This window comes from Stylophora pistillata, chromosome 10 (assembly GCF_964205215.1).
Source record: "Stylophora pistillata chromosome 10, jaStyPist1.2, whole genome shotgun sequence".
In the NCBI taxonomy this organism is placed as follows: Eukaryota; Metazoa; Cnidaria; class Anthozoa; order Scleractinia; family Pocilloporidae; genus Stylophora; species Stylophora pistillata.
In genome coordinates this window covers 7,372,134-7,443,024 of record NC_142528.1, presented here as the reverse complement: position 1 = coordinate 7,443,024, position 70,891 = coordinate 7,372,134, and the positions used below count along the sequence as shown (strand labels likewise).

At 39.1% G+C, this 70,891-nt stretch overlaps 6 protein-coding genes and 1 pseudogene across 10 annotated transcripts; 1 reads left to right on the top strand and 6 right to left on the bottom strand.

The window, feature by feature from the left end:
- The first annotated feature begins 1,398 nt into the window (after positions 1 to 1,398).
- LOC111327161 (uncharacterized) lies at positions 1,399 to 4,880 on the top strand. Its single transcript, XM_088736333.1, has 3 exons — positions 1,399 to 2,081; positions 2,801 to 3,350; positions 3,557 to 4,880. Exons 1-3 carry the CDS (start codon positions 1,894 to 1,896, stop codon positions 3,770 to 3,772), a joined length of 954 nt encoding a protein of 317 aa, XP_088592459.1. The 5' UTR covers positions 1,399 to 1,893; the 3' UTR covers positions 3,773 to 4,880.
- On the bottom strand, positions 4,499 to 10,571 carry LOC111347320 (uncharacterized). 4 transcript variants are annotated; one of them, XM_088736336.1, is made up of 7 exons: positions 9,936 to 10,571; positions 9,362 to 9,836; positions 8,773 to 8,886; positions 8,369 to 8,442; positions 6,309 to 8,214; positions 5,562 to 6,191; positions 4,499 to 5,266 (listed from the first exon to the last, which is right to left on the bottom strand). In XM_088736336.1, the coding sequence occupies exons 5-6, from the start codon at positions 6,385 to 6,387 to the stop codon at positions 5,716 to 5,718; spliced, it is 555 nt and encodes a 184-aa protein (XP_088592462.1). In that variant the 5' UTR covers positions 6,388 to 8,214; positions 8,369 to 8,442; positions 8,773 to 8,886; positions 9,362 to 9,836; positions 9,936 to 10,571; the 3' UTR covers positions 4,499 to 5,266; positions 5,562 to 5,715. The 4 variants fall into 4 exon arrangements, with proteins under 4 accessions (XP_088592462.1, XP_088592460.1, XP_088592461.1 ...); XM_088736334.1 differs by having other exon boundaries at positions 5,562 to 7,735; positions 8,140 to 8,214; XM_088736337.1 differs by lacking the exons at positions 4,499 to 5,266; positions 5,562 to 6,191 and having other exon boundaries at positions 6,211 to 7,735; positions 8,140 to 8,217.
- A 7,198-nt stretch (positions 10,572 to 17,769) lies between these two features.
- Positions 17,770 to 21,186, bottom strand: LOC111347319 (uncharacterized). Its single transcript, XM_088736449.1, has 3 exons — positions 20,707 to 21,186; positions 19,067 to 19,298; positions 17,770 to 18,474 (listed from the first exon to the last, which is right to left on the bottom strand). Exons 2-3 carry the CDS (start codon positions 19,238 to 19,240, stop codon positions 18,280 to 18,282), a joined length of 369 nt encoding a protein of 122 aa, XP_088592575.1. The 5' UTR covers positions 19,241 to 19,298; positions 20,707 to 21,186; the 3' UTR covers positions 17,770 to 18,279.
- Positions 21,187 to 28,033: 6,847 nt separating this feature from the next.
- On the bottom strand, positions 28,034 to 42,405 carry LOC111333553 (protein kinase C alpha type). The gene is made up of 16 exons (XM_022939151.2): positions 42,213 to 42,405; positions 42,032 to 42,066; positions 41,782 to 41,864; positions 41,483 to 41,594; positions 41,135 to 41,272; positions 35,192 to 35,381; positions 34,404 to 34,641; positions 33,701 to 33,850; positions 33,123 to 33,296; positions 32,275 to 32,366; positions 31,354 to 31,416; positions 30,535 to 30,673; positions 30,036 to 30,116; positions 29,545 to 29,652; positions 28,755 to 28,895; positions 28,034 to 28,274 (listed from the first exon to the last, which is right to left on the bottom strand). Exons 1-16 carry the CDS (start codon positions 42,362 to 42,364, stop codon positions 28,089 to 28,091), a joined length of 2,082 nt encoding a protein of 693 aa, XP_022794886.1. The 5' UTR covers positions 42,365 to 42,405; the 3' UTR covers positions 28,034 to 28,088.
- A 4,844-nt stretch (positions 42,406 to 47,249) lies between these two features.
- Positions 47,250 to 48,846, bottom strand: LOC148721630 (adenosine receptor A2b-like; annotated as a pseudogene). Its single transcript, XR_015992386.1, has 2 exons — positions 48,081 to 48,846; positions 47,250 to 47,849 (listed from the first exon to the last, which is right to left on the bottom strand). The product of XR_015992386.1 is annotated as an adenosine receptor A2b-like (transcript).
- A 1,553-nt stretch (positions 48,847 to 50,399) lies between these two features.
- Positions 50,400 to 53,566, bottom strand: LOC111333556 (adenosine receptor A3-like). Its single transcript, XM_022939154.2, has one exon. It carries the CDS (start codon positions 52,766 to 52,768, stop codon positions 51,827 to 51,829), a length of 942 nt encoding a protein of 313 aa, XP_022794889.2. The 5' UTR covers positions 52,769 to 53,566; the 3' UTR covers positions 50,400 to 51,826.
- Positions 53,567 to 63,238: 9,672 nt separating this feature from the next.
- On the bottom strand, positions 63,239 to 69,049 carry LOC111333562 (uncharacterized). The gene is made up of 6 exons (XM_022939162.2): positions 68,635 to 69,049; positions 67,841 to 67,945; positions 67,286 to 67,739; positions 65,979 to 66,097; positions 64,594 to 64,707; positions 63,239 to 63,888 (listed from the first exon to the last, which is right to left on the bottom strand). Exons 1-6 carry the CDS (start codon positions 68,696 to 68,698, stop codon positions 63,659 to 63,661), a joined length of 1,086 nt encoding a protein of 361 aa, XP_022794897.2. The 5' UTR covers positions 68,699 to 69,049; the 3' UTR covers positions 63,239 to 63,658.
- Between the last annotated feature and the right edge of the window lie 1,842 nt (positions 69,050 to 70,891).

The window sequence follows — 70,891 nt, the reverse complement described above, 5'->3', positions numbered from 1 at the left end:
AAAATAGGAGAAACTTACCGAATTGGCTCTGCTTTACGTCAAGGCGAAGTGAAGGCTCTTCAACACAGCAACAACACTGATGTGATGGTTTCGCGCCATGCTTCACTCTCGATGACGTCATGCCCCCAGCAGATCGCTGTTCCATTTGCGGTTTGTACTTTTGGTGGTTTCGGCGAGATAGCGTAATGTAGAATGGTACAGCGTACATACAAACAGTGTAGCGTTGCGTGAAATGGCTCAGCGTGATGTCGCATGGCACAGCGTACACACGAATGGTGTAGCGTTACGTCGAATTGCTTAGCAGAACATCAGACGCTCCCGCTGAACATTAAATTGCTCAGTATTACATGAAATATTTCGATGTTGTGGCAAATCGTCGAGCTTGGTTGTGGCGTGACGTGAAGGCTGAGCTATTTAACGCAACGCTAAACCGTTTGTGTGTACGTTGTAGCATTTGACATTACGCTGAGCTATTTCACGCAACGCTACGCTGTTTGTCTGTACGGTGTCTCAATTACATATGATACACGATCCTCGCAGTAGATAGCGCTTTTAAAGCAATAGCGAAAATCAGACCTGAAAAAAAATCAGGCCTGTACGGGACTCGAACCACTGACCTCTGCGATACTAGTGCAGCGCTCTACCAATTGAGCTAACAAGCCAACTGGGAGCAGGCCGTTAAGTTGATATATATGTGAACTTTATAGATTTCATTGTATCTCATTTGTTGAGAATTGGACTGCGTGACTGTCACGCTGTGGAAGTGAACTTTGTTCCCTTTGTTCTTGTTACCCATTGATTAGCTGTAACCACGTGATGTAAGATTTGATTTTAAGAAAAATAACCATGTGCGAGGCGACGTGTGATTGAGCGAGTGTTTTTGTTTTTTGGGACATTAAAAATAGTTAGATGAGTCGAATCTGTGGGTCATTTTAACGTGAATGTTATCGGGAAAATCTCTTGTGATAGAAGCAGTTGGAAGATTCCTGACACATTTATCACTTTCACGGGTCTATTACGATAACGATCGGGTTTATCGGGCCGTGTCGTCGTGTTATCGCGTCGTACCGCAGTGTTAATCGGTGTTGTCGTGGTTTTATTGGGCCATGTCGTCATTTTATCGGGTCGTGTCGTCAATTTTTTGGGTGTTGTCGTGGTTTTATTGGGCCATGTCGTCATTTTATCGGGTCGTGTCGTCAATTTATTCGGTCATGTCGTCCTTTTATCGGGCTTTCCGGCTTCAGTCGTTTCATCGGGTCATGTCGTCATTTTATCGGGTCGTGTCGTCAATTTATTCGGTCATGTCGTTTTATCGGGTTATGTCATTTTATCGGGGTATGCGCCTTTAGAACGTCTTAACTGCGGTCGCACCCAAAAGATTAGTACACAGGCTCTCACAACCACATACTGTCAAAGTACAAGATGGAAGCGTCGATGGAAGCCCTACGGTTGTATGGAAAAAGGTTTCTTCTCGATTTAGTTTCTCAATTGGAGAGGCACAGTGTTGGACAAGATCAGTTAGATAGCGTAAAAATTTCGTCTCGATTGGTTTTTAGGCGTTTTGAGTCGATATACACAAGCCAAACCAGATGTTGACATTCCAGTGAATTCTGTTATAGAAAAGCTCCGACATGCACAGAACATCATTGTACAGCTCGATAAAGACGTTTATTAGGGTTACAAACCAGAAAAAGTATATTCTGGATGCAAAGGAAGACCAAGTTTTGATATTCCTAAAGGGCAGCTTGAGATGTTCTCAGTACAATATTTAAGCGAAGATTTCGAGACTATGATCTTTCAGTTTCTCAAACCTACTCTGCTATTGGCGACAATGAACTTGATGAAATAATACAGCAGTTAGTATCTGAATTTCCGAATTGTGGATACAGGAGGATGACTGGTTTTTTGCGTGGAAGGGGGATACATGTACAACAATTCCGTTTAAGAGAGTCCATGCGAAGGTCTGACCCCGAAGGTGTTTTGTTACGTGCTTTGCAACTGACACCAGTTTCCAGAAGGGTATACAATGTGAAGTCACCCCTTGCACTATGGCACATGGATGGCCACCACAAACTGATTAGGTATGTGCTTTGTTATTACTCACTTGAATTGCTATTCAAATGTACTTCATAAGTTTATGCACCTATCAATGTTAAGCTAGTGTGCGTGCGTGCGTGTGTGTGTGTGTGGTGGGGGGCAGATTCGGAGGGCAGTGATTTGACAGTAAATGCCAGACGTGTAGTATTTTGACTTCTATTTGTGTTTGCGATGTTTAAACAGGCCAGCCCAGTTCAGCTTGAAGCTGGTTTAAATGGGGCCTGTACATCCCACCCATCTCACCTCTACCCAACCATCCCACACCAGGGGAGGACATGCATCACACAGTAATCTTGTGCATGGGAAATTAACGTCTCCTACCCCCAAACCCTCAGGAGATGGGACCTCCATTTACTCGTCCCTATCCGAGAAGACTAGAATATCTATGCATTTCTTGGTGTTATAGAAAGGTAGCAAATTCTTCTCAATTATTTTAAGACCTTGGGTGTTGGTCTAGCCGGGGCTTGAACCCTTGACCTCCTGCACAACAGTCCAGCGCACTATCCTTTGGGCTAATTGGGTGGCTTCGAAATATTTTCCCATTAGTAGGGCATTTGATCAAAATGTTCTTTAAAATGTCAAATCCCCACCCTCAGCTGTCTCCTTCCACATGTTGGTCCACATGTCAGTCATCAGAAGGTACCAAATTTTATTTATAAATGTACTTCACAGTGAAACAAAGTCCTGCCTTATGTTCCCACAGATGGAAATTTGTGATCTACGGCTGCATTGATGGATACTCTAGAAAAATCATGTTTCTCAAATGCAGCACAAATAACAAGGCTCAGACTGTGCTTGATGCCTTTTTAGAAGCTGTGGGTAACCATGGATTACCTTCAAGAGTCAGAGGTGATCACGGTGGTGAAAATGTTGATGCTGCCCAATATATGTTCAACCATCCAGAGAGGGGGCCAGACAGAGGGTCATTTATAACAGGAAAAAGCGTGCATAATCAGTGCATAGAAAGACTTTGGGTTGATGTTTATGTTTGCTGTGCTTACACATTCTACTGTTTGTTTGATTTCCTGGAAAATGAGGGCTGTCTTGACATAGACAGTGACCTTCAGATGTTTTGCCTGCATTATGTCTTTGCTCCAAGAATTAACAACTGCTGGGAACAGTTCATAATTGGGTGGGATAATCATCCTATTGAAAGTGCTAGAAATATGACTCCCAACCAACTTTGGATAAGGGGACTGTTGGGCATTGCAAATGATGATGGAACTATTGCGAAAGAGGTCTGGCTGAATGAGGTGAGTGTAGCTTTCACATATGAAATTTAAATAGATAGACAGAAATGAAAAATAAATAAGGAGTTTAGGAAGCTCCACCAATATCCAGGACTGTACTTAACTTCTAAAGCTTCCTTTGAAATTCAAATTACCACCCCTTCCCCACAGACCATTCCTATTTAGTGTATGGTAGGTTTTGAAGTTGTCATTACTTTTTATGTCAACAGAGAGAACAAGAAAGTTATGGGATAGACTATGAAGGGATATTGCCAGAGTCAACTGAAGGAGATGACTTAATAGATGTACCGGATGTTCTTTGCCCATTAAGTGATGAAGCACTGGCTGAATTGCGTAGAACTATCAACCCAAAGCATGCAAGTGACAATAGGGGTGTTGACATATACTTAGAAGCTGTTGACTTTGTCAGAGAACATATCACCTAGGTATTTTCAAATCACTAATGCAGCATTGTAGGGGACTGTCAACATATACTTAGTTACCTGGTTAAAGTTACTGTAAACCTTTGTGACCGCATTGTGCAAAAAGCTCAGCACCAAAACCTATACATCATTTTAAAGCTTATACAATGAAGAAACATGCTGCTAACTTGTCCTTCATGTCTTCGTCATATTCCCTTTTATTTTTGGCTTTTGGATCACGTGGGACAATTTCGCTGTATGTTATCTTTCCATAAAAACTTAGGCAAATGAGAAAAACTGAGGATAAGCATGCGACTGAAATATAACTTGTGACGCCGTCCTATTGCATCTGTGCATTCCTGGGTGGTTTTTCCAGTGAAAACCATACAGGAGACAAGCGAGGTCCCTCAAACTGCAACCATTCAGAGTCTATGATCCGTGGTGCTGGCCAAAGGATTGCAGCTCTGGAGATGAGAATGAAGTGAACTAAGAATAATTAGTCAGGGTTGTTAATGGAATATCATTTGCCACAGTGTTACATTGTAGTCCTTCTATTTCCATAAATGTGAAAATTTGAGTCACTTTTCACACACACACACACACACACACAAAAAAAAATCTGGGTTAGACAACCACCTTCATTTTATAAAACCAGGTCTTGTTCTGGTCTGGGACTCATGGCCACACATTTACCCCACTCATTTATGCTGTAGGTGCCCCCTACCCTGGCAGCAGACTTGGTCACCATGATCAATGTATGAATAATTGACATGTTGGCTTTATTGTAACATTAATATTGTAACATACAATGGTTAACAACAGTTCATTTACAAATGCAACCCAGTAATATTGTTCAACATCTGCAGGTCCATCATTCACAAATTTGCAGTCTATTGTCATTATTATGTGACTTTTGTCATAATATTAAATGTAAAACATTCTAACATACGGTTTGTATCTGATCACCTTGGAGTTTAAAATGAAAAACAATCAGGCAAATAATGAGTTGTTAAAAATGAGTAACCATTCAGAAATCATTAAAAGCTATAACTACAAAGAATGCATGTACATGATGCATTGATGTAACAGAAACAATGTGTGAAACTCAACATTAAAAAAAAATACTCCAAAGAATGCATGCACAGGATGCATTTGATGTAACTGAAACAATATGTGAAACTTAACATTTTACAAAAAGGTTAAACATTTTTCTTCCTTTGTTGTCAAAGTGAGTGCTTCAGTCCTGGGGCAAAAATTGTTAAAACTCTGACTGTTATGTTATCATGAAACCCTGGCCTTCAACTTCTATTGCTTTGTTGAACATGTATTTGAAGTTTTCATAGGATGTGTGGTAAGTTAGCAATTTAAGCTGCCCAATACAGGTATTTGCCTTTGGATAAACTGCCCTGGGATCTCTGTGAAAAGCCACCATAATTGACTTGGTCGCACGCATTACCGACACATGAGGCGAGCCTGTACAGAAGAGTAGAAACGTTGGAGTGCAACAAATGGTGTGACCTGAACAAAATGAAAAGCAAGCCATGATCAGTAAAGAACCGCTTGGATTCAAGCAGGACAAGTAATATAAATGATACTGTATTAGGGGTGAACCATTTCATCCCATAAAGGGAGGGGGGGAAGTGATTTTTTGAAAATGAATTTCCTGCAAGCATACATGTACAATAAAAACATTCCTGCACAACATGACTACCCACTGCAATTAAAATATTCATGCACAAACAGTGAGCCAAAAAAACACCCAAAAATGCACTCCCACCCCCCACTGCTAGAAGTAAAATGGTATACCCCTTACCTGTGTTTTTCTCTTCACAATCTTTGATGTAGTCTTGAAGAAAACCATACGACCTAAGCTTGTTTGGTTCAAGTGGCTGTGGCTCATCAACATCAACAGCTAACTTGTTAAGAACAACAGATGTTGGTACCGCAACATCACTCTCCGTTGGAAATTACAATGGAGAAACACATGGATGCCTTTTAAGGAATTCCGTTAACGACAAGGTTTTCAACCCCTTGATTATATCATCTACTTCGTACTTCCGTTTCAGAAGAACTTGGTGCAATAGGATTTGTTGATCTGCCTTTTCCTTGTTCTTTGCTTCCAGTTTCTGGACACCAGCCTGCTGTAATGTGTCTATCAATAGACTGTCATTCATCCATAGTTTGGAGAGTCCGTCATCGGGTGTATCTATTATTTTTCCAACTTGAGCTTGAACATCAGAATCAGGAACATCTTCAGTTGTGATACTAGCAGCTGCTACATCCACACTTTCTGTCTTAATATATTTAACAATTCCTTGAGACATACCAACAAAGCCAGTCCCACCATGTATCATAGAATGACCAATGATCTTTCCAACCAGAATAAAATTTCCATCCTCAAGCAGATCCCAGTCGTGAACAGGCACAAGGTGATTCGCTGTGCCTGTAAAAAACATACTACCACCACTTTGCATTTCCTGCATGCAGGAAGTCAAAGCAAGAAAAAAGAACTCACGGCTTGGGCCACCAGCATCACTTCCCAATTCACTGATATAATTACCTTCAAAAACTACATTTGGGACTGCTTTTAATTTGTTCTTATCCATTCTTTTGTAGATCAATCTGGCCTGGGTGAACATGTCTTCATCACAATTTACATGTATTGTGTTTGTTGGGATTGTTAGATCAACAAAACTGTCTGCATAGTCCTTGAATAACTTCTAGCTGTCACAGCTGGAGTTACAAGTTGAAGTTTCTGAAAATGAAACTACCAGGAAAAAATGTTAACCATATGGACCACTCAGTACCACTCTTCACTTCAAATGGATGTTGAGATGCAATCATAATTTTAATGACAAAATTTTCATGTCGTAGGCACTAACAGCGAATAAGCATGCTTTTCAAAATTAGACATTGGATTTCTCATTGATCTAGATGGTTAATGCATGTTGATAATTTTTTTAAAATTAACAATTAGTGCTTTGTACAATATTTTATCATACAAACCACTAATAATTTATTAAAAACATCTAGATCCATGAGAAATTCAATGTTTAATTTTGAAAAGCATGCTGATTCATTGTTAGTGCCTATGACATGAAAATTTTGTCATTAATATAATGATTGCATTTCAAATTTTTTTTGAAGTGAATAATATACCACTTTTGATTTATGATGTCATGAGGTTGACTAAGCCTGAACAAAAATTAGGAAATGAAGAATATCTCTACAAATAGTCGTTAAAAGCAACTCAAACTGTACATGTGTGGTGACAAATATACAAGGAAATACACATTGTGAAAATCAGATGTTATCATGGAAACAATCTTTGCCCAAGGCTTCTTCTTGAAGTAAAAGAAATTCCCTTACTGCAGCATTCCCCAACCACCTCCCAGTTAGCTTGATGGATAGAGTGCAGGACTGTTGGGTTGGGGTTGGTTTAGGTGGGTGAACCTAGTAGGGGACTACGTGTCCTATTGTTCTCTTGCCTGTACACTGTACGAATCTATAACTACAAATACAAATTCAAATAGGCATATGAGAATTTTCAACAATATAGGTATTGCATAATTATGAGTGGCTTAAAGCAAATGATTTTGTATGACAGTGGCAGCAATTTGAATTTTATGTTCAAGTAGTTCAAAGGAATCTGGGGCTAGGAATGTTTCCATGGCAATATTATTTTCATTATGCCATTTTTCCTCATTATCAAAGGATGTTGAAATGCAATCTAAATATGTATGACAACATTTTAATTTCAAAGGCACTCTAAATAATGTAACCAAGGTAATCACAAGCAGTAAAAGACAGATACTGCTTTCTCATAACTTTTTTGCAATATGGTGCAGCTTCTTCTTGCATCTGGTTTTGCTTCTCTAAAATAACATTCACAGCTTCATTACTGTTCAACACATTTCCTGCAACGTCTTGTAAAAGCACCTCATTGATGTCAGGAAACATGTTCTTCAAAGTTTGGAAGACATGCTCCTAAAATGAAGGTACATATAGTATTTTTAAAATACTGCAATACGACTGCAACTTGTACTAGGCTCTTCAAGAGAACTGTTTTGAATTTAAACAAAAATGTTATTTTCACACTGTTTTCTGTAATTATACATGTGTGTACTTAAACAGATTGAATTAAACACATCAGCTTGCATTACTAATAATGCTATTTCACACCATCATATACTATACATAATTATACGGTGCATTTTCTTTATTTGTTTAATTGCATATCATAAAACAATAAATAGTATTTGCATCAATCTCTCAAAAGCTGTAACCAAATGTTATTACTTTAACAATATCCATGTAAAAATGTTTTGTCAAAAACATTATTGCAAATGGTGGATAAAAGTATTGTACCATAGATAAACATGTACATGTACCTCAGTTTCATAAGTGGAATCTAAAGATGGCCTGGCTTTGGTGTCAACAGATGCAGTTTGTCCTTCAGCACCAATCTTCTTGCAATTAAAAGGTTAAATGAAATATATGTTTATAATGGGGGAATTGATAATCATTTAGGGAAAATATTTGAGACTTTGCAGCCTCAAATAAATATGCATGACAAAATGATAACTTGCTAATTATTGCATGTTCATAATTGACACATACCTCATTGCAGAAGTTAAATCAATATGAAATGGGCCTGCTTGAAAAAAAGGATCTGACAGTTCATCACCACAATCCTACCAATAAAAGCAGCAACATTTTATCTCACAATGTTGGAAGTGAATTCAATAAACCTGCAAATTACTAAGTAGTAGTCACTTTTTATCTGTTAACATCTGCTATGAAATCGTTTGTCGCTTTCTAGCTAGCAATACCCAAGTATATTGTGGTCACTATATTTTTGCATATTCCATGGTATAATTTGCATTACTTTTTCATATGTACACTAATAGTCACTTTACATGCATCTAAGAAAACTGTTTTGAAGTGCTTTGTAGAACTCAATTACATGGGCAGAAATGTAATCACGTCCTGACTTTAACTTCAACAATAGCTTTGACAAATACCTTAAGTGTAGATTCTTTGCACTCCTTCTCCTTATGGACCCTAAGGTGACCATAATTCACTTTCTGGCCACATGACATGCATTCAACAGTCGGGTAATCCTTGTCTCCTACAAACTGTGTATAGAAGATAAATTATATCGCAACAAATAAAAATTTACAAATTATTTATGAGATGAAACCCAGTGTAAAAACAGCAACACTATAGATGACACAGTGGTATATAATATTATGTAACAATTTGGAGTAACTCGCATGCTAGCACAACTTACATTCTTAAAACTATGAGTAACAATAAAACTGCTGTAGGTACAGAAGTAATTTACTGTGATGGTATAAACTGTATTATGTCACAAATGAAAGTACTGTAATATGTGTCGAAGGTGAGAGACCATTTTTCACCAGGGGGGTGCTGGTGGGATCTATGGGGTCTTTAAGAAATACTAGAAAAAAGCAAGTTGACTCCATCCCACTTTGCAAGTCCCTTTCACAAAACACATCTGAACCCTTCCCGCTCCCTGCACTCTTCTTCTGATGACAAAATAGTTCCTTCAATTAAAAATTAATTACAAAAAACATTCGAACACAGTACCAGACTGGTGGATTGTGGGCTGAGGTCTAATTCCTGTTGCAAAGGTCTTACATAGGTGACTGCTTGACCAACACACACTGTGCATCTCAGGTAAGGAATGGAATAGCCATCTGGACCAGGTGGAATAGTTTCCAGTTTCCTTTGTCCTCCACCACCTCCAACAGCTTAAGGCAGCTCCACACCTCCTCCCTCTTTAAGTTTAGGGCATGCCTTTTCAAGGGCTACAATGAATTCTTCATGATTTGACTTGTTATTTTCAAATACTACCTATTTCCTCCCCAAGCCAGCCTTCTGGAGATCCAGTAAATTATCCTTTGTAGGGGTTTGATCGTCAATTACTCCCCCAAGAATACAAAAATTATGAGTCCAACTTTCCTTAGCTTTGAAATAAGGCATGTATCTCGTTGACGCTTTCCCCTTCCTTTTATCTGGTACCGGATGGCGTTGCTGACTTATTCCAGATGGGAAGGCACGTCTTTCAAAATATCCAAAGAAGTTGATTTAGCAGAAAGACAAAATAAATCAGAGGATACTTTTGTAAAAGAAGATAAAATAATCAAAGCATAAAAGTTACCTGAAGTTTTCTTTAGCTCTTGTCTAAAAATCACTGTCTTTACTTTGTACAGAGCCAGAGGAATTAAAATTTGAACTTGATGAGCTGATTGATGAACTTCCATGGGATGATCTTAGGCGATCAGGTTCATCAATCGCCGACTTCATGATGGCCGTTACATCATTTATTAAGCTCTTGCCCTTGTCGTTCCCCTTGTCCATTTTGACAAGAAAAATACCCGCGCGAATCGAGCGAGACGCAAACATGGGTAGAGAACGATAAACGAATGTGAAGCCCTGTTTGAGAAGATGAGAGCCTGTGTACTAATCTTTTGGGTACGACTGCAGTTAAGACGTTCTGAAGGCGCATAGCCCGATAAAATGACAGGATAACCCGATAAAACGACATGACCGAATAAATTGACGACACGACCCGATAAAATGACGACATGGCCCAATAAAACCACGACAACACCCAATAACACTGCGGTACTACGCGATAACACGACGAAACGGCCCGATAAACCCGATAATCATCAAATGACATTTTTGAACCTATTTACCCTTCATAATTATGCCGTACCATTTGACATTACGCTGAGTCATTTCGCACAACGCTACACCATTTGTGTGTACGCTGTACCATTCCACATTAGGCTGAGCCTTTTCCCGCAAAGCTACATTGTTTGTATGTACGCTGTACCATTCGACATTGTGCTGAGCCATTTCACCCAAAGCTACACCGTCTGTGCGTACGCTGCGCTAGTCCGTATTAACCTGAGTCATTTGACACAAAGCTACACCGTTTGTGCACTGTATTGCAAATGAACGCTAGACTATTCGCAATTTACCTGGTCCATTTCACAATTTCATGTTCCAACTCGACATGGGCAACTAGACCGTTTATCATTTGGCTAAACTATTTATGTTTAGGCTGTTCTATTTCATGAAGGAAACCTAGACTGTCTGTTTATAATTTGGCCTTGCCATTCCTTTATTAGCTATGTTATCCTGCAGCTGATCCTTAAACCATCTTTGTATTTACTGATCTATTTGACATCCTTGTATTTTTGGTGGTGACGGCCGCCCATACTCGTCGGCCGAAGCCATATTTACCTTAACAGATGTCCACCAGCATGGCGGTCGCGACTTACGTCACAAAATTTAGTCACGTGGTTGAAAACGAAGAATACCATAATCTCAAACTGTGTGGCTAGTAGGAAAAATATCTAAAATGTATTTTGACAATCCTGAAGCTTATTACATTCTAAGATAAAAGTTCCCATATAAGTTGAATAAATTTTACTAAAATATCTACATCAACTCTGTACCCGTACTTCTATGCAGCTTCTTCTTGTGCTACAATATTGACACCAGATTGGCTAGTCTTCCATTTGTTTATTATTCGAGGACTTCGTCGTGTTAATCATAAAACCACTCAAAGGCGAGCTACTCCTTCGCAAATGTCAACCAAATCGTCTTCATCGTGAAACCACTCCTCTAGCTCTCCTATTACAATGCTCTGAGCTTCTTCGTCGAACCAGTCAAAATCAAAATCCTCCTCGTCGAATTCCATCCCGAAACCTTTATTGGTGTATACTTCACTGAAGGCAACGACATATGCACCTTTAGGAACAGTTCTGTTTTTCCTCTCGCCGTTCGTCCACGTTACTACGCGAAGATTGCATCCGTTTCTGAAGGCGAAACCATAACGAAATTTATGTTTTCTGTTGAGGTAACAAATCAGCATCTTTGAAACGAATTGGTCTTGTGCTAAAACTTGAACACCGCGTCCAAGGTCTTCCAAAGCACCGTATCCCATTGCCCTTCCGATTTTAATAGATTTGTAGCTGAATAACTTCACAAGGATGGGCCGATACTGATACCAAGTATTCGATACTAGCGATACCGAGGTCGAATCGAAAAATTAAAATATCGATACTGGCGAGGAGTATCGATCCTTTTGATACTGCAGGTGACCTAACCACGCTTTAATCTCTCGCGACTAACCGCTGACAAGTAGCCAAAAAAAAGACTTTGGGCTCGAGATCGTGCGTGTGAGCATCTGCGTTCGGAAGTCGGCACTAATCGGCACGAGTCGGCACTAGATCGCACTAGATAACATCGACCTAAACCAGATGAGTCATCGATATGTCAGCGGAGTCTTACAAAACGAACCCTCGACTTCCGCTCGTTTGATCGATCGCTGCGTAAATGTTGTTTTCAGTTTAAAAAAGGGTCAATTTTTGACATCAACAGTTTTTATTACTAAAAACTGTTAAATCTACAACAGATTCAGCAGTATTTGCGCCGAATTACGTGGCTTACCGTCGTTCCGAGGAAATTAGCTGGGGCTGGTTTTGGTCGATGTTACTTTGTGTTGACACGCCACCAAATACTATCTAACATCGACCTAAACCAGCTAGTTATACACCAATCAATGTCTTGCCCCAACGGGGGGAGCCCGGGCATACACGGGCTATTGACAAAATAGCCTTGCCTGGGGTAGGGTCTGTAAACTTTTATTGACACAGGGTTCACCCCAGGGTAGGGTTTAGTGACCATTTCATCAAAGAAGGACTGGGAAAGAGAGAGTCGAGTTGGCATCTATCAAAATGGCGGCTTTCGCGCCAACACTTGCAGCTAAATACAGGAATTGCACCGACCTGTGATTGGAAGTTAAAAATAGCATTAGCCACTCTGTTGAGCTCAACAGACTTGTAGATAACGTAGGCATTTGTGGTCGAAAGTTATGTTAGCATTAAACATCTTTGCGGTGGCCCATAGGGGCAAAACACAACTCAATTTCTTTTCTAAAACACAACAATCTTTGCGAGAACACAACAATCTTTGCGAGAACACATCAATCTTTGCGAGAACAAAACAATCTTTTCGAGAACAAAACAATCTTTTAGAGAACGCAACAAAATTTTCCAGAACACTAAGATATTTTTCAGAACACAACGAAAATTCCTGATACACAACAATCATTTTGAAAATAAAATAAAACTTTCTGATACACATACGCAAACTAAAACACAACAAAATCAAGTAAAACACAACAAAATTTCAAAGTACTGGTCACTAATCCTGACGCTAAAAGCGACGGGAACCTGGGACTGGCTCTGGTCAATATCATTAAAAGGCGCCATTTTGTACCGTTCATGTTCATGGGGTTTGATCTGAAATGGCTTCTTCAAGTTCAGTAAGCGATAATCCGGGGGAGGAGAGCATAATTTCATATTACTTTACAAGAGGATATACGTCTGAAGCTATCACTGAATTTTTAGTCACATGGGCCCTTCGCGCTTGTTCTCCATAGTCCATTCTGTTCCATGCTGTTGCCCGCCATGTTTTGTCACAGTAAAATCAATCAAGACAACTTAACGATCAAGACAGTCAAAAAAATAGCTGTACATCAACAAAGGTGAACGATTTGAAAAAGACGCAATCCCTGATGTGTGTACTCATTTTAAACAAACTGAGACATTTCAGTATACACACTTTAGTTCCTGTCACCCACAAGGAATTAAAAAAGACTTCATAAAAGGGGAGACCCTTACACTTCTAAGAACAAACTCATCTCAAACAATATTCGAGGAGAAAATTACAAATGATGCGCATTTGGTAAAGAGAGGCTACCCAGAGGACCTCGTTAGCACAACCCTCTCAGAAGTGAATTAAAAAACAGGAACTTAGCTCTTCAACAGAAACAAAAGACGAACCAACGAGTCTTGCCTTTTGTTACACAATACCAACCATCAGTGCCAAATCTAAAGCAAATTCTCATGACACAGTGGCATTTAATAGGAACACAAAACCACTACTGAACAAAATATATAAAAATCCGTTTCTCGTATCTTACAAAAGAGGACGGTCGCCCAAAGACATATTCGTTAGGGCCAAACTGACAGAGCTGAATAACGTATACGCATGCGCCAGGTTTTGCAGCGGAAACACGGATTTTGAGTCGTTCGCATGGTTGATTTCCTACTCTGTTGCTACGAGGCGTCGTTTTCCTTGCCGCTGTTCTTTTACAGAACAACCTCCAAAAATTTGGTATGCCCCCTAAAAATTTTTAAAAATTAATTTTCCCATGTAAACCTTTGGAAATAGGAAAGTGCCTTTGACGAAAACAGAGTTCCTCGGTTTTAAAGGTCAGCCCTTATTATTTTCCGCTAATTTCGCTAAATTCTAGACCTAGGACACTTAAGCCCGCGTTGTTGACCGCATACCCGCTGACGTAGCATTTTATTATTCAGCTCTGTCGGCCAAACTTTGAATAGGCTACTCCAAACACGCGCAGGGGAGTCGTGTAGGCCTGTCAACCCCATTTTACATTTCCCTCATAAGTTCAGCTACAACATGTCTAAGAACTTGAATATCTTTTAGTCGTAGGGTATGCCACATACTTCTATATCCACCTTGGCAGCCTGGGCCACTAAGCTCATTCAAGATTTGTTCCCGTACAACATCTATATCAAAAGATAGCAATCTTCTCCTTAAGTTCAATTGCCTCAACCTACTTTTCAATGTTCGTACACACATCGTAATGCCATGAAACTTCGCTAAAAATTCAGTGATAGCTTCATACGTATATCCTCTCGTAAAGTAAAATGAAATTATGCTCTCCTCCCCCGGATTATCGGCTTACTGAACTTGAAGAAGCCATTTCAGATCAAACCCCATGGACATGAACGGTACAAAATGGCGCCTTTTAATGACATTGACCCGAGCCAGTCCCAGGTTCCCGTCGCCTTTAGCGTCAGGGTTAGTTATCAGTACTTTGAAATTTTGTTGTGTTTCACTTAATTTTGTCGTGTTTTACTTTACGTTTGTGTATCAGAAAATTTTATTGTATTTTTAAAATGATTGTTGTGTATCAGGAATTTTCGTTGTGTTCTGAAAAAGATTTTAGTGTTCTGGAAATTTTGTTTTGTTCTCGAAAAGATTGTTTCGTTCTCGCAAAGATTGTTGTGTTCTCGAAAAGATTGTTTTGTTCTCGCAAAGATTGATGTGTTCTCGCAAGGATTGTTGTGTTCTCGCAAAGATTGTTGTGTTCTCGCAAAGATTGTTGTGTTTTAGAAAAGAAATTGAGTTGTGTTTTGCCCCCTATGGGCCATCGTACATCTTTCCTTTTTTCAAATCAAATAAACACAAACTTTTATATTATCGCTGGAAGAGAAATTTTCGGGTCAAATCTACTTCGGTAAAGGGGTAAATTTATGGCGTGGATTTGCAACCTACCGTTCATAAGAAAAAACTTAAATACACTCAGCTTGTTTATTTTTCATTTTTTAATAGCCAGTAAAATAAGTTTTCATTGAATTTCTGCACAATCTGTGCATATATGAATAGGAAAAAAAAGTTAAAAGTTGAAATTTTGTTTGACAGTCTCGCTCGTGGCATCGTGGCATACTCCTCAACTTCTGTTGAGGAAATATATCTCTCAGTGTCCTGGTATTCCTTCGATAAATTAAACATGTATCTTATGCGTGAATACATCATGGCGGAAGGTTGTACTCTCGTGACTACAGCTTTCTTGGCGATATTCTTGGCCTCTTTGGGCAATTTGCCTCCGCACAATGGCCTCTTCGACCATTATTACCATCGTGCACAATCAGGAAAGATCGTTTCTTGGCCACGAGTATTTTTCAGTCCAAATGTAGACGCTGGTGCTACCGCTGTCGTTACACGTGGTAACTTTCGAAAATTTAGGAGCCTCCAGCGTTCAAAGTTCCTCTCGAGGCGTTTTAAATACTATTCAAATGCCTCCTGTGCTTTTAACCCAGCTGTTTTCAAGATCCTACACAGTGGTGATGTTGAAGTAAATCCCGGTTACGTACCAAATGCACGACACGACCTCGAAGACAGAATCCCACTTCAGTCGAAGTTGAAGGTATTGTTCACAAACGCCAGGAGCATTGTCAACAAAGTTGCCAAATTACAATTGCAACTGGCTAATAGTCAAGCGGATATCGTTGTTCTAACTGAGACGCATTTAGACTGTTCGATTTCAAGTGAGGAAGTTATCAGTAGCGATTATACTGTCTACCAGAAAGACCACGCCGGCAATGGAGCTAGACATGGCGGTGGTGTTTTGATCGCGACGAAGAAAGGCATAATCACCTCAATACGAGAACGCCAAGATCTGCCTTCTGAGTTACTATTTGTTGATATGATCACGGACGGAGGGAAGAAATTAACGATTGGAACATTTTACAGGCCGCCAAATAGTGACTTGAAGCCTCTGGAAGACCTTTGGTCATACCTTTCTTCGATAACAACCACAGATCTTCTCATCACTGGAGATTTTAACCTAAGCGAGTTTGATTGGTCTACGAACCATCCTACTAAATCATCTGAGCATCACTACCTCCTGTCTGAAATAGTTCAAGACCATTTCTTGTATCAAATGGTTGACGAGCCTACTCGTGAGAACAACATATTAGACCTAGTACTAACGACTAACATTGACCCGATAAATAACTTGGAAGTCGGTGAACCATTCTCCGATCATAATTCAATAACAATCATCGTAAACACTCGCCCCCACCAACAACAGATCTCAACTAAAGAAAATTATGCATTCAACAAGGCAGACTGGAATCATCTAAGATCTTTGTTCAGCTATTTACCCTGGTACTTTACAATAGAACAGCAGGACATAAATGCTAACTGGGAAGCATGGAAAGATCTTTATTTTGCAGCGGTAAACGAAAGTATTCCCAAGTACCGGCATAGAAGAAAAAACATCGCTCCATGGATTACGAAGGATTTAATTAAATTGTGCAGGAAAAAGAAACACCTTTACAAAAAAGCAAAAAAAAAATCCAACAATGAAAATCACTGGGTCGCCTGTCCCTCAAGGCTCAGTACTGGGACCGGTTATGTTCCCTATTTATGTGAACGAAATACCTGGCATCATCATGTCTACTGCCAAATTATTTGCCGACGATACCAAAATCTACCGACAGATACATAATATCGATGATTCTATTGCTTTACAGATAGATCTGACCACCCTCGACCTATGGGCAGATCGTTGGCAGATGAAATTTAATTCTACCAACTGTGAAGTCATCAGAATTACACATAACAAAGACAAAAAGTCCACACGGTACAATATATCGAGTACAGTGTTGAGGAATGTATCTAATTACAAAGATCTTGGAGTTATTATGACTAGTGATCTGAAATGGTCAAAACATGTTGAACAAATAGTTCACAAAGCAAATAAGGTTCTTGGCTTACTTAAACGCACAGTAGGCGGTAAAAACAAAGATATTTTTTCAAACTTGTACAAAACCTTGGTTCGTTCAATCTTGGAATACGCCTGCCCGGTGTGGTCACCACACCTCATCAAAGACATCGATGAAATTGAGAAGATACAAAGAAGAGCCTCGCGAATTGCCTTAGGCCAAAGAAGACAAGAGATGGCGTATACGGAGAGGTGTAAAATTCTTAAATGGAACTCTTTAGTACAAAGGAGAGATTTCCTTTCCTTAGTGGAATGTTATAAAACTGTATTCAATCTAAATGGATTGAATTTCAGCGACTATTTTGAACTTTGTAAAAACACTAAGTCGAGATCTAACCACCCATATAAACTACAACTCAAACTCAAAAGACTGTTCAACAGATATCATATCAATTAAAATCAGCGTTCGATGAACTCCGTATAAGAATCAGATCTATGTACTGTAAAATGGGTGTTAGTTCAGAATCTATGCATTATACAATAACAACAACAACAACAACTTTATACGAAACGAAAAACAGAAAAAAGCTAAGTTACTAAAGCCTTTTTATAGTTTCTATTGAATCGTACAGATGAATGTTTCATCTAAAGTGACTCAGCTGCTCAAGGCGGGACGACGGACATGCTAAGATAAGCCTCTAAAATAACAAGTGATTATTTGACAGCAATGGCGTGTGTTTTCCTTTTTTTCCAACAGTCTGAAAATTTTGTAACAGGTCACAGTCCTTTACAAATTCGCAAAATTTCCGCATTGCTCTGGCTTCGCCATGCATGTGCTGTCTAAAATAATACCCATTATTCAGATGGAAAGTTTAATATTATTTGTTATACAGTATATAATCAGCAGTTTCGAAAGAAGGTTTGTCGGAAAAAATCGTAACCCAGAAAGATATTGTGATTAGTTTTCAAGTCCCTTGACCCTAGGATCTTAAAGTAATCTGAGAAAAAGTCACAGTAAGGACAAAGCATTGCAGTTTCGATGAAGTTATTTATTTATCTATTTGATGTATAAAAATTAATTGATTGCCGAAAACCCAGATTACCTTTCGAGATTGTCGCTTTCACTTTTGTCCTTTTTTTTTTTCGACAACCTTTCTCGAAATAGCTATATATATGTAAAAAGGTTATACAGTCCCGAGTGACAAACTTTCGGACCACAAGAATGAGACTGAGGATAAAAAAAGACGATCCGACCAGAAGATAAGCCCGGCAATGGAAGGTTATAATTGACACCGGCATTTGATATCAACTCCGAGTCGGTACATCCAGCATAAAACATCAGTGTTGTACTTATCCAGCCCTGAAATTCAACAATAAAATTTGTAATAAACTCTCAATTAACCGCGGTCGGCTGGACGTTGTTACAAAGGTCGGCTGGGTGTTGTTACAAACCTAGTTAATCATCGGCCAATCAGAAAAAAAGGAGAAAATTATAGGATGTTGATGGAATCTCAAACCAAACCTAGGCCTGTTACGCGAGAAAACTCGAGTGACACTTTTGGTTATGGTCTTGTATGGTCGGTAGAATGACGCAGGGTTTCTACATCAATTAAAGAGCGAAATTAAAGAAAAGCAACGCATTTTTCGGATTACAAACGTCATTTCGCTAATAATTGCTAGTAGAAGACACTTCGTTAAGAGATTGGTCCAGAAAACTTGCGCCTCTTTCTCGACCAATCAGGTTCAAAACTAAAACCAACCGCGACTTCGTCACTCGCCGCGTCTTCCCGCGCTTCAGGCAGATTGCTTGTTTTCACTTTAAGTTCTCATTGGCTCCTTGTGACATCTTCCTTTGCTTTGATTGGCTGTTGTGGTTGCTTTGGATTTGCTTTCACCACACTCAATCGAAAAGTGATCCAACATGTTCACTGATATCTGCAAGAAAAACTCACCTTTCCAGAAATAAAATCTCCAACTTCATACCCTTCAGCAACACCGGCACTTAACGTGTTTCGTTGTTGCGTCTCGGTTGTGGTAAAGGTACAAGAGTTTGAAGAAGTTGTGCTAGGTTCAATGATAATTGATGGTAGTCTAACAAATCCAAATTCCAAAATGAAGGTCGCCATATTAAGGAAGAACAACTTGAGAAAGACAAAGAACGACGATACTCCAGTTCCAAAGCGGCTTTCAGAAGAAACAGATGAAAGAATCAGTGAGTCCTCATTTGAGAAAGCAACAATAGATTTAATACAACATTGAATTTCTCTGCCTTTGTTCCTTTGTTTCAGCCAAAAAAAATGAATGAATAAATAAATGAATTGATAAATCATTAGAAAACCAAACTGAGCAATCTGACTCGTGTTACGATTCCAGTATAGAAGATAATTCTGGAATCTCCTTGAGTAAGTTTCGTGCGTTTATGGCGGATGTAAAACGATTGAGATCAGTTATACAGCTTATGAACGTTTCACAAAAGGTAATTGAGACTGACATGGCAATTTTATCTCGCCCATTTCCTGTTTGGTAATTAACCATACTCTTCAAGGTAAATAGCCTACGTGACAGGGAGTAAAATCGAGCACTAGTGTCTAAAATCGGACACTCGTACCTAGAATCAGACACTAGTCTGTAAAATCAGACACTAGAGTCTGAATTCGGACACTTGTGTCCAAAATCTGGCTCCAGTGTTTAAAATCGGGTACTAGTGTCTAAAAGCAGACACTAGTGACGAAAATTGGGCGCTAGTGTCTAAAATCAAACATCATTGTCCAAAATATTTGGACAGTGATGTAAGGGAGTAATGGAGAATTAGAAACATGAAAACTCAGCCATACTTAATAAATAAATGCTATCTGAGGTGTATACTTTGATTCAAGGGATAGCTGTCCTACATTTTCTTGTTATAGAAATAAACAATCGAAAAACGAATTTCTTGGAGTCTGAGCTTCTCGTCGTCTCTTCATTCAGTCGCACTTCGTTACAATAAGGGCTTGAAGAGATTATGACCATGTGGATTTTCACTCTACAAAAGTTGAGCAACGGCGCACCCACCCCTCCCTTAAACCAACAAAAGCCACTCGATAACAAGTTAGGGCAGGAGCCCATTACTCCTTCATGAGTCAGGAGTGGGGTAGGTGCGCGGTTGTTCAGATAGGAACATGTATCTCCTTTATTTTTATTTCCCAAATTTCTTTTTACTCGAAATTAAACATTTAAAAGTTCAAGGTACTTTCAAAAGAATATGAACTTCTCTTGGTACTTTTGCATAATTGAACTATTCACTGAGAAACTGTATGCCAATGTTTGATATATGAATATTAAAAGAAAGGTAGTCGATCAAAGAACAGGGACGTGTTGATTTGCATGTTTTGCCAAAATGGCGTCCGAGCGAAAAAATACTCTAAATTACGTATGCGCAGTGTACATGTACAACCATGATACATTTTCTACAGCGTGGGTGTGTTCTAAAGTAAACTTTATGAGAAAAAAGCATTCTGACAATTCGAATATTGATAATCACATTCCTCTCGGCCAATCAGCGCAAAGAAACTTTTTTTAATCGTGTTATTCGCTGATAGATTACGTTACTTACCATGGCGACTTGCATTTTGGTAGCTTTCCATCTCGAAATACGCTGTTTTTTCAATCTTTGAGCGTTTTTCATCGACTTCCTGCAATACAAAATATTCATATTTTCTTAAAGGGAAACAGTGAAAACATTATAATTACAAGTGAGATTAACGTTTGAGATTAAAAGCGAGATTTAAGATTCATGTATTCTTTCGGTTGATTCAACAGAGGCACACTGTAACGAGGATTGAAAAGCGGATGGTTCGAGCGTCAACCCTTTGCTCGGCCTCGTTGCTCGCTGCAAGGGTTTAGTTATCAAACGGGAGCGTAATAAACAAGACGCAAGAGGCGCAATACGTCAAAAGAAGGATGCTGGGAATGGATCGTGCCAAACCTCTTCTTTTTTCATTATCGCGCCCCGCGCCAGCCTGGTACTGACCATTTGCTCAGGTAAAGGGCAAAAGCTAGGGATCTCAAACTTTCAATAGTTATCAAGGCGGGTTTTCTGCTTTCCTCAAGCTAATAATCAAGTAGAAGTGTTACTTTCCAGCCGAAGCAGCTCAAGTGTTCTTTAAAACTTATACTGACCGATCTACACTCAGGCTGACCAGTTTTTCTATCAGCACGCCCAACCTTCGAGAAACTATAAGGAACTAGCAATTTACTTTAATAGCTTGTTCCCCCGTGTTGTAAAGACGGTTTTAAAGTATAGTTAAATTTGTGTGCTTATATCAGAAAATAAAGATTAAAAAAGTAGACTTGTCTGCTCACGTCAGTAAATAAAGAAAAAAAAACATAACTCGAGTTTGTTCAATCGTACGGAGAAATTTGAAGGAATTGCGTCAGTCTCCGGAAGCTAAACCAAACAGAACAAACAACTTGCGTCCATGATTTTTTCTGTCAATTTATTTCCTTTTCGTCAAAATGAGACCCACTGAGATTTAATTTGTACAAAATGTTTCAGAGATAGCTGATCGAGGCTAACGCTGGGAATAAAAGCTTTCTAGAAACACCACAGCGGTTTATCTGCCTTGAACAGCTGCTAATTGCAAAGTGTTTTATACTTGCTCGCTTACGCAGCACAACGGGTTCTCTAAAGACTAATTTCTTTTTTGAAAAAAATTAACTCTCATTTATTTTTCAAGACGATTTTAATTAGACATGAAGTGCACCTGATCGCGAGAGAACAAGCGAGTGCATCAATTTATTTCTTTTGACACGCAAAACAAAAATCCCCGTCCAATTACGTGATGCAAAAATAGACGCAAACTCCCCAAGGTGTTACGATCATTCACCTTAAATTTCTTGCGAAATTGACAACATTACCAAATAGGAAAGTTTGCCATCATTTTCTACATATTTCAGGACTAGATTAAAAAAAGAGGATAGCAATCGGAATTTTTTATGCATTTGGTTTGAGAGAACCGTCTTAAAATTTCAAGTTACACACCTTTAAACTTCGTCTGAGCCTCTCTACGATTTATTGTTCATCAAGGAGTTTAACAATAACTTAATGAGTGTACGAACAACAATGCCGTCTAAATGCTTTGTTTTGATGAAACAGATCGAAAACGTGCGACCAAAACCTAATTTGGAAATAATTACCACTCGAAAACAAGTTCATAGAACTTTGTTTGTGGATTTCGATGCTATTGGCAGTAATGACTCCTTAAACCTCAGTAAACTCTTTTTTGCTGATTACCGAGACTTCAATGATAAACGCTTTGATTCCCTTTACTTGTGCTGTAAGGGCAAATTAATTATATTTCTGAAAAATTGCATCATCAGGAAAATATTACAGCAGCCTTCGTTGGCAATCGCAAGTAATTACTTAGCCGATTCTTAAATGAACTATTATTAATGAAAAGAAATGAAAAATACCTAATCAGACAGCAGGTGTGTTGTTATGGTCACTCTATTTTGATGTCCACTGACAGAAGCCATGCAGTTAAGTCCCTTATAAGTTTGATATTTGTCTACTTGGTTGGTTAATGCAGTTAAATAACAAATACGTGATTCACTCGAGCAAAGGTAACTAACTGCTCAGTCTGACTTTGCCGAATGAAAAATAGACCGGGCAATTCGGCGAGCATGCGATCGAAGGCATGACCGTACCAAATGCAAGTTCACAAATAGCAGCTGTGGAGCTTTCCAAAGCGAGGGGTTAAGCGAGGTCGAAAAGCCATCATCACTTTGAGATTAGCCTCTTCTATGAGCTTTTGTGCTGCCCGCGGGAGTGTGAATGCTGCCCGCGGGAGTGTGAATGCTACCCGCGAGAGTGTGAATGCTGCCCGCGGGAGTGTGAATGCTGCCCGCGGGAGTGTGAATTGACCTGATGCCGGATTCGGAGCGGACATTTCCTTGCGATCGCGGAGTCTGTTGTTCAGGAGTGTCCTCTTCGTCTGATTGAAAATGCTCGATGTTCAAAGAGCCTTCCAAAGTTACACCACTATCTAAATCTGTATTATCGATTAAAACTTTCGTCATGATATTTAGAAATGGACTGAACACTCATCCGGTGAGGGTTAAAATTCATTACAACTGCTCTTTACGAGGGATAATTAGGCGGATGTCGACTCAATGATGCGAAAATCTTTACAAAAACGGAAGACGATAGTGGTCGAATATCAGTTCCAACTAACACTGATGCATACTGTATAATTGTTAGAAAGGACAGTGTTTAATATCACTTGCAGACTTACCCTTAGCTGGTTCCACTCGGTTCATGCCTGCAACGTTTTACTCTTTCCTGTCTTGACGAGGCATAAGTCAAACTAATCTTTGAGTACACATACGAGTGTGTTTTTCACATGCGAGTGTGTTTTTCAGTTATGATATGAATTATGCATTATTTTTAGTTCGTTTCCAGGAAACGATCATGGATGGTGTTATAAATCTGGAAAATTTGGAATGGCTTCATTAAATTAATCCGAGGATCACAGACGTGAGTGCAAAGTATGATAATTTTGAATAGCAAATCTTTAATATGCAGGGTGAACTTCATTAGGCCACCGACGTTTGAAATCAAATAATGTTCAAACTACAAAAGGTGTAATCAAAAAGTCTCTTAATGTCCGGGCTAAGCTGATTCAGCTACAATGCTTGATATACGCTTGAGTGCATCTTTTTTGTTGCTTTTTTTAGCAAACAGCTGTTTCATACCAAGGTGCGATTTAAATGTTCAATAAGTACGTACAAATAAAATCAAAGGCAAACATGCGTAGTCACAGCTGAACCAACTGAAGATTATCTTAATCTGAATTTATCAAACGGTCGATTTGGTAACTAGCATTCGATTCAAGACAAGTCGTGGTAGCTTCTCTGTATACAAAAGAAAGTCAACATCAAATCTGAACGATTTCTTTCGTTAATCAATATCACCCATTAGTCCTGTCGAACAACATCGAATCATTATCTAATAGACGGAATAGTGAGATTATTTTCGGTTTTCATGGATACGCGGTCATATCAGATCATATTTATCATATCAGTGAACCAACTGAACATATTCATATTTATCATATCAGCGCTTCTAAACAGTTGTAAGACATTCCTCTTTATTATCTTTTGCTCCTAAAGGTTTTTGTAAAAAATAAAATGCAAAAAAAGTGTGAACTAGTTGATTTCGTAGCCAAGGGTTCGTTAACTGATAAAATTGACGTAATCGAGAGCGAAATTCGTCCCCAAACTGTTTCAAAGCTGAACGCAGAAACACTTCGAATACAATTCTTTGCTTCTGTAATGATCGATTAGCTGCGGAAGATGTGACTGTCATATACAATCGCACAGCGAAAGACAGGAGACTGATTTCCTTTCTATTTCAAATTAGTCTCAGATCTAGAGTCAGATCTAGAGTCAGTGTTGCTCTGTTTTGTTTACGATTTTGATAATTAACAGGGTATATCTGGCGACCAAATAGCCCCAACCAAGTGCACGGGCATTCAACATGAGCGAAAGTGCAGGCACAAGAGAAACCGCTTTCGTCACGTTGACAACCGCCGTAATTGGCTTTCAGCTCGACTCCACTTAGCAAAAATCTGGATCAGGCGACTGACTACCAACCAATTTTGTCCGCCTGGAGCATCTCGTTGTCACCCTTCGCTAACCTAACTGCAGTCGGTTGCGAACATATCACAACCACATTTAATTGAAATGATGAAAATGATATTAACAACAACAATAATGATGGTGAATAATAAAGATAGAAAATATAGGACGAAACCATCTGACAAAGAACAGAGCTGTCCACAACCAGATGAGATCGTCCAAATTAGATGGAAATGTTCAAAAGAGACAGAAAAGACAGTACAATCCTAGAATAGACGAACTTTCCGAAGACACGAAACCACCGATAATCAGACGGAACCGTCAAAAAGTGGTTGGAGTGTACGAAATCAGACGAAACCGTCTGCAAATGTACAAGATTGTCAGAAACTAGAGGGAACCGTCACAAACTTGACGGAGCCGTACAAAATAGGACGGCAGAATAAATGGTTACGTGTTAGCCAAACTAATGGAAGTACCCCCCCTCTCCCAAAAAAGAGGATCACCCAAAATTGGGATATAATTTCGAAGGATCTCTACGAATTAAATGGGCGGTAATGCTGATCCATTGAATCGCAAATGCTGTTTGTGGTTTTGAGCTAAAACTGAGAAAGTATCAAATTTAATAGACAGAAAGGAATAAACAAGGGTATTTTAACTTACGCATTCAACTCAGGAAGACTGACATATAATTGCAGCTCAGTTGTGCTTTTTATTAAGCAATCACAACATTCTACATTTAATCTCCCTCATGAGAAATTTTAAATTACCAAGAATTTAATAAGTACTTGTGCGACTCAGTGAAACTGTTTTGCTATGAATTCCCTCGCTACTTTGCTTCACACTTTACATCGATGCCGCTGTGCAGTGCTAGGATTATTCAAGTTTGGTATATACCACACAGGTTTAACTTACTGTGCTTCGCGCGCGCTGATTGGCTAGTTTGGAAGTGATAACCTAGTAGTATTCACTTCCAAGCACTCTGAGACAAAACCGCGCGTCGAGAGTTTAATTTCCGACTTTTTTTCGGTATATTGTCAGAAATAAACCAATTCTTGTTGAATTTTTTTTTCTTTGGTTTTTGTGTAGTATATACTAAAACAATTAATCACTTCGTATGTTTACCTCCACTAAGGAGAATAATTGTTAATAATACTGAAACTTATTGTTCCATAATTCGCAAAAAGTGTAAAGAGAAAAGTCAGAGTAGCAAGCACTATTGTTACTAATAATAATGCTAATAATGGAAACCAAAATTTCAATAATTCATAAATAGCCACATCATCCCTCTGCTGGAATGAGAAAACGCTCTAAGAATAAAGTTGAAGTACACAGGAATCTAGGGTAATTTTTTACATCTGATATTCAAACAAAATAAAGAAACTGAAAACAATTCTACTCATTCTAACCAGCGAAGTAATGGAAACGTAACTTCTCTACGCAATTTCAATTTCGAAAAAACGTGCAAAAGAATTTACTTTCATTTCAGCTGGATGATGCCATGCTGTTGCAACATCAAACTCTCCGAGCTAATCTACAACGGAGAGTATTGTAGCTCTAAATTACAAATACCCAAACTCACTTGCCGCAGTCTCGTGAAAATGTTGAAGGGTTCCTGTCACATAACTATATTCTCGACGACTGAAGGCAATTCATAACAAATGAACTTCGTATTAACCAATCAGAAGAAAGAAATATCCACAGCTGATACCAATACCTAAAAGTATACATAGCCGGTCAAATTTCTGAATGTCCGACGAACTACAATTCATTCTCATTTTGCATACAGTCTTCATGCAAACGCATACAACCGTACCCTTAATCATCAGAATAAAAATATCCTCCATATCAAAGAAGTAGCTAACACTAACAACGTCTTAGAGGACAGTTCACATCTCCTTTTCTTGTAACTTCATCTTTTTAACTCCTTAGAAGACGACCATCGCCAAACTATGCATTTGTTCAGTCTTTTACCAAATACTTCCGTGTTCAAAAGTTTTAACTTTATCACCTTCTCAAATATTGACAGCAGTAAATGCATCAGCTATAGCTCCGTGATGAAGGAGGGCATCTCTTAACAGTTACAAACTTTGAAAAATTGGTAAATTTGTAGGTAACTTCACGAACTACCGGTAGTTAGAACTTAATAGAAGGCTACATACGGTGTCACTGTGGAACTCTTTTCGTATTACACATTGCTGTGTTACCAAGCTTTCTTGGTGCACTTCATTACTACTTAAACCTTGATACTACAAGACAGAGAAAACTCACAACCACTATCTAAATGTGATATAATTGGGTCAAACTCACAATTGGATTCGTTCAAAAAGTTGCCTCTAGGTGCGAAATGACAAAAACCTACAGCAGTACCAGAAAATTGAGACAGTATTCAGCAATTCAATTCCACAGGGCAGAAACTATGAAGGAACCAATGGGAAAAATACAATTCTTCACAACCCGATTTTGCATGACAAATTTGGAAAAAGAAGTAAAACGAAAAAGAAAGAAAACAATTTTAAGTAAACCTCCCACTCCCTTATTTCACCCTAAATTCCCAGAATGTACAAGTTATGTCTTAGCTTCCTAGCTAAATTATGCATATATCACTACATATCTAACGCATAGTTATTACAACTTATTCAAATTGGATTTATCTATTTCGAGATAAATTATGCTTAAATGAAACGCAGTCATGGAACAAGCCAACTTGTCTCTCTTGAGCAGCAAAGGTGATACTCACAGGAAGCTTGCCGAAGAGCTACATACAGACAACTCTGATTTTAAGCGATTGTCGGCGGAAGCCATCCGAGATTGCAATTGTTTTGCTTTCAGTATGCCACTGTCTTACTCGTGGAAAAATATCGCCTCACCTCCTCGACCATGTATTCAGATAGAAACCTCAAACCAATCGTAACTTGATCCCACTCATTTTCCGCGCTCGTACCACCGAGCTCTCGGTAAATTACGGATATCTGCTTTGTTTTTGATTTGCCGTTGTGAATACTAAGTTGAGGTTTAAGGATGCTCAATAAAAAGAAAAACAAAAACAGGATAGCTTCACGTGTTACCTCAGCACTCTAGCAAAAGAAGTCTTACCCTGATTAATCGAAATCACTTTCCAGTGAATATCCGGAGGGGAAACATAGCTTAAATTAGCGTCTCGCTCATGATTAGAACCAAATCACAAAAGGGAAAAAATTTGGCTTGTCTAGGCGCGCTTCTTAGGAAATAATACTTACATCTTAATTACGTGGTCTTTCGACAATACTAGAAATACCTTACCATTCCACGCAAACGCAAAACCGGAAACATCTCCCGGATACATTTCATCACCTAGCTAAGTAAATTACACAGGAATTCTTAAACTTTAATGTCAGTGTCGCTTGATGGCTCTTTCTCTTTCGCTGGGAAAGCAGGATTCACGAATGAGAAGCCATGGAAGTCATTCTGGTTGATGTTGGCTATGAATGATTTGTCGCAAGGTGTTAGTCGGGCGGCTTCGTCCGTGAACTCTGGGTCGAAATTGTCAAAGGAACGTTTAGATTTCTGTTGAGGGACAAACGCATAAAAATGAGTTAACTGCGATGACGAGTGAAAGAATAAAATCCACTACATCATCAAATCGGTGCTGAGATTTTCCATACAAGGAAATCTCAGTGTTTAAAATATAACCAGTTTATTATATAAAAAAAAAATGTTTAATTAAAAACCAGATAATAAGTCGCTCTGACGAGGGGCTACTCTTTACCGTGGCTAAATCTCATTTCCAACTCTGTTGACTGAACCAAATTATCTTGTAATACCCCCACCAAGAAAGCAATACAATTTCTTTGGAGACTTACCCCCTTTAGATGAGGTTGGTCCACATTTACGAATCTTAATCAATTTTTGCGAAAATCACAACTAACTCGTGCGCTGCGCTCACGCGTTCGTTTGGCAATGAGAGTAAAAAAAAACAAAACAATCTTTCGCCGGCGCTCAATAACAGTGAACTAATCTACACACACACACATGCACAGTGCTTACAATTTTTGGTTTGAAGGGAGGTTGAACCTCTCTGTTCATAAGTTTCAACCAGTTAGTGTGCCTAAAGAACACGTGATCCTTGATGCTTTGTTCTCCATTTTCTCCACAGCCCAGGCGTTTGGCCGGGTGTTTGGTCAGGAACTACAGCAGAAAACAGAACCAAGTACTACATGCGAATTAAGAATTCACGTCAGAGAGAAAAACAGCTTAATCCTATGCACCCGAACACAAGCATTGATACTCTCCCCACAGTTCCGTTTAAAAATTCCTAAGATAATGACATGGTGAGTTCGTTTAACAGTCAGGAGCTTTTCAAAAATTAGTGATTATTTCCCCTTATGCTCACCATCTTAAATTTTGATTCAGGGGTAAAACTGTAACGAAAAATCAAACGCCAGTTACTCTTACTGGGGTAATGGGTTGCGAATTTAACTTGAAGCGAATGCACTTAATGATATCTCGCAAATCCTTCCGTTTTTGCAGCAACGTAAAACTGGTTTTCGCGCCGAGAAGTAACTATGAAGACTGATAGTCCAACAGGATGGAATAGTTCATTGCTGGAAACAAGTATATGGACCCCTTGCGCAAAAACCTCAAGTCAGGTAATCTTTATTGTAACTAACTTAAAAAGGAAATATGAAGCAGCTTGGGGGGGAGAAATAACAAACATATCTTAGGAGTTAAACGGTTAAGCCCTAAGTAAAACGAATGTAAAGCACTTTGATTGCAAAGCGTAAAACAATTAACGCACAAAACGTGGTGTAGTATATCTGTTAGGTGTACAGCTTACCCCTTTGATGATGAGCACGGCTTCTTTGGATAAAGACTTGGGGTAAGACACGCTGTGCTCTAAGATAGAGTTAAATAATTCGTCTTCATCGTCCCCATCAAAAGGAGGCTATGTAAAAAAAAGAAAAAAAAAAAGAAGTGTTTAAAGAAGTGAATAAATGGTTATGCTGTAGACAAAAAAAAAACATTCTGCGAGGTGAGGAGCAGCCCAGGAAGAGGGAAGGCGTGTTGGTGAAAGCGCTTGCGTTCCACCGCGATTACCAGATTCGATTCCTAGACTTTGCGTCTCTAGTTGAGTTTGTTGCCGGTTTTTCTCTTTGCTGATGCTTTAAGGTTGTTTGTCCCTTTTGCTTTTCCCTTCGACATAGAATTCCGATTCGACCTCTAATGGGATCGAAACTCAGGGCAAAGAGTACTCGTTGATATCCAATGGAGCGGAGCTGACCGTACCAGCCATTCGTCAACGATATAATTCAGTAACAAGATACTAACCTGTCCCGCTAACATCTCATAAATAAGAACTCCGAGAGCCCACCAGTCCACTGAAAAACTGTAAGGCTGGTAGGCGACAATCTGCAACACAACCACAAATTATGTTAGAATTTGAAGAGCGGGAAAGGATGATGCCACGTACCTTCCCTCGAGTGCCTGAATGATTACATACAAAGAAGTTTTGTAGTTAAAGTCATTTTAAAGCGATCGCTCTCTGATTGGTACAGAAAACTACGGCACCCTCTCGCGCAATCAGAAGACAAATTAGAACTAATCTTGACGAGCGCACTTGCGCTTTTCCGCGCTACAAACTATTTTCTTGTTTTTCCTTTAAGTTCTCAACATCTCCCATTTGTTTTTTTTTTTTTGTTTATTTTTTTTCCCGATCTGACTGGCCTCTTTGGTTAATGTTTCTTTTGAAACAGTCCAAAAGGCACTCTGAATATCACCACAAGACAAAAATATCTTCATAAAACTACAAGCTATTATCATAAGTTACCTCAGGAGCAATATAATCTGGTGTCCCACAGAATGTTCGTGTTGTCTTTCCGTCAGTCATATTTTCTTTGCACATTCCAAAATCGGCAATTTTGATGTGGCCGTCACTATCCAGCATGACATTGTCTAACTTTAAATCTCTGTAGGTGCGTGGAAAAACAACTTCGTTAACCCTTTTGATCCAAAGGTCTGGTAACCAATTCTCCCCCGTAGCTACCACTCATTTCTTGTATTATAGTGACGCCGGGGAGTTTGGTGTTAGATCAAGATAACAAAATTCTATGCGGTAAATTTGAATATTCTGAAAACTTGTTTGCTGGATAAGGTATGGATGCTACAGGAAGGAGTTGCATGTTGAACACTTCTGCGAGTTACAGGTTAAAAATGACACTCGGAAATAATCGTTATCGTGTATGCGCAAGAGCTACGACGACTGTGCAATAGTCAATTTCTTCTTTCAATTTTTTTTTTTTCACTTTTTTTCCTAGCGTTTCTATGGCTGATGCAAAGTCGAAGTCGTCGACGTAGCGTAGTCGAAGACGTTGGCGATTGAATTTTTTGAGAACTATTTTCTTTTTAACAGAAAAAATACTTTCAGAAGTTACGGAGTACGCAAAATGACCAAAAGAAATATTTATTGCCACCATTCATACTACTGGATGAACAAAAGCAAAGAGAGAGCCAAGTGTTTTTCCCAAGAACACATGACACCCCCTGCGGCCAGAACTCAAAAATGTGTATCAGAAAATTAGGGAGACGCATATCTCACCACTGTTTGAAGGAGAGAACAAAATACGTTGTATACAGTAACAACTTGTACCTGTAAACAATGCCTCTTTTGTGTAGAAACAACAATCCAAGGACAATTTCCGCTACATAGAAACTATAATGCAAAATAGAAAAGCTCATCAACACGTTTGTTCATTTTACCATCAATATAAAAATATACCGAAGAGAGAAAAAGAGACAGGCAGCAACTACAATCCAAACAGGGACAACAAATTATTCAGTGTATAAAGTACCCATGAAATGTGTGTACAGGCAGTCTGATCTTTCCACCCCTTGACTGCATAACCATTTAACGATTTTTTTTCTTCGTAATTTGGATATATCAGCAAAGTTGAAATGGTAAATTAGCCACCGTAATGATTACAAAAGCTGACGTTTCGAGCGTTAGCCTTCGTCGGAGCGAATAGACTATTTGCTCCGACGAAGGGCTAACGCTCGAAAGGTCAGCTTTTGTTATCATTACGGTGGCTAATTTACCATTTCAACTTTGTTGATATATCCAAATTATTTTGTTACTCCCACCGACGCAGCCCCAAACAGTTTCTTTCGAAACTATCAGCCTTTTTTCTTCATATCATTACAAGACAATATCATTTTGACGATAAGGAAGCAAACCTATGAAACCAACTGGGAGAATTACACTGTACCTTCATGTACGTTCACAAGCTTTTGATGCACTTGGTTGTGTTATTGTCCTCAAAATGTGGTTTGCAATTGCAAAAGATTTTCCATGTAGCAGAAAAGGTTGCCAAAAGTTTCAAAGAACGTGAACTTGTCACATGGATTTTTTGTTTTTTACTTTGGATTCTGAGCTCAAGCGATCTTGAGTGGGCTTGAAGGATACCCAATCATATCAAAGGATTCCCTTTGTTTTACCTGCTCCTGGGCTAAAGAACTTACATTGTACTTGCCATCTACATAAGGTACTATAATACTTATACTCAAATCATACACTGCTTGTGGCTCCTTAAATCTGCCGTGTTGCTGGATGTGAAACATCAAATCTCCACCGTTGACATACTCCATCACAAAGTAGAGGCGGTCCTATAGAAAATTTTATAGGAAAATTCATTACTCGACGAGGGAATTCCGCATTAAATTGCACGCGAAAACCGACATCACGATGAGTGCGATATCGATTTTCAAGTGCAATTTAATGTGGAATTCACGAGTGAAGTAATGGATTTTCCGTGAATCGCATAACTGAATAAAAGTGTGAGAAAAAGGGAAACAGCATTACTTAAAATTGTTATGTTTACGTAGATGCGAAACAATATCACTTAGCCTCGTTTTCAACTCGCAATTCCACGCTAAATACCTCGCTTCGTTAACCAATCAGAATGCGAGATTTTATTCAATGATGCTATTCTGTTAGAGAAAGGGGTTAACGTTGACCTTCCATAAGCAACCACCACAGACTTTATCGTCTCGATATCCGTACAATGGCAGACAGTAGGGAGAATCTTGGAAGTGAGAGGCCAGGTCTCCACACTAACAGTAGCTCACTAGCCACAGACTAGTAAAAATTCAGTTTTGGCTAGTGGTTTTTTGATTTCCACTTAAGCCAGGTTAGCTAGTAAACAAACTAAAATTGTCGTAACATCTAAGTCGTCACTAGCCACTTGGCTAGTGAGTTGAAAAGTTAAGTGTCGAGCCCCGGAAAGGGTTACACAAGTTCGTCACTGATGTAACTCTCTAATGGATATTTGAATCACTGGTGAAAATCTGTCACTCTCTCCTTTGAACTGAACTGCAGCAAAGAATCGATTCCAAGAAAATATCAATGCTAAAAAAACTCACATATGACTGGAAGCAGCAGAAAAGAGACGTGAGAAATGGTGGTTTGCCGTGTAAGCCTAGTACCCTCTTCTCTGTCATAGTACACTCCACATCATCATCTTGAACAATGACATCTTTCTTTAAAACTTTGATGGCATACACTTCATCCGTGCCTTTCCGCTCTGCTAACATGACCTAGAAATACAGAACAAGTCATTAAAAAAAAATTACCCAAAATTATTCTGGAACTTGAAAACTTGCTGTCTGGTCAACCACAGTAGATTAATCCTACCTGACAAGCAACTTATCCTAATAATTTGCTAACTGGGGAAAGTTCCAGACGAGACAGATTGTGTTCCATACCCAGAGAGGAAAAGCTTCATTACTGAGATTGTTTCAATCTTAAGAAGATGATGTCACAACAACAACATTTCAGGAAATACTTTCCTTAAAAAGCAGCTAATGAGTGAGAAATCTGTGAACATATATTTAGCTCCCTGCATTAGTAAACTTCCTGTCATCTGCACTGTGATTCATATTATCTGTTACTAGTACTGGAACCATAAAATTAAAATACTACTACAGATTTTTGTACAAACCTTTCCGAAGCTTCCTTTACCAAGAACTTTGAGGAAGTGAAAATCTTCTGGCCTGTATCTAGTACCATCTTCCTTGCCGCGAAATACTTGTGCAGCTTGGTACTCTCTCTCTTGCCTTTCCTCTTCTTCTTTTAACTGTGCCTGCATAAACTACAGATCAAGGAAAATTCCTCTAAATATTGGTGCATAAAAATAATCTGAGAAAATAACAGCCTTCACAGGCAGGTGTTAGCAGGGGAAACAGTGATACTGGAACATGCAATGACACAATCACATTTAAGTTACCATAACAGCAACTATAAACAACAAATCTTTTATTACTTGCACATAGAGATATTCAAATGAAAGAATTGGAAAACTATTTACAATTAACCAGCAAGTTTTTAAAAATGCATTGTTTAATTATCACTAGAGTCAAGAGGAACCATGAGGTTTCAAGCCACAATTGTAGCCCCAACCCATTTTAAGTCAGTTTATGTTAAATTGAGCAGGTAAGGAAAAAAGAGAAAAAAGACTTAATAAGTTCTTTTGTATCACTATGTAACACAGAAACTACAATTTCCTATCAAATTACAAACAGCAAAGCAAATAACGTTTCTCTTCTTTGGCAAAAGAGAAATTCAATGTATTCTCAAACTCAACAATAAAGAGCAACACTAAAACACTGTACATCTGTACATGTACATGCCCCCAAATAATTTACCTTATATTTGTTTCTAAGCTCCAACACTGCTGGGCCTTCTTCATCAGTATCAATGATAGGAATGTTATAAAAATTTCCTTCCACTTTGCCCAGAAGCTTGAACCAGCCCTCTTGTGGTTGTTTCACCAGCTCAGAAACTCCAAATGACAAGCAACCCATAAAGTCATTACGTGACGCTCTGTCCCAGTCCCAGACAGCAACAAACAAACGTCGATTATAGTCCTCATTATCAAGTGTGCTGATCAAAGAAAAGGAAGATTAATGCAGTAGCATTAATGCAACTATAATTGACCATTATTGACCAAACACAAGGTTGGTTACTCCCAAAATATCTCAACAATAAAAAAAGCAATATTTCAGATATGTTGTTTAATCAAGACATGCTTTCCAACAAAGGCTTTAAGAGACTGTAATGAAGCGATGTATCATATTAACTTGGAGAAATGCATAGGAGTGAACATGCTATCCCCAATCCTCAAGAGAGAGTTTACAATTGCAAAAGACTTTCTAAGGCCCAGAAAGTATTCCCTAAAAGTTTCAAAGAATGTGAACCTATCACAATTCTTTTTTTTGTTTTTGGATCCTGAGCTCAAGCAATCTTGAGAGGGAAAAAGAGAATGACCAGTGATATCAAAGGGTCCCCCTAAACTTGCCTGTTCATGGAGGTAGCCTTACATAAAGGAACTATAAGGTGAAAATTAATGTTAATTTTTAAACAGCCCAGTGTGTGTTAGCTTACATCTGAAAACATTACAAGGATTAACAAACAAAAATGGTTGGCAACTTACATGTCAAAAGTTTCATTAAATTCTGGGTTCAGGTTCTTATAGACAACCTTAGTTTTGAATTTTTTTTTCTTGTCCGAGTCGTTTTTTTTCTTGCTGATGTCCTCCTGTGTGTTGTCAATAAGCCTGATCTTGACGTAAGGATCAGAGAGACCATTTGGATCCATAGGAATGAGATTCTTAGCATCACGAACTACAACATAATGACACACATAAAAAGGGAGTTGAAAAAACACCAAAGTCATTTATGACTATTTCAGATCTCATCAGGTAGTAGATAATAATAAATAATAAATATTTATTATTTAATATTATTTACTAGGATAGGCTCTGAAATAGTCAGTTAAATATTTATTATTTATTACAATTAGCCTTGAAGCCTAGATACAGAATGAGAAGAATGCCCATGTCAAATAACGTTGTTGTCAAAGCTTTGACAGAATCTAAAGAAGGCAGGGCTTACTAAATTTTTATCAGAATTAGATTGCAAGGCATCATGGGAGGGTTAGATGTAATACTGTCAAATACACAACAATTTTCATAGATTCTGATTGACCACATCTTCTGTGGTACACAAATGATTTTGTTCCCTATTTTTCTTGGATATGCAATAAAGCATGTAATGTTCTCTGACTGCCAACAAACTGTGTTTTATTAAGACATCTAATTTCCTAGCCTGTGGGGTAGTGATTAAAACAAATGCCAGCAGGTGTCTGAGGAAGTTTAAACTCAACATTAAACAATTGTTCATGCAAATATATTTAGGATCGATAATTTGAGTTTAAATCATTACTTCCTTTTTGTTTTCTTTTTTTCTTTTTTCTTTGTCAAAAAGGAAAAAAAGTGAATACCAGTGCAAAAACATCCAACATTCAATTTCCAATTGGTGGCACCAGTGACCAGTGACCTTAAATGTTTAAAAGCAACATGAGCTTGACAGCTGAGCAAGAAACAACACTGAAAACATTAAGTTTCAAATTAAAGGGTGTGGTATGCAAATATCAGAACACATAATTGTTAGCAAATGCATTAATTTTGTAGTTTAAAATGCATTTCCAATCAAAATAATTTCATCCTAGCAAGAACTGCCCTTCCCTTTTTTCCAAATACACATCCAACTAATGCATTCCTTAGACAAAGAAAAATGCTTATCACACTACAAGTATGTGTGGTACAAAATTATTTCAACCTGAAGGAATTTTCAATTGTAATGTTATCTGTCAAACAAGCAATTTTCCAGATGTTTCCAAAAAAATTACAGCTTTTTTCCTTCAACACTAGGCTCCAAGCTTCTCCTTAATCAAAGATGCCATTTGGTGACTTCACATAATCACATCCTTGCAAAGAATAAAACTTTGGTTGTCAGAGAAGGACACTGTGTGTATGTTTGTGAGATTAACTATGCTTCTGTTTTCTTTTCTACCTTGAAGCACTGCAACAATACTTAAAATAAAATCGTCATTTCTTTTATCATACAATTGCTTTCCATCTACTTTTGGAACACTAAAAGGTCAAGAGATTAATGCCTGGGACTTACAAATCCCTCACAAGTTTGGGCTAAACCTCTGGCAGTATATACTACAAAGATTATTCTCCTGCTAAATTTTGATGGCTTGGGATGTTTTTTTGATAATTTTAACAAGAATTTCCTTCAGTTCCTAGGCATTTTCCTCTTGCTATTACATTTTGAAATGAAATCCCAGGTAAAATTGATGGAAGTTGAAATTGACTGACTGATGTGGGCCTGTAACTGATAACAATCTACTTGCAAATGCACCAACTCATTCAGAAAAACTCTTATTTCTACATACAAGCAGTTCTTTCTCAACTAGTCATAAACATAGGCATGCTATGCATGCAGAAGTTATTTTTTTGGGATACGTAGGTTGAAATAGGACACTATACAATTGATACTGGTGTCTGAATAATTATTGGCAAAAGTAAACTGCATTGGCACAACGCTTCCAGCAGTCCCCTCCACAGCCCTAATTTGAACTTGTCACACAATGCTCTCTCTCTCTCTCCAACATTGCACGACGAGACCAAACGATGACCTACTCGTAGGTTAAAATTGTGCCTATTGCCGTTCCTTCATCAGAGACAAAGTCCTAGTTATTATTCTGACCATTAAGGGCCAGAATCAGAAATTCCGTTTGGTTTTTCATGTGCAAGAAAATGCACAATAGCACGCAGTTTTTAATTAGCGTAAAGTAATGTGGTGGACATATCCAGGGAATGAGGTTGAGTTTTGGCATTGAGTGTCAGTCAGATTTGAAGTACTGGCTGCGCATCAACAATAAGCTTGTTACAGTTTATACTCGTCTTTCGAGTGAACTTAAATATATTTATTTAAAGTACAAACCTAGTACAGTGAATCACTACTGTGAGGAGTATTTCCAAATTGTCATGGATGACATCAACTTGTTCTGAAGTCTTAGTCTCCATAACTCTCCATGTTAACAAACCACGAATAGCACTCGACAGCGATTTTGCTAAAACAGCAAAGTTCTCAATTCGAACCAATTCAATTCAATCCGCTGATCCACAGATCCGGCCCAAATATAGGCTCCGCATAGCTTCTTGTTCAGTAACAGATGGTTGCTTCAAAATACTCTTCCATATAATTTTGCAGTGGAAAGCTCTATTTTATCTCTTACTGCCTCTGGACAAAGATATTTTCCGGTCTCCATTCTTCGAACAAGTGAAAGTAGATTGAACCAAGAGAAAGTATCATTCTTCAAAGGATAATGAGGTGGGCTACTTGATTGGTTGTTGCCTATCTGGACTTTGCCCTGTGTGTGTGAAATATGTGATAAAATGCAGGTTGTTTACAGGAAATTGACATGCAATGGGGTAAAGTCCAGGTTAGCTATAAGCAAATTTTATTGGTAGAAAACGTCTAAGCACATGAGAGTTGCGTGGAAAAGTAACTGACAGTACCATTCTGTCCCTTGTGTAATATTTTTCGTTGAGGTAGATTTATGTCATAAAATTTACGTTGTTCACTGGAAAATGGCATTTCACCTGAGAAAGGCTAATCCATACTGGCGAGTAAAAAGTAACCCGCAATTGTAACGGGAAAGTATTGTTTAAACAATATTTAATTCATGGAGAACTTTTAGAAGCAAAGAGACGGATATGTAACATGGCAGTCAACGCAGAAAGTAAATGTAACTTGGTAGTCATTTCAACCGCTGCAAAAAGAGCAACCATATGGCAAAAAAAAGATTATCAATCAAATATGATTTATGCAAATGTCTTGTGGAAGTTTTAACAGAGTCAGCAAAACTAGCCCTTCCAAAACAACATGCTATAGCACCAAATTCTTGTTAGGTCTCCAGCTGACAGTGTGTGCGTCGTAAGTGAAGGAGTGGTACACATACACGCTCATTTTAACTCGCTAATCGGTAGAAAAAGTTCCCTGACGACCTTTCAAATCCAGACAGATCATAGCGATAAAATCCTCACAAAGGACATGAGCCATTACATTGAAGAGATGATCTTAGAACTCCTGTAGATGTCATCTTACCTCATTCCTTGAGCGAAAATCAAAATTGGAATTGCTCATTAACTCATATATAGCAATGAAATATCCTGAAGTTGCTCCTATCAACATCTGAAGTAATATTTGATTCAAGATTTTTCTCATGTTCCACTCACTCTCCTTCAGAAGGAAGAATAAGCATAGTCATACAACGATCACAACTACACCACTTTCCCAACACGACTGATACACTTCCTAAATTCGCGAACCACTCTCTCTGACTCAAGTGTTGATTCGCTGAAATTTGAAGACCTGTCAAACCACAAATTAGCAAGACCGCTCTGATTGGTGCGACATCAAAAAATACTACAATCTGATTGGTTTGTGATACACCAAAAAACTGGGCTAATTACATTGCGTTGAGATACACCAAAAAAAAGATGCGCCAATCATATTGCTTAAAGATACACCAAATTGCCCTGATCGGGTTACACTACACCAGAATACACCAATCTATACACTAACATATAGTTATTTTTAAAAAAAAAAAAAAAACTCAAAAATGAATCAACCATTAAGACTTTGGTTTCCTCTGTTCACAATATATAATAAAGAGTGGAACATAAAACTTTAAGAACCAAAACAATACAATCACAACTTGACAGCACTCCAAACTGCAACTATTTGGTTGCCATGGTAAGTACTAAAGATGTGAAAATTTTCAAGTGGCAACTTATGTTCGGAGGTCACACAGCAGGTGATAACATTTATCACATGTTTTTGTAATCAGAGAAAAACATTTGCATAAAAGACAACTTATGCTCATTTTTTTGGATAAAACATTACCTCTTTCTTCTATGCCATTTCAGAGACAACAGGCATGGCCAGCAGAATGGTATACTTCATTCAATACTGCACAGACTGTTTTTGTATCCTGTTTTTGCATCCTGTTTTTGACTTAAATACAATTTTATTTTATGATTTTGAATAGTCATTTGCAACTTTGTAAAAATTAAAGCCTTCGAGACAAGATATACGCTCTAAAGGTGTCAACATTCAGGATTAGTCCTTCTAATTTTAGGTGACTAGAATTATCTTCAAGATGTGCAAAAATCTTTTTTACAGGTTGCAGTTAAGTACCATATTTAAACTAACCAGATACTTAGAGAATTACCTTCTTGTTTTATTTGAAATCAAAAGTGCTTTAAACAAAAGCCAGTACAAGAGGATTAATATTTTGTTCCCCTGCTCTGAATAAAAAAGAATGAGGTGCCAAAAAAGGTTATAAACACAATGTCACAGGCCACACACGGATAAGTCTTATTGTACTGCATATCTATTGTAAAATCAACATATTTTCCTAATAATTATGGGTGTGATTAATTAATAGTTTTTCAAAAACCTCGAGGAATGTTCTAAATATAGCAATTTTACATATAGCAATTTTATTATATTTCAATATTCTATGAAGTAGGTGATTACAGCTTGGAATCTGCATATTTGAGATCTTCCTTCTATCTGTCATTTCAAGTCAATAGTCCACTATCTGATTCTTTGTTATTTTAAACAGATGGCATCATAAATAATGAAAGATGGATGAGTCTCCCAGAGGAAAAAAGCATTTTGACTGTATACAACTAGCCACCTGATGGCAAAGGATGTTATTCTATTCACATGCAATATTCTTTGGTAGTAGAAATACATTGGCAAATTTCCAGAGGTGCTTCAGGCCATTAATCATCAACAGCCATAGCAAGACATATTTACTCTGACAAGAGGATGTTAAATTCATTAAAATTTGCTTCTTATTCTATCAAATATATCCGAGATCAATATTTTTTTCACACCAAAGGAAAGATGAATTCGATTCACGAAATAAATTACTGGAAATAGTCCCTCTAAAAATTTCAATTTTTCCCACTAGGTCGGGTCAGGTTTCATAAAGTCCTGGAATGTGGTATTAGTTAATGGCATCATACGACAACAAATTCACTGTTTTAGACTCCATAGACAATTAAAATTCACTTAAGTATTAACTGTTTTAACCAACACCTTACATGTTCTGCTTGTCGCAATAAATGGAAAATAAGAACGTTTTAAAAAGCAGGTGTATTCGACTGTATTTTGAGTGAAAGCTGTTTTGAGGAACTAGCAAAATTCAAATTTACTTTCCCAAAAAGAGATAATAATAAGATATGCTTGACTGCCCAAATAAATTCACTACTATTAAACTATATTGTTGTAGCCCTCAAGATGTTTTCGAGATATATAGGTTACGTATATTTTCGTTAAATAAATGTGTATTGCTACACTGAAGTGATAATGTACCAAAAAAAATGTCGATTTTGACAAAAGGTGTTCGTAAATTAGTTATTCATCACTCGGTAAAACACATCATATACATCTTGTAGGGATAACTTCGACAAAACATTGGCTTAATATGCAAATTTCATTAAGCAAACCTTCAACTTTCAGTTGACTCTTTGCGCTGTCTTCGATCCAAACTTTAAGGTGTATTCTGCCCCTTCGCTCTGTATGATCGACACCACATAGTTTCGGTAACAACTTTATGCACCTCTTGTGCACATTCATCTGACAGTCTGCAAACACACAAGTGATCCGACACGCAAGTCATTTCCTTACCCTTGCAAAAGCAATGCATTGGTAATCAGTTATCGCCTGTTTCACAACGGATCGAAGCTAACAACAGAAGTTTGAACCCTTTGAATGGGGTCGCTAAATAACAACGAGCAAGCTACTAAAATGAACGAAAGTGAAAATGAACATAGGAAACGAACAATTCATCATACCTTCGCATTGTACTCCTTGGTGATAGAGTCCGTAAAGTAGAGATCCGCAATGATCACAAAATGTAGGACTAGTATAGGTGCGAACTTTAAAAGGGTGGGCTGATTCAAGGCCCTGTGAGGAAAAAAAAAGTAAGTAACTTCAACAAAAACACTTCAAGCGATCAGAATCAGAGTTAATAATCCCACGCGCGAAGAATCGCTTGTATACAAGAATGTGAGTAAAAAAGAAACAGAAAATTAAACAAATAAATAATAATAAAGAAAAAAACAATTCTCAGAGACATTCAAAGTTATCTTACCTCGGTGGCAGCCCCTGTCTCCGCTCCAGGACAAGAAAAGGTCACAAATTGACAACAGCGCTTGTGAAGCACAAACGAACACCCTACGAGAAAATTTGTAGAGAGAGAAGTATAGACATAAACACGACGTTATTGACAGTTGACAAGTTCTAGCTCGACTTTAGCGTAAGCCTATTGTACCCAAATGTCTATGCGTCTCCGATTCGACATATCCCAGTTTATTACTGCACGGGAAAATTGACCACAATACCTTGGCATTGGCATCCCTGCTTTCCGATAAAACCCCTGTTAAAACACCACAAGAAAACAAAACCACAATTAAGACGGTAAAAAAATAGGAAACACGGTAGCCAGTATAGATCTTCGACAAAAGAAATTCACATAAAAGACGAATCGAAAGATGAAAGAAATAACATTGAGTGAAAACTTGCCAAATAAAATCTTTGCAGTGACCACAAAACGTTGGCTGTCTCAGGTATCGAAAAAAAAACTTATGGCCTTTGACTTCGATCACATTCTTCTGCTTAAAAGCGCCCCTTCTGTTTATTCCCCGAGTTTTGTTCGCACCATCAGGGTCCGCCATGTTACCTTTCGCTGCATCGAACCATCTGCAGCCCAACTTGATTTTGGCTTTCCGCTAACTATGTGACGTCACGGTCCAGTTCCTTATATGGAAGGGCTCTTAAATGGTGCCAGATTTTCCAAAACGGACATGTTTAACTTTACCGCTTTGCAAATTCGCAAAAATTTACTAATTTTGATGAGTGACAGAAACAATTGTAGGTTTCTGAGGGAAAATTTTGACTGATTAACCCTATTTTGTGCGCGTTTAATGGCTGCAAGCTGAATAATTCCTTTTGTTGGTGACGGCACGCAAAGATCTTTATTTGCATTATCAGCAATTTTTGCAAGTGGATTGATCGGCCGTGTCGACTGAAGATATAAACAGCACCTTCACGGGTTGTCGCCCTACCGGATATACTGCAGATCGCAATCATCAGAAAACAATAGCGGTATAAATAAAGCGAAATATTATTTCTTCAGTTCATTGATATTTTTTCTTGGAAGAGAAAAACGAAATCCGACGATCGACCTTGCAAAAAACTGGCTTCTTTGAGATATTCTATCGAAATGCATGTCCTTTATTCCTTTAATTCTGGATAGATTTCCAACTAGAGCCACATTTAGACTAGCAGTGACTATTTGTTACTTAGTTATACCTAAAATGTAATAAACGTTTGGTAAAATCTACGCTAATCAATTAACCAAATGCGCTGTTCCAATATTCGAGGTCTTGTAAGATAGTGTTATTAGTCATTATTGAAACCCGAAGTCATTTTTTATGCTGAAAATTAAAATCTTGAAAAAAAAGCAGCCGGCAGGTGTTACTTCTACTTCAAGTGGACAGGTCACTTCTTTTGAATATTTTCCATCCCCCAAATCAAAATAACTTTTTCTTTTTACAATTACCTTAAGTGGACTATCACAAAATATTTGGATAAAACACTAAAACGATCCTCTAGACAATTCGTGTCACAACGAAGAGCGATCAAAAATAGAATGCAAAATACTCCGCGGTTAGGTTTAGTGAATTTCCATAATTTTTCTCGATTCCCGCGAAAATTAAACTCCCGTCGTTAGGCAACCATTCTTTGGCTAACATATTTCTGGATCGAGCAAAAACCGCCGGCAGCGAGCCAGCCGAGGAAATATGCGTAGCACTTTTTCTAGAGCCGCTTGTGTTCTAGTACACTTGGGGTCGCTACACATTCCTTGAATTAAGGATCATTCACATGAATCGCCGGATCTCTTACTGACCAGCATTTAAATTTCGAAACCACATTCCTCACAAGGAAAATTGCTTTGGCTAATGGATGATCTTAATTTGATGCAACGATATAGTACACAATGGCGCTCTTTCGATAATGCACCATAACAGACAAGACAACACGACAGATTTTCTTTATTTACTTTATTATTTTTTCAAAATCACCGGCAAAACATTTTTTAGAGGCAGATTGTTCATCGCATCGCCGAGACATTGGATCACTTGAGAAAAAAACACGAATATATAAGGCTTTCCGGCGCCATCTAATTGAATTAGCTTACGGGATAAGGAAAACCCTAATTATTCAACCAATTGTTTTTTGAATAGCCGAGTCCTCGGCGTACCAGTGCACTTGTTCAATAAATGAATAAGACAATATATACGTATGCGCAGATCATTATCCAAAAGTATTCAAAGATGAATAGCATCAGTTACCTCGATTATGCAAGAAAACAGCCAAACCTCTTTGGGAGGGGTCAGTAATCCTAAGCTTGAGACAAAGAGATCAGAAATACATTTGTTTTTTCACTGATTTGGAATAACTTCTTTCCTACCTCCAGAAGATGCGATGCTCGCCCTCAAAGCTGAGTCAATTTCGAAACTGAAACCTAGCGTAAGCTACCTTGAGCTGATCCAGGTAGAAAACGTCTGATACAGAAAAAAACTTTTTCTCTCCCGCAGAACTTTATTTCAAGCATATATGACTGCACATTTCATATTATTCAAACAATCATAAAACCAATAAGTCCCCCCCCCCTCTTTCAGACAGAAAACATGTTTGTGAAAGGAACTTGATGGAGATGAGGGGGTTAGCAAAGAGGAGGCTTAGTTAGGGAGGGGGGCTCATCTATAATAAAGGAACTTAGTAGAGAGGAGAAAGGCTCATTTGGGCATTTGCATTGAATAAACCTGCCGTCATCATATATTCAGGAAACGTGCAATTTAAATATAACCAACTGCCTGGCTATGGCTCTTTAGCTGAGCCTGCTTTGCACGCGAGCCAAGTGGCTTACATACTTCGGACTTATTCAGATGTCCACAATATCAAGCGATCAGGAGAACTGCTATTCTTTCTTATACAACCCCACTCCGGGCTGTCTCTTTATCCGGTTCAACCTCATTTACAATACTGCACGCAGGCGAGGGAGAAAAGGACAGTGATCACAATCTTCGGCTAAAGCTTGAACCTAAAGCTTCCTATTTGAAGATCAGCCACCTCACATGCTTGGTTTCTTCTTGCTCTTGCCTCAGTCAAATTAATATCGTTGCTATCAAGAGAAAATCATGCTCCAATAATCTTCACAGCCTTCGGAAAATATCGCCCTGTGAGATAACAAAAGAAACTGAAAAAGACATTGCAATAATAAATAAGAAAGCACACAAGCAACACGTTCTGTTGTGATTGATGTTACGAGTGGAGTCAATGAAGCGAAAGAAAAAATTTGGAGGAGAACATGGGAGATTTCACGAACATTTGCACTGCTAAACTGCCAAGCTCGGCTAACATCTTTGTTTTGTTTTCTCCCGCAGGCAATTGTATGAAGCCGAATAGAGGCCAAATTATAACCACGCCAGTATGCTTCATTTAACTGGCTCTCTATCGCAAGATGAGACAACCAACTGGGACTCCACAATAGCGCATCACAGATTAAACCAAATGAATTCAAACAAGCTATCAGTCATTCATAACCACTTAAGCCAAGGAGGCGTTGAGTGATATCCGCTTTGCCGGCTTTTCAAAACATTCACAAGAAATAGTTTTTCAATGCAGATTTCTCTATTTCTATTTAAAACCATTTGGAGTCAATTTACCTTGACAAAGCGTCGGCTAGTATTATGTCACATAACAAGAACTAAATTGGCCATTTAGGACTAAATCGTGTATAAAAGAAGAGATTAGTGGCAATCGTTGGGCTAAGCAAATTCATTCAGAGAGAGATCCAGAATGCGAAAGAGGGATCGATAAGTTTATAGAGCGTTAACTCCTAAGGACTCACGTATTTTTATCGCTCGCCCGCCCACCCGTTCCATCAAACGAGCGCAAAATTAAGCAAACAGCCACGAACCACAAGCCACAAGCCACTGGTCAAAAGCCTTACGTGACTTGTTTATTATCAATTCTAATACAATTTGTACCTTTTTAATTCCCCAGGATAATAATCTATGAACAAGATAAGCATTGTACCATTTCGGAGGCAAAATTTGATGAACGGTTTTGAGACAAAGAACTTGACTTAGGTTTGATTCATCGTCAATTTTTGTGTCATCTTGTATGAGTGCCGCACGTTTACGCATGATAATGAGAAAATGTGGCGGACAATACAAGCATGATTACGTCAATACAGTGTTACAAAATTGCGGGGTGTAATTATAGAACAGCCATCTCGAAGTACTGCTCAGCTGTTTTTCTACCATAAAACAGCGGATTTTTCTAGTTTAGGGGCTAGTCTGTAATGCCGTGAAAGAAGTAGGAAAATCCAACGAGCCTACATACTTTTTACTTCAGTCGGCACGTCCTAGTTGAAAACCTTAACAACTTTTTGCAAACTCGTAGGCGTTTATTGCGTGCGAAAACAGAATAGAGTGGGTGGATCAATCCCAAAAGAGCGCTTCTTCGGCAACATTACACACTTGGTCTTTTCACTGATTAACGGTCCTTGAACGAGCGAATAAGCACCCTGTGACCATGCCGCTGTTTTGTGTAACCAGTCATGTTCTAGCCCACCAGAACATGAGCTTTGTCACGTCTGACGGTTATGTCTATAGAAATGCCGAGCACATCGATCAATGTTTTCAATGTGGGCGTTTTAGACGTCCAAAAAAATTTCTAACCATATTTTTACCATATGGTTTTATAAGCGACAAGCCCGAATGAGTGCCAAATTGATCATCCGATACAAGTTGCACCTCAGAGATCTGATGTTAATTCTCCCCTCTAGCTGCTAGATATTTCCTGATAAGTCAGTTGGGTAAATTTGCTGTTAGACCGAGATAACAGCTTCTACATGATAACTTTGAGTATTCTCATTACCTTTTTGCAGGATAATGTATGCATATTACAAGGAGAAGTTACATGTTAATCACTTCAGGGAGTTAAAAGATTAATTTTAAATATCTCTATATAACAACAATACTGTCCCGTGTAGCACACAGGGCGAGTTGGTGAGGCACTCATACAGCCATGAGAAATCCTTTCCTATGCCTCTATTCTCTGCTGCTTTCTGTGAGCACGGGAAAAATTCAAAACTTCTCGTACACTGCTGCTATCCTCGATTCTTTTCCTAATCAGTGCATGCCAATTGAGCTAACCGCCTCCTGGTTAGCTCAATGGCTTAGAGCGCCGAATTGTGTTGTGCGGGAGGTCGAGGGTTCGCGCCCTGGCCGGACCGTTACTTATGGTCTTAAAATAAGTGAGGAGAATTTGCTACCTTTCTATAATCAAAAAATGGATAGATATTCTAGTCTTCTCGGATAAGGACGAATAAACCGTAGGCCCCGTCTCCTGCAGGGTTAGGGGTAGGAGACGGTAATTTCCCACGCCCGAGATTACTATGTAGTGGATGTCCTTCCCCCTTCCCTGGGGTGGGATGGGTGGGAATTAGCCCTGAAAAGCCCCCATGGGGAGTGGCCAACTAACGAATGTATGTATGCGGCTGTTTATTTCTTTCATCACTTACTGTCTGTATTACATGTTACAGAGGATTACAGGGTCGTTCTGGAAGGGACAGATGCACGTTGAAGATTCCTTTACCACAGCTATTATCGCCAAATAACCACAGAAATCACATATGTTTCCTTATTACACAGATGGGAGGAGTGGAGTGGTCGGTGACGGTCCTGCCTCATGCATCCGCAGTTCACTTGTCTCTAATTTCTAATTTAAAACTAAACCATAAATTGGTTAACATGAGATAAACTGATTCCCACGAGATGTCAAGTTCCTGCTGTGTACGTACACTCAGCTCTTTGTTCCTCACGAGAGGTCCTCAACGGTATCGGTCACTACTCTAGCTTGACTTTACAAAGGTGTACTTTAACTAGTACTCAGTTTCCTCGAATTACTCTCCGAACATGCGATGCCTATCATGGTTCACCGAATGCTCCTCATCTTCCGGCAGTAAATGATTGGATTGAGGGCAGAGTTCAGTTGGACAAGAGTCCATGAAGACACGAATATCATCGTGAAAATAGGTTGTTGATGTGGATGTGTTATAAAATGACGTAGACAGTCGACAAAAAGCTGAGGAAAAAAAAAAAAAAAGTCTTTTCATAGGATTACACAATTACTGGTGAACCAGTAGTTTCCATTGTGGTCCTTGCAAACAAATGAAACAAATGGTCTAAATTGAACATAACATCATTAAGAACCCCAACCGGCCGGAGGCAAACCAGTTGGCTATTTACAAGCGTGGCCAAGGATCTGAACTCAGCCACATTGCCTCCCAACATACCCAAAATGCAGATAACATACCCAAAGTGCACCGTGAATCCAGTATGTACTCCGAGCAGATTTGTTAACCCTGACATCATTTATTATGTTATGGCTGTTTTGAGATAAATTTTCCCTAGCCTGAATCCGTAAATGTTGGCGTCTGATCGTTAAATAAACCTTTAAAGTAAACCATGTGGTGGAAAAGAAGCAAAATAATTCGATAAGGAAAAATATCCCAAGACATTCTCTGTGAGAAGGAACACGTTTACCAGGCCAAGAAATGCACTAAAAAGCCATATTGTAATAACCGTGATAACCACTCGTTCGGGAGTCACCAGTTGCTGGTAACGCAAAGGCCTCCAAATGGAAACGAATCTGTCCGCACTTACGGCTGTAATACCAAAAAACGACGATAGAAAGAGGACATTGGTAATGAGTAAAAAAGAAGTACGTAGTTTATGCAAGTTGCCGTGTACTTGGCCCACTCGTCGAGCGATGTATTATGGTTGACCCAGAATTCCAACACCGAGATCAGAAACAGCAAGGCTTAAAAGCAATATTTTTAAAGTTTTTGACAGAGAAGAAGTTTTTCGCAGAGCTTGGATTGCTAGAATGTTCATGATAATGGTTGGATAGCATAGGAAATGTTGAGGACGGTTTTAGCCACGAGAACAGAATACATTGGATCTTGTAAAGTCCCAGAGCTTGAATTTTGTCGTTCCGAGCCAGAGAGTGAGTTATTCATAATTATTTTTAACTGTTTAGACTGGGTTCAACTTCACTTGAAGTTAGTTTATACTTTTTGAAGATGTACACCGTCTGGAGAACAAGTAAGACAATGCAAGCATCACAAGAGAATAGGAAACTGCAATAAAACTGTCCGCCTTTTGTCTTTAGGTTTTCATTTCGCAGTAAACTTTGCTATTTCATTGGCTATAATAACGTAGTTAACGAGAATTTTTGTGACATCTGTCTTATTCTTTTTAGGCCTAGGGTTGAACAAAGTGTTTCTATGGGAAAAAAGTCAACTCATTTACGCAGGAAACAATGCTAGGGCAATTATAGAAGGTAATTTTCTTCACTGAACAGATGGCGTTTTCACGCAGAGGCTTTTCGCCTGTTACAATAAGAAATAATTAAGCTGTGTGTACCAAGAAAAACAGCCCATACTGTTCTGCTGAGTCCTTTCATTGAAGAGAGAAAAAAATAACCAACAAAACAAGACAAAAAAGTAAAAAAAACAATATTTTTAGTTCAACGTGTATAGTAGTTATTAAGAAGTACCATCCAGCACACAAGACTTCGACGACAGTTGAGAATTAAACGAGAAACGTCAGGAAGGAAAACACGCTATAGCTCTCAGATATAAAGGAACAGATAATTATGTCTCCACGTGACTTTCATGTTTTTCTCATATGACAACATTACCATTTTTGGGGATGAATGCACGAGTCAGTCCCAATTCCATTCCGAGATAATTACTTGGCTTCATTCTGCGTTTGCAAATACTTATGTTTTCTCTTCGTCCAAACTCTCCCTTGAGGATGCCATCTAGGAATCTACAGTCGTGCTACGGTGATGCTTTTAATAGAGACTAAAGTAACAGCCTTGAGCACACACACACACACACACACACACACACACACACACACACACACACACACACACACACACACACACACGTAAAACACAAAACAAACCAAAAAGAAAAAAGCGGTGTATTATTGGCTTGTGTATTTACGTTTCATTAAAGGGTTTAGCATATCAATAGATTATGAAAGATGGTGGGTTTTTTTTGCTTGATCTTCTAAAAAGAAACATGTCTCTATTTTTCCCTGAGCATAGGACAAAGAGTTCCCCACGAGGAATTGAACCCCAGTCCTTCTCGTTCGCGGGGCGATGCTCTACCACTGAACCAAAGGAAGAATATTGATGAGTTTGAACAAATAAAAGGTGCTACTCTTTTTGCTTAACATTACACGCATAAAACTTGAAGCGTGTGTAAAATTGGACGACACTATACAGAATGTAGGGAGGTAGTCCAAACTCTAATATTAATTTATACAAATTGAAAAATGGCTTTATCTTACTGGCTTCAAATCGAAAAAAAGAGTGAACCTTTCAAAGTGTTGGGGATGGTTTCTGGACAGCAAATTAAATCCAATCAGCAGCTGGAAAAATTGGCAAGAGAAAGAGTAAGGCAATAGCTAAGGGAATAACAAAGAAATAATACGTAGTCAGCTTAGCATCGATTGGATATGGGAAATAGTCATGGGCCTCAGTGGCTTTATAGACTCGTTGGCTTCAGTTTTGAGAAGGATTTCAAGCAAAGTGTTAAAAAAATAAATAACTAAATGATAGTCATCGAAGAGATCGACCGCTTTAATAGTTTTTAAAGGCCTCCTAATCTTTTCCATCATTGTTATTAACCCGATCTTAACTGATTGCTGTCAGTTTTTTTGCTTGCTAAGCGTAATTAAAAATTGAAAAATGGAGCGTGGGACGCAACAAAATAAATATAACTGACAAAGATCATTTAAGACTTCAAAATTCCGATAATAAGAGTGTTTTAACTAATTATCCATACCACAGGATGATCAGTTAAATATCTAAAACGCTTGGACTGTAAAAGGGTGAACTGGATACGCCAATAAATGTCACTCGTCAATGAGAAGTCGCACCTTTCCATTAAGACGTCGTTACTTTTTAATTCGCTGTTATTACTAAGTGAGAAGATGCATCATCCGTAAAAGCGCGATAAACAATGATGTTTCAAACCGGAGATTAAATAGCTTTGAACAGCTGCGTTGAGCCCTACTGAACTAACTCAAGCAAGAGTCACTATCATTCTTTAAAGCACATTCTAATTCACAAATCTAGGCTTTGTTGTTTCTAATCATGACAGTGGAAGGCAGAGGCTATTACATGGCCATTTGTAGTAGAACAAGAATTTTATTCTCTAACATAATGTATTCAAAGAAAGTCATCTTCGATTAAATTTTTTACTTACTATGCATTACAGGAAAAAATTTTTCTGTCACACAAAAGGAACTTTAGTGACTTAAGACCAGAAAGCAACGCCAATACCATGTTTTTCAGCAACGTTAGTGTTAAGTGTAGGATGGATCAATTTAACCTCATGCAGTCTCGGGTTGCACCGTCGGTTGATCATGGGAGATACCCCACACTATTTCTAAACATGGGAATGGATGTATTTTATTTCTATCTACATATCGTTCTACGACATCAGCCTTCCTCTGGTTGATTTCCTTTCAGACTTATCCAAGGCCCTCCACTTTCTTCAGCTACAAGAGCCCTTCTCCACTCTTTTTCAATTTAATTCATAGTGGTTCTTCGCTAATGACGCCTCGTTAATTCACCCCCTCCTGCGCTTGTCATTAAGAACATGCGGCTTTAATGCATGCGATTCTGCGGTTCTTATTTCAGGCGTTTAGTCCTCATTTAATCCTCTCATTACTGACGCTAAAAAGTAAATAAATTTCTTATTTTTTCTTTACCTGAGTTTCTAATACCAGAAAACGTTTCACCTTGTTTTCTGTGAGTCATATTCGCCGTTTAAAGAAGTACATCGGTTTTTAAATTTTTTCGGATCCTTAAGACTTCCAAATTGAACTTATCAAAAGTTTCCCTCCCCTCTTCTTTTCCTGTTTTCACATTGTGGCTGGTAAGAGCTCCCTTGGAGCCCAGTTTGACCTTTACGCAGCGAGAAAAGAAATGATAGCAAAAATATTTCCGAAACAAGTTTCAATGTTTTTCGCCTTTGTTCATCCGTCAAAGCTATAAACCGATCTTTCGCCTATATTGCGATTGCTTATTCTCCGAAGAATTCTTAGAATGGAGGGTCGAAAGTGCCTGATCTTCCAGCAGTAGATGATCGGGTTGAGGGAGGAATTTACAAGCACAAGCGTCACCGTGAACATTTGTAGCTCTCGAGGAGGAAGAGTAGATTTAACAAAAGCATAAACGTATAGAAAAAAGTTAGGCAGATAACATACCCAGAATACGAGGTAAATCCAAATTGTGCTTTGAGCAGACTTTTTGATTCTCGCCATATTCGCCAGGCCGTTATTTTGTGTGACATGCTGCGTTTGGGTCTGAATCTGAATACTATGATGCCTGATTGTTATATAAATCTTAAAAGAGGTCAATGTGGAAGAAACAAAGGATAGCGAATGGATAGTGAAAAAAATTGCGGTAGAGGCACTTGGATATTTCGGGAATAGCGCGAGCAGATCGATGGGTATAAAAATAACAACGACGAGCCATATTGCCGTGACAAGAATCACTACCCGTCTGTGAGTTACGATTTCTTGGTAACGTAAAGGCCACTGAATGGCGAGAAATCTGTCTGCACTTAAGGCCGTTATGCTGCAAAACGAAATTAAAAAAAGTATGTTGGATACAATTGTTGAAAAAGTGTCAAGAGTCGGAGTATTCTTGGATCGTAACTCCTTTTCAACCAGGGAGGCGATGTACATTGGTTGACTCAGTAGGCCAACACCAAGATCAGAAACCGCAAGGCTCAAAAGCAATGTTTTCAAAGGTTTTGACAACGAAGAGGTTTTTCTCAGCGCGTAGATTGTTACAATGTTCATCATAATGGTGGCATAACACAGAAATCCATTGATGGTAATGTTGGCGACCGCAGCAGATAGGAGCGAATCTGCCTTTTTAGAGGGTTCACTGTCCTTTGCGGTGTAATTCATGAATGAATTAATATAAAATTGAAAGAAGATGAATCGGCTTTAATCCAAGAAAGCGGAGTCCAGCGAACTGTGATCAGGGTGATAAAGCTGTCTCTCCAAACAGAATAAAGACAAATCAGTAGAGGATTGTACCAAATCTAATCGAGTTCTTTTGAAGCGTGGACACTGTTTGGAAAATTGACCTTCTTCTGTGTGAATAGCAGTTCAAAACCTCTAACCTAGTTTATCCTATTCGATACGCATCCAAAAGAGAAGCCAAAGAAAATCAAGAATTGAGACAAGGTCCAAACGAACTCTTGAGAAAAGCTGCTCAGCGCTGTTGATCTCTTCTTCTTGAAAGTGGAAACTTGATCAAATTATGTTGGATGCGATTCAAAAATTGTGCAGTCGATGATTTAGATGAGTCTTGCCCGCACGTTTCTTCCTAAAAGTTGGCAAGAAGAGAAATCAAGGCCAGACTGGGCTCCACAAATCTCAATCAAGCTAGTCCGAGACATAAAATCACGAAAAGTGTCTTCTTCCAGGGAGTTGAAGATGATGGAAAATTGAAACGAAATCAGTTGATGAGATGGAAACTATCGGGTGCGAATAATCGTTAGATGTGTTTCTACCAAGGAAAATTCAAGCGAAGTCGATAATCTAACACGGTCACTGTCGAATCTCTCCGACGCGCGAGAACAGCTAACGTTTCAAGTTTTTCCAATTGCAAGAAAATGGGAGAGGAGTTCGCCGCTCATAGATATTTATATATATTCGAAAGTACAGGTGAAAATCTTATTATGTAAAATTTGCGAAACCGATATGGTAGCTGTCATAGGACCGATGACACGTCCATTTATGTTTGTTGAGGACCCCAAATCTCTGCCATTTGATTGGTCAAGTGTGTGCTCGATAAGAATTTTCGCGACGACTATCATGACATAAGAGTGTCAAGTAATAAAATGCTTAATCGCAGATATTTGTTAATTCACGCCTCTGAATGACATATTTTGAGACTTTTCGTCATCTTCTTTCCGAAATGGACGATAAACAGCTGATAACCCTTATCTTTTGACTGTTTTTAATTGTACCTCAGTCAAAGAAAAGATCTTATATGACGCAAATTCTAAAGAACCTGTCTATGGCGATTTCACTCGATCTTCCTCAGATAAAACGTCACCCTTACTTAAATAAATTGTTTTTTCAAATAATTACATATTTCGATTTCAAAGCTTCACGATCCCTCTATAGGAAGTTACACCGGAAAAATTCAAGCTGACTTGTCTCTATTCGCCTGCCGCCGGAGACAAAAACCCTATTGTTCGGACGAAATGCTACTTTCCAATTTCCTAAATTATATGATACTTAAACAAAACCTTCCTCAGTCTTGTTTCGGTGGCATGAATTCATCAGTTAATTGAGGTGCTTTAGGTTTTCGCTCTACCGTTGTCAAAACATGTGTCATAAAACAACCTTGATCAGAGTTTGTCGAAGGTGCCTCCTCAATTTGCGGAGGAAATTCGCTGGAGGCACAACAGCATATGAGCTACACTAAGCATGTTTTATGAGAATAAACTTTGTATAGCTATCAACTGTCAAACAATGGACATATGTAATGAAAAGGAAACAGAGAAAGGAAAGAAAGCTTCAGGCGAAGGAAAAACTTATAATGGGAATAAAGTAATAACATGTACTTTGAGCAAATTAGCTGAGTACCCGTCCATTTATTATTTAGGCTCTTTTTGCGTTTGCTATCCAATTTGAGACTGTGTTTGCTCTTTGGGACGTCAGGATCTGAGACACATTGTAGCGCTGTGGCAGAAAGTAAACTGATTCTATGGTGATAAGCTAGTATTGCGAAATTTGTATTCCGGTCGTGCAACCTAACATGGAGTATCGCGTACAAATGGAATATATCTCATAATCTTGGAAATATCTGAATGATATTGAATCGATCGAAAACATGAAAAAATATGTCGTTTTGCGGCCAGTTGGGGCTCTACTGATGTTGATTATGTAGAAGCGTTTGGGCCATGTATTTTGAGTTTTCTTTTCGGCCACTTCGGCTAGCTAACTCTTTCTATCATAGCTCAGTTGTAGTACTTCCGAGCGGTATTCGGAGAGTCTGTATCTTCAAAAGTTTCCAAATGTCGGCTACATGGTTGTGAAATATGAGTTTAACATCTCCAATTTCTTTGAAGGAGAATATTTCCTTCCTTCATGCATTAAATTTTGAGACTTTAAAGATCATGATAGGCTCAGTTTTACCGGGTTCCTCTGGAGTCGAAAGATTATTGGCGGGTAAAAACCCAAGATTCGTAAAAAGGTGTAACCAGGTAATAAACCGTTTCCACATAACTGCCTTTTTTTTAATTTATGGCTTACAGAAGTAGCGGGCTTAAAGACCGTCTATTTATTTACGTTTGCAGGTTGAAAAGCTTTCATCACCCCGCGCAATGTTCTGAGCACTTGCATTGTGATTGGTTGACAAGAAATTTACGTCAGTCAATGCGTCAGCTATAACTCTGTCAGTTTCATTCTAAGCCGAAACTTCATGCATACAAATCAATTCAGGCAACGTTAGTTACGTCAGGCTGTTGTAGGCTGGGGGAAAAGGAAGTGCAGTCGAAAAAAGTGATCGAAAAAACATTCAACTCAGGAGTCGATCTGAAAGTTTATATTGGTTACAGGAGCATTAAGCGACTTAATGCATTGTCAAACACAACTAATATAAAGTTAAAGTTAAGTCATCTTTATTTAAGCAGGGTGGCCCTTTCAGCACTAGGCTGGTATCAATAGGAGCCCTGCGTAATTAATGATTACTACATAATAAGTAAAAAACTACCACCGGCCAAAAACTACTACAAAATAAAAATACAATCATGTAGAATAAAGAGCTAATAAAATGTACAATATCTCATCTCGTAAAATATTGTTTAAGAAGGTTCTTAAACTTGGAGAGTGATGTAGCTCCTTTCAATGTTCTAGGTAATTTATTAAAAAGGATCGAACCTGAATACCTAAAAGTGTTTTTACCCAGACTTCATTTGGAGGGGGTGATTGAAGATCGTTACTGTTTCTGGTGTTATAACTGTAAATACGATTATTTCTTATGAAATAATCACAAAAATAGGGGGGGGGGGGCTAGATTATTTAAACATTTATGAACTAAAATACACTTGTGCATAGTTCTCTGTGTTTCTAGGTTTATCCACCCTAACATCTGAAATGCTTCTTCTATCGTGGACCTCCCTTGCACTATGCGCGCTACTCTGTTCTGTAGACGCTGTAGGTTTTTACCGCAGCCTTTTGACAGTCCACCCCATACCGTGTCAGTGTAGTTAACAATTGGTTGTATAAGACAGTTGTATTTAACAATTATTCTACGAGTGCGCGTTGGATATGAGATGATAGATAGCCAACGAGCCGCGTAGCGCCGAGTTGGCTATAATCATCTCATATCCAACAAGCGCGAATGGAATAATTGTTTTATTAAAAACGTTAAATGAAATGATTAAATTTTATTAAATTTTTTAGCTCCCTTTTAATTTTAAGCTTACGCGTACGCTTACCATATCTGTAGATTATGGTATAGCGGCTAATATACCATAATGGCTAAGCCAATAAAAACTGTTGAATTGCATTATCCAATGATCTAGTTTTTAATAAACACATTTAGCAGCTTTTTGAGTAAGATAGGGTCGTATGCGGGAAAGAAGTCCTAGACGTTTGCTTACTTTGTTACAAATTATTTCAACGTGCCCAATCCATGTAAGGTGCTCATCCAATGTAACCCCTAAGTAACAAAAACTTGTTACTCTTTCAATATCTTGCCCATGAGATTGTATTACAATGTCTGAGGAGTGTTCTAATTTTTGTCTAGTTCCGAATAGCATCCACTTTGTCTTACTCTGATTAAGTACAAGCTTGTTCTCTTGTAACCACTGCTCAACGGAGATCAGACCGTTTTGAAGAGTCTGCTTAATAAGACCTGGACTAGTGTCAGAGAAAGAAATGACTGTGTCGTCAGCATACATGCCTATGGACGATTTCATTAGACATTGTGGAAGATCATTGATGTAGATCGCAATCAGTTTTGGGCCCAATATGGATCCTTGAGAAACCCCATGGCCAATTGCTAAATTGAATGATCTGTCTTGATTGTGTTTGACCCTCTGAAATCGGGTAGTCAGATGGTTTTCAAACCATTTCAGGCCTTTCTCCCTAATGCCGTAATGCTCTAGTTAATGGAGTAAGCACTGGTGTTCAACAAGGTCGAACGCTTTTTTAAGATCTATAAAAATAGACCCAGTCATCATCTGTTTGTCCATTTGTTCTAAAATATGATCTACAAAGTACACGGCGGCAGTTTCGGTAGAATGCTTCTTCCAGAATCCTGACTGATTAATAGGAGGTTGTGTTTAGTGAATAATGCTACAAGCTGCGATTGAATTGCTCGTTCCATTACTTTGGAGATCAAGGGAAGGACTGAAATTGGGCGATATATAGTTGTTTGGATCGCTCTTATCTCCAGATTTGTATATTGGAGTGACTTTGCCGTTTTCTATTCAGATGGAACTAGATGGAATTGTACTCGTAGAAATTATCAGATTAATGATGTAAGTAATCGATTCAGATATTTCAGGGGCTGCATCTTTCAATAATCGAGCAGAGATTCTTTCAAGACCTGTGGCTTTCGTTGACTTCATTTGGAGCAGTTCTTTTCGAACAAAGCTAGAGGACACCTCTTCTAGGACAAAGTCATGATTAACTTTAGGTGTTAACACTTTCGGTAAGGTAGAACAATCAAAATGGATGCAATAGATGTAAAAAAACCATTTAAGCATGAGGCTGTTAGTCCGTCACCACTTGGTGGCACTGTTTTGATCTTCTTTGGAACGATTTTATGCAAGATTCGCCACATTTCTTTGGAATCTTTTTCTTCTGCCAGTTGTTTAGAATAATAATTGCTTTTCTCTTTACGCATTCTAGTGTTGATTGTGTTTTGCAATCGTTTATAATTGCTCCAATGCAGTTCTTTGTTTGTACTAAGAGCCATCTTGTGGTGATAGTCGCGCTCATGCATAAGTCGTTTTAGGTCGATAGTTAGCCACGGCATCGAACATCCACGTACTCGACGCGTAACAATAGGAGCGTGTTTGTCTGGAGCTGTTAAGAATAGATCTTTGAAGGCGTGCCAGCATTCGTCTATTGTCTCTTGAAGTTTGATGTATCTGAACTGCGGTTATAACTGAAACGTATTTGTGCACGATCCTGGCAATAAAGAGCACTATTTAAGCAATAGTGAAAATCAAACCTGAAAAAATTTAGGCCTGTACGGGATTCGAACCACTGACCTCTGCGATACTAGTGCTCGTATCCGATTGGCAATTGTGCTTACTATTGTTTTGTTGTTGCGACGCCGGGTTGAAAAGCACTCAGTTACTGACATGACTATCAGTAAATCATTTTTATCCTTTATGTAGCTCAGACATTAGCAATGACCTGTTCTTGGGCTCAATGGTAAACTACTTTATGACTCCTTTCAAATGAATTAAATGTCAACGCAACTTTAGTCGTTCTTTTGAGTTTTGGTTAAGAAATAAATTCTATGTTGTCCTGCGCCTGTTCCGTAATGGATCACAAATGACGACGTCAAAAAAGAAAGTCAAAATATATTAGGAACAAAAAGTGGAAAACTATCGAGGCGCAGCCGAACGCGTCACTGATATTCTTTCCATTTGACATCTTTCGTAGTCTACTTTTGTACTGAAGAAACTCATATTTAAAAAAAAAAAATTGTTTATGGTGGCCTCTTATCTGAGTCTCTCCTACAATACCACATCAGAAGTAATAACAAATCTAAATCCCACTACTGGCCAAAAATAAATCCAAAAAAACGGCCCCCACTGGCAAAAATGCTAAACCAGCCAATACTGGCCACAGTGCCAAAACGATCACAAGTGCATGGCCAAATACCAAAACGGTAACTAGTGCCCAATATGCCAAAGCTGCCACTAGTAGCCAAAATACTCAAATTGTCAATAGTGGCTAATTTACTAAAACGACCAATGGTGGCCAAAACGCTAAAACAGACACTAGTGGCCAAAACACTGATAGGGCCACTACTGGCCAAAATGCCAAAACGTCCATTACTGGCCAAAATGCACAAAACGGCCACTTGTGGCCAAAATGCCAGAACGGCCACTAGTGGCCAAAATACTTAAATGACCACTAGTGGCCAAAATGCCAAAACGGCCACAATCGGTTAGAATGCCAAAAAGCCACTAGTGGTAAAAATGCCAAAAACGGCCACTAGTGGCCAGAATGCCAGAACGACCACTAGTGACCAAAATGCCAAAACAGCCACTAGCAGCCAAAATAATAAAACGGCCACTAGTGGCCAAAACGCCAAAACAGCCACCAGTTGCTAAAACACTAATAAGGCCACTAGCGGCCAAAATGCCAAAACGACCCCTAGTGGCCAAAATGCCAAAAAGGGCCACTAGTGGCCAAAATGCTAAAAAGGCCACTAGTGGCCAAAATGCCAAAAACTGGCCAAAATACCAAAAAAGTCACTTGTGGCCAAAATGCGAAAACAGCCATTACTGGCTAAAATGCACCAAACGGCCACTAGTGGCCGAAATGATAAAACAGCCACTAGTGGCCAAAATACCAAAACGGCTATTAGTGGCAAAAATGCCAAAGCGGCCACTTGTGGCCAAAATGCCAAAAAGGCCATTAGTGGCCAAAACACCAAGACGGCCACTAGTGGCCATTATGCCAAAACAGCCACTAGTGGCCACAATGCCGAAACGGCCACTGGTGGCCAAAACGCCAAAACGGCCACTGGTGGCCAAAATGCCAAAACGGCCACTAGTGGCCAAAATGCCAAAACCGCCACCAGTAGCCAAAACACTAATACGGACACTAGTGGCCAAAATGCCAAAACGGCCACTAGTGGCCAGAATGGCAAAACGACCACTAATGGCCAGAATGGCAAGACGGCCACTAGTGGTCAAAATGCCAAAACGACCACTAATGGCCAAAACGCCGAAACGGCCACTAGCGGCCAAAATGCTAAAACGGCCACCAGTGGCCAAAACGCCAAAACGGCCACTAGTAGCCAAAATGCCAAAACGGCCACTAGGGGCCAAAATGTCAAAACGGCCACTATTGGCCAGAATGCTAAAACGGCTACTAATGGCCAAAATGCAAAAACGGCTGGTAGTAGCCAAAATGCCAAAACGGCCACTAGTGGCCAGAATGCCAAAACGGCCACTGGTTGCCAAAATGGCAAAACGGCCACTTGTGGCTAAAATACCAAAACGGCCACTAGTGGCCGAAACGCCAAAACAGCCACTAGTGGCCAGAATACCAAAACGGCCACTAGTGGCTAAAATGCCAAAACAGTCACTAGTGCCGAAAATGCCAAAATTAAACGGCCACGATTGGCCAAAAGGCACAAAACAGCCACAAGCGGCCAGAATGCCAGAACGGCCACTGGACACCAGAATGCCAAAACCGCCACTAGTGGACAGAATGCCAGAACGGCCACTAGTGGCCAGAATGCCAAAGCGGCCACTAGTGGCCAAAACGCCAAAACGGCCACTAGTGGACAGAATGCCAAACGCCCATTAGTGGCCAGAATGTCAAACCGGCCCCCAGTGGCCAAAGTGCCAAGACGGGCACGAGTAGCCAAAATGCCAAAAAGGCCACTAGTGGCCAAAATGTCATAACGGTCATTACTGGTTAAAATACGAAATAGGCCACTACTGGCCAAAAGTCAAAACGGCCACTAGTGGCCAAAATGCCAAAACGGCCACTAGTGGACAGAATGCCAAACGGCCATTAGTGGCCAAAATGCCAGAAAGGCCACCAGCGGCCAAAGTGCCAAGACGGCCACTAGTTGCCAAAATGCCAAAAAAGCCACTGGTGGCTAAAATGCCAAAAGGCCACTAGTGGCCAAAACGTCATAACGGCCATTACTGGCCAAAGTGCCAAAAAGGTCACTAGTGGTCAGAATGCCATAATGGCCGCTAGTGGCAAAAATGCCAGAACGGCCACTAGTGGCCAAAATTAAATGCCAAAACACGCCGTTAGTGGCCGAAATGCCAAAACGGCCATTAGTGGCACTTGTTGGCAAAATGCTAAAATGGCCACTAGTGCCTAAAATGCTAAAAAGGCCACTAGTGGCCAAAATGTCATAACAGCCATTAGTGGCCAGAATGTCATAACGTCCGCTAGTGGCAAAAATGCTAAAATGGGCGCTAGTGGCCGAAATGCCAAAACGGCCACTAGTGGCACTTGTTGGCAAAATGCTAAAGTGGCCACTAGTGGCTAAACTGCCAAGAAGGTTACTAGTGGCCAAAATGCCATAACGGCCATTACTGGCCAAAGTGCCAAAAAGGCCACTACTGGCCAAAAGTAAAAACGGCCACTAGTGCCCAAAATGCCAAAACGGCCATTAGTAGCCAGAATGCCATAACGGCCGCTAGTGGCCACTACTTGCTGTCTTGGCATTTTGGTTACTAGTGGCCGTTTTGCCATTTTGGCCACTAGTGGCTGTTTTGGGATTTTTTGCCACTATTGGTTGCTTTGTGATTTTGGCCCATCGTGACATGGCTGTTTTAGCATATTGGCCACCAGTGGTCGTTTTGGGATTTTGGCCACTAGTGGCTCTTTCGGCTTTTTGGCCACTAATGGCCGTTTTGGCATTTTGGCCACTAGTGGCGGTTTTGGGATTTTGGCCGCTAGTGACCGTTTTGCGATTTTTGCAACTAGTTGCTGTCTTGTGATTTTGGCCCCTAGTGGCTGTTTTCGCATTTTGGCCATTAATAAGCCACCCTAAGCTAACCAGCCGGCTGGCAGCTGGTCTTTTTCTTAATTTTATGATCATTTCCTTTATTCTTTTGACCTAAATGTTTGAATCAGGGGCGATACTGTTCGGTATTAGATGTTTATCACTCTATGACGTCAAAGGATCAACCACCCTGATATTCCACTTGGCCTCTTTAGGAGAGCACTTTAATAACACAAATTTTGTCGTGCTTTCATAGTTTCCCGCCCAATCCATTACGCCAGAAATAATTTTAGACCTTCTTTACCCTTTAATTGATTCATGAGATTGGAAATAAAGAGATTTAGGATCAATTTTAATATCTGAACAACTACACACCTACCGGTCCCCTCATTCAACTACAGCGCCTGCTACTACACACCTACCCGTCCTCTAATTCCACAACAGTGCCTGCTTCTACACACCTACCCGTCCCTTATTTCAACAACAGTGCATGCTACTACACACCTATCCGTCCCTTATTTCAACAACAGTGCGTCCTACTACACACCTACCCGTCCTCTAATTCCACAACAGTGCCTGCTACTACACACCTACCCGTCCCTTATTTCAACAACAGTGCATGCTACTACACACCTATCCGTCCCTTATTTCAACAACAGTACATGCTACCACACACCTACCCGTCCCTTATTTCAACAACAGTGCGTGCTACCACACACCTACACGTCCCTTATTTCAACAACAGTGCATGCTACTACACACCTACCCATCCCTTATTTCAACAGCAGTGCGTGCTACCACACACCTACCCGTCCTCTAATTCCACAACAAAGTCAGTATCTGCGTGCCCAGATACTGACTTTGAAGCACGTTTCTCCAAAGTCCCGGTAACTTAACGGGCCCATAAAGCTGTTCTGTTTTCATTCAAGATGGGGATTTCAAAATTTTTGAAAATGATACAATAAAACTATCGGCTAAAGAAACAGAAAGGACTGGTTTTGGCGTAAGATCCTGCTTTCCTATCCTTTAACTTTTGATTTTAAAACATGGCTTCCAGCCCGTTAAGTTACCGGGACTTTCGAGAAACGGGTCCCTGATCAGAAATTCAGTAAGCGATCATCATTCGCGCGCACTCAAGACTTCGAATGAACAGCACTGGAATTTATCCAAATTGTAAGTATGGCGATGCATCTTTGAAGTACTGTTTATGTACCTAGAGGACGTCATGACGAAGGGCTTGCCAGTGTTAAAGCGATTAGGCAATATTTTGCGGCTGAAAGTCCAGCAATCATAATATTTTCGCCCCCACTAGAATTGCTCACAAATCAAGAAAGTTTGAACAGGTCACACGATGATATGCAAAAAGATAAACAAATCAGCACGAGGGAATAAAGACTAAATCCCTCTACAAGCCTTATTTTAAGAAATACCTCTCAAATGATCTTTTAACATCCCGCTTTCGAATTAAGCTCCAAGAGGATCTTAAAACAAACAATCTAACCCCCTGCGTGGGCTCTCTTGACGTAGCCTGAGTTGCAGTTAACCCCAAAGCCGGTATGAATAACACGTCCGGCTTCACGACAGGCTACCCATCACGATGAGTCCATTCGATCTCTGAGGTGGTATTCGAGTTGCAAGCGGGGAACATGCAACCTTATTCACGGGAGCCGAGCAACACAAGATTAGGAGATAATAACCCATGAATTTACTTTCTAGGTCTGCGCGCAGACATCACCCAGCTAAAAAATTGACTGATCATGAAAGACGCGGGACACAATCCCCGTACGTCTCGGTAGTTACCAGTCCCTTTTGTTGGTAGTGTTTCCATTTAGGATGGAAATGATGATGGTTTTTAAATTCAAGAAATAAAAAAATGACTGGAAGTGTAACAAAATGCATTAGTTTTTAACAAAGACCCGCACTATTGTTCCTTAGATTCAAATTTTGAAATATGATTTCGAGCCCAAGAACTTTTGAGAATTGGGCCACTAGTGGCTTTGAATTTTAAATGTATGTTGTCATGGTTCGAAGCCTTGCAGTTTATTCCTCCTGGCGTAACAGGAGAACAATAGTTTTATACTACATGGTGTTGTTAGCCACTTGTGACATCAACAGTGACAGAGAGCGTGACTCCAAACAATCCCTATGGTCAAAAATAAGTTGACTTGAGTGAATTCTGTTGTTGATGCCGTTGATGATGTTGTGATGTTTTTCGACGATGTCCCTCTAATGTTTATTTCAGTGGTACTTGTTCTGGTGGCGGAAAAAGTACATCGCGATGGGACAAGGTTATGTGATGACGTCACAGGTGTTACAAGCGTAAAAGGCGAATTGTTAACTATAGCAGGAGAGATAGTAAGAAAAAAAAAACAGATCAAAAACAGAGACAAAATGATCTGGCAAGGAATGAGAGAAACGAGTTGAATTAAAAAATTTCAAGGTCAGAATTTCAAAAGCTTTTTCCTTGGAGTCGAGGTATTGTTTGACATGCAGGCGACGGCTGCCATTTTCTGGAAATAAATCGCGTCTGTTATAAAGAGAGATGTGTATTTCAGCCCCACAGTTATGCCCTCACTTTCCGTCCAATTCCTTCCACAATGACACACGATCATGGTCTACCTCGCAAACTTTCTCAGTGAGGGTTTAGAAAAGGAAGTATTTTGGTGAATTATCCCACGTTTAACCTAACACCCAGAGGGCCTAATTCGTTAGGCGAAGTTCTCTGGAACGGGAAGTCCTTTTTGCCTAGCGATTGGAGATTTGCTCATCGTCAGAGTGAACTAATGGTTCTGTACTGAAGCTTAATGACATACAGTTGCCTTCTGAATCATAAAACCACTAGATTGGAAAAAAACGCACAAAAGGTACAAAGAGTTAGAGAATAGAATCAGTAAACTAGGTGGATGAACTAAGGTGTCGGTAAAAATGTGGTGCACTCACGTGAGAGTGAATTCTAAGGTTACCTCGGAACATAGTTAGTAGAGGGGGAATTAAAATTAATCTACCTCACAGTTTCAGGGGAAGCCAACTTGTGTCAACTTACCACACTGCTTACAAGTCAGCGGGCACTGCTGCTTCATGTTAGGATAATCACAATATTTTGCGTTTTCGGGACAATTCGACAAATGATCTTGACACAGAGCTTCTGTCCTATCGCCTACAAAGGGGAAATTAAGGATTATCACCGCTGTGCAACTAGAGGAGAATCTATGGGGTCTTGGAAAGGAGGCATGTCAGCCACAAAGCTCTTTCGTTAAGGGCCTCTTCTGGTTTAAGGATTTTTATCGCTGTAAATCTTATTACTTAGAGTTCTTACAAGAGGTTAGACAAAAATAGAGGAGATTTTAGGATTATAGGGGGAGTACGAAAAAATATGGCTGGGAATTCTGCTCGCAAGGAGATGTTTTTAATGTAATAAAAGTAACTTGTCTCAACGAAGTCGTTCCTTTGAAAAATTAAGGATTTCAGGGGTACTCTTGCTTTATGTAAAACAAACACACACAAAAAAACACCAGTTATCTAATTATGCAACGACAGCAATAGGAAGCCGCGCTTGAGTGTCATTGCAAAGCGGGATATAACAACAGAAATTTCACCAATTGGAGCTAGGAGCGCATTTCGTCCACAGTTAAAATTGAACCCTTAATAGGGTTTCTATCGTTTGCTTCGCGTTCTGTACCGGTTAAATTGTTATCATTGCGTTGACAAGTATATCAATGATGCGAGTTTTGACAGCGGTAAGGTTATGTGTCTTTTATAAGTAGCCTTTCTGATCTGATTACAGAGTAAACAGGCGTTTGTTTAGTAATAAACAAAACAAAAAAAGATAAATGTATTTTAAGCATAAATTCATCTCGATCGAGATAACATAAAAGCTCTCAGTCATTTTGGCTCCAGGTGATTGATATTTCTAACGACTAGCTACAAAAGTATTCTACATTTTTACTATTAAGAGCATAATTCAATTATTATGTATGTTATGAGTAGTTTGTCGATTTTGAAACCCAAAAACTCTCAGCTCATGCCACTAAACGCAAATCTACAGGAAAATGCTTTAAGACGGGACAAAAAAAAAAGAAAAACACAGTTTGGTGCAATTTGTGATTTTCAGAAACATTTCGTTTAACCCTAGCGAGGGATGTAGTTCAGAAATACTCTCCACTTTTTCATTAACACATTGAATAAAGTCATAAGAAAGAGACAACTTTTTCCCGACTTGAAATCTTGACAAAAAGCTCGAGAAAGCCGTATGATAAGTTGCTGCGATAATTTATCTTCAGATCAGTTCTACGATCAAATCCTCATCTTAAGTAAGAAAGATTTTAAAAAGGGGACAGAGCGACAGAAGACTTATGTGTGGAAAATAAGCTCAAGATGCTCTACAGAACTGTTCATGGGTAATTTTGTGGTAAGTAATTTGTTACAAACCTGCCTGTACTTGTCGACTTAGAGGGTGAATAAGGAATATTACGAAGAAAGTCCATTGCGAAAAATCCATGAATGCGGTACTTCCGTTGAAGGTCAAGTTGGCTTGGTGTGTTATTCTTCTATTTTGAGCCGAAATTTCCCATTTAAGAATTCATGGGGAGTATCATATTTCGAAGGGGTAAATAAGTGTATTGAGGCGCATGATAATAGCCTGGGTCTCACGTGGTTGCCAAGCCAACGTTCTTCCTGATCGATACACCCTTCTGCCTCGCCTTGTCTTCAGTGACACGTCGTTTACAGTTCTTTAACTCTCGGAATAAATTGAAACGTAACTTCTTCTAATAACATCGATTTATTTTCAAGAAAACAGATGACGAGAATTGATAAACTCATCTGCTGAACGGTGGTTTGCTTACATATTAGTAAATTCGCTATGAAACTAATCCATAGCACAATTACGGGTGAGCTTTGAAAGAAAATGTAAAAATTATTAACCCTTTAAATCACAAGATCTGATTGCTAATTCTCCCCTCTAGCTGCTACGCAATTCCTTTCTGATTAGTTACTAGAATTTGACGTTAGATCAAGACATCAACTTCTACTTGATAAGTTTGAGTATTCTCATTACCTGTTTACTGAATAGTGTATAGATATTAGAGGGAGAAGTTGCATGTTGATCACTTCTGGGAATGAAAGGGTTAATTAACAGAGCAGAAATGAAAAACGTTGATTTTGTAACGTAATATACAGAGAAATTACTAAAGAGACCTATAAGAAAAATTTAAAGATCATTCTTTCCACGGAAAAGTTAAACATAAATAAAGTAGTTTTCTAGTTCGTCCGACCTACTAGTCTCAGATATTTAATTTATTCTTATCTACAAACTGCTCTGCTTAAGCCTCACAGGGTTACTCTTAAAAAAATGAAAACAAAACAAAAAACAAAACAAAACAAAAAAAACAACTTTATCTTTGGATATTTTGAAAAGCAATCCGTTTGAAAAAACATATTCATTCTGGAAGCTACGGCAATCAAGTTTAATCCGGTATGGCACTGGTCCGAGGCCAAGGATACTTGTACCAGCCCAGTCGAAAGCAAAAATAAACCCATGGCTAGGCGCGCGTGACTTCGTCTCTTGCGGTTCTCCGTGTCTTACGCGGCTCAAGTGTTTTTACTTCGTGTTCTTGCCAGGTCTTGGTGACACTACCCTTCCTCCTGAGTGACTGTTGAGTTTTCTCTGATATTTATTTCACGACACTTAGTAGAAGAACGCTCTCATCATTTTGAACAATCACTGTTAAAGTTACCTCTGTAACAGGAATGCATACATCCACGAGACTGTCGTTATAGCCAAGATATTTGTTACTGATGCAGCTTTTCTGATGGCAATATTTTTTCGCTTTTTTCTGTCTTCTCCCAAATATTTTGTCCCTGATGCATTATCAGTGGTTTCGGTTGGAAAACTGGAGGAGCCTGGTGAAACATCCCTGGGGCTTTGAGCCTTGGTGAAGTCATTAAAAAAACTTATTGCTTTTTGCGTCTGTGACACCGAGTAAGTAGCTTGTGTTTTTGCAAGGCTGTATGAAAATGCTTCCAATGTTTGCGTTCGAGATGGAGCTTGTGATACCGAAGCGGCAATTTGTTCAGGAACCAGGCCGTCAAACGTAGCCGTCGAACTTTGCGGCGGAGTGAAAGTGTGCGTTGTAGCTTTGGTGGATATGCTTTGCGATGGAGTTACGGACAACGAGGGATGAATTGTGGCTGTAAAGAAAGTAGATTAGTCAGTAAACTAGAAACAAAACCTTAAAAAAGCTTTACAAAAATCATGATCGTGATAAATGGGCAAAAACTTAATAACGTACCGCACTGATTACAAGTCCGTGGACACTGCTGCCTTATGTTGTCGTATCTGCCGCAGTAATTTGCATAATCAGCACACTTGTCCAGTTTATCTTGACACAGTGGTGCTGAAGTGATAAGACATTTTTAGACCCTGCTTAAACGGATAAATGTCAGGTGTGCACAATGGGACGGCTATTTTTAAGATATTATATTGAGCCTTGCACAAAATTCCAGCGAAACAAAAGAAATCGAAACTCCAGGATATTTCTACGCGCGATATTTGTTCTGTATTGGCGCAAAGGTAGAAATGTAGGAATATTTTTTCATGTGGGGTCAACAACCCACCTACTTCTAAGAAATATCGAAGTTCTAGAGGAAGAGACACTTCTCCTAACTACGTCATCAAGTTTCCTTTGGGGCATTGTCATTATTGCAAACTATTCTGTTTTATGTTTTCGAGTCAATTGACGATGCCCACTTATGGTGTCGATTGTTACAGTAATTCCGCCGTAGCGATCGGAAATTTTTACAAAAATTCCCCTCTGTAACAGATTTTTTTAGTCATCGTACAGTCCTGTGTAAATTGTTAATGAATTTACTGGTAAACAAAAGATGTAAAAGGATTAAAACTGGGAACGTAGTTACAAATGAGATAAGACGTGGAAAGATTTTCCCAAGAATAAAGGGAAAGATCTCTACGACCATTTTGAAAATAATGGCATCTTACTAAGTAGGATTATTCTTAACCCCACTGGAGGTGCATAGATTGGTTGCATTGATAAAGTTCAAAATCTGCCAGAAATTTTCGGCTTACCTGCTACTGTTAGGTGAGCTGAATAAAAGAATACTGAAAAGAAAGCAAACTTGGCGAGGTCCATTACTAAGCCCCAGCAAAGAAATCGACCCTGGTGTCAAGTTGAAATGGCTAGATACCGTTCTCTGGGAAGAAGTATCTTATGCTTTTAAGCACGGGATCATTTATATTTTATTGTATGTCATATAATAGCTGTGAGCTTAGAGAAATCAATTATGACGTCTTTCGGAAGTGGTTTGTATTTCACGCGCACAAGAAATTTCAAGAATTCCTTAGTGTTTACCAGCAACAGTAAAAAACATTGTTGCGGATTAATTCTACTTCTAGCTTTGATTCATCGCTAAAAAAAGCAATGAATACAATTCAAAACAAAGAGGAATTGACAGAAAGACATTTCTTGAAAAAACAATAACAACAAAAAGCATTCCATTCGGCGTATTTTAGTGTCAGAGCGATTACCAAAGAAGAGAAGTTAATTGACATTAACACTTTCAAATAATTATAATCCATTTCACTGCATTGGAAAGCTAATCAAAAAAGAAAACTAGGATTTTTTCTTAAAGGAAAAGTTCAGTTTTCTTTATCCTGCTCGAGGAGGAGATGTGAGCTCGGTCATATTACCATCTGTACGACCTTGAACACGGAAACTTTTGTTTGCGATGTGAAAAATTGTCAGCGCCGGTTTGTTTGCTGTACGATTCCTGGAAGATGAAATAACTTCACTTTTTTTTCTCAAGAAAGGCCGTCCCCTTACCTCAGGATAACGTTATAAACAGCTGTGTAAGCAAATCGACACGAAGTAAGCTTGGGCTCAATTTAATTCGTTGTATTGCTTTTAGGTTGATGAGAGAAAGAGAAAATCTGACCTTTATTTTGTCTCGATCAGGAAAAACGAGAGAAATAATCATACTCTGGAAATATAGGATGGAGTTCGCGCAAAAGGCTTTGATGCAGTCTCATATCGGCGCGACCCAGCATGGAAGCATAAGCTTATCTATCTAGAGGGTTCTTAGTGTGTGGGTTGAGGCAATCTTCTAAGCATTTGATAATTCCAAATACGCCAAATCAATAGGATTAGGTGGAAGTATCTATTAGCGTGCGCGACATTACGGATTTCGGCGATACAATAAAAGTGTTCAATAACGACGGTTTCTGATGACCCCAACTCAGCAGTTTGATTCAGTAATAATGAGTATGATAGGATGAAGATGATGTCAAAATCATAATAATGATACGAGGTGACCGAATCAAATTAGCTTCAGGGAAATTTATCATTAGTTTGCTCCCTCCCAAAAACAAACATCTCTCGCGCCATTCTGTTGAAAGTTCGAAGGGGACGGGCGCAGCCCAAAGCCAACTTGAGGGCCATAAAATCCAATTGAATTAATGGCATGACGGATTTTGATAGCAAAGTATTTCTGTCTACGAAAGTTATATCCTAATAATTTGAAGAGGTTATTTCCTGTAAGATTAAAAATGGGTATATTTCTTAACTTGTCACCTTATGCTTAGAAAAAAACGGAAATATTTATGATGATAAAAGTTGTCCCAGTCGAGTACAGAAGACTTCAACTTTCCCTCGACTTGACAAAAGGAAAGTTCAGTCTTGTGAGTCGCTATCAGGAAAGGCACTGAGAACACAAGTTAATTAAAAAACTATGTGACCGGGTAAAAATGGCAACGGAAAAGACGGAACATGGGAGTGGCTGACGGAAGGGCGAGGAGCAGAAGCCTAGGAAATGCTACTTTTCAGTAATACGTCTAGAAACGTCTACACTACAGGGATATAGTTTTTGGTAGCTCATCATTGGGGTAAGCCTCGGAAGAGGGTGTATCTACCGTTTACTCACGTCAGCTCATTTAGTTAAGAAAAAAAAAAAGTCTTTTTACAGGATTACACAATTACTGGTGAACCAGTAGTTTCCATTGTGCTCCTTGCAAACAAATGAAACAAATGGTCTAAATTGAACATAACATCATTAAGAACATCATTAAGAACCCCAACCGGCCGGAGGCAAACCAGTTGGCTATTTACAAGCGTGGCCAAGGATCTGAACACGGGGCTACCGTGAATCAAATCTAGTGGTCAGGGTGGGACTCGAACCCGGGAGCGGCGGATTACGAGTCCGACACTCTAACCACTCGGCCACACAGTAACGAGGGCCTTCCATTGGTCAACCTTTTGTTTATTCCCGTGTTTCATTTGTGATATATACCCCTCAATTCTGTCTCTGTTTTGTACCGTCATGCGCGTATG

Bases quoted from the DNA above. Each gene is read 5' to 3' on its own strand.
- LOC111333562 (XM_022939162.2), bottom strand. From the start codon at position 68,698: ATGGACCTCGCCAAGTTTGCTTTCTTTTCAGTATTCTTTTATTCAGCT. The intron at 64,708-65,978 runs GTTTGTAACAAA...TCCCCTTTGTAG, and splicing joins AAGTCGACAAGTACAGGCAG to GCGATAGGACAGAAGCTCTG. The intron at 63,889-64,593 runs GTAAGTTGACAC...CTCCTGCTATAG, and splicing joins GCTGACTTGTAAGCAGTGTG to TTAACAATTCGCCTTTTACG.
- LOC111327161 (XM_088736333.1), top strand. From the start codon at position 1,894: ATGACTGGTTTTTTGCGTGGAAGGGGGATACATGTACAACAATTCCGT. The intron at 2,082-2,800 runs GTATGTGCTTTG...ATGTTCCCACAG, and splicing joins GGCCACCACAAACTGATTAG to ATGGAAATTTGTGATCTACG. The intron at 3,351-3,556 runs GTGAGTGTAGCT...TTATGTCAACAG, and splicing joins AAGAGGTCTGGCTGAATGAG to AGAGAACAAGAAAGTTATGG.
- LOC111347319 (XM_088736449.1), bottom strand. From the start codon at position 19,240: ATGGCGACCTTCATTTTGGAATTTGGATTTGTTAGACTACCATCAATT. The intron at 18,475-19,066 runs GTGAGTTTTTCT...GTTGAATTTCAG, and splicing joins GAGATTTTATTTCTGGAAAG to GGCTGGATAAGTACAACACT.
- LOC111347320 (XM_088736334.1), bottom strand. From the start codon at position 6,387: ATGTTCACCCAGGCCAGATTGATCTACAAAAGAATGGATAAGAACAAA.
- LOC111333553 (XM_022939151.2), bottom strand. From the start codon at position 42,364: ATGGCGGACCCTGATGGTGCGAACAAAACTCGGGGAATAAACAGAAGG. The intron at 33,297-33,700 runs GTTTGTACAAAA...CTGTATTTCTAG, and splicing joins GTAAAGGAAGCTTCGGAAAG to GTCATGTTAGCAGAGCGGAA. The intron at 28,275-28,754 runs GTAAGCACTGTG...GTCCCTCAACAG, and splicing joins CTCCCTTCAAACCAAAAATT to AAATCTAAACGTTCCTTTGA.
- LOC111333556 (XM_022939154.2), bottom strand. From the start codon at position 52,768: ATGAATTACACCGCAAAGGACAGTGAACCCTCTAAAAAGGCAGATTCG.